The sequence below is a fragment of the Emydura macquarii genome, unplaced genomic scaffold, assembly GCF_026122565.2.
Source record: "Emydura macquarii macquarii isolate MOO-44397 ecotype Brisbane River unplaced genomic scaffold, CSIRO-AGI_Emac_v2 contig_2924, whole genome shotgun sequence".
NCBI classification, from domain to species: domain Eukaryota; kingdom Metazoa; phylum Chordata; order Testudines; family Chelidae; genus Emydura; species Emydura macquarii.
This window is the reverse complement of record NW_027133061.1, coordinates 2,200,398-2,269,828: the sequence shown is the minus strand read 5'-3', so window position 1 is coordinate 2,269,828 and position 69,431 is coordinate 2,200,398. Positions and strand designations below refer to the sequence as shown.

General features: G+C 51.3%; 4 protein-coding genes across 4 annotated transcripts; 2 read left to right on the top strand and 2 right to left on the bottom strand.

The window, feature by feature from the left end:
* The first annotated feature begins 5,067 nt into the window (after nt 1-5,067).
* ANKRD34A (ankyrin repeat domain 34A) lies at nt 5,068-14,749 on the top strand. The gene is made up of 2 exons (XM_067569432.1): nt 5,068-5,214; nt 12,639-14,749. The coding sequence occupies exon 2, from the start codon at nt 12,726-12,728 to the stop codon at nt 14,313-14,315; it is 1,590 nt and encodes a 529-aa protein (XP_067425533.1). The 5' UTR covers nt 5,068-5,214; nt 12,639-12,725; the 3' UTR covers nt 14,316-14,749.
* A 19,163-nt stretch (nt 14,750-33,912) lies between these two features.
* On the top strand, nt 33,913-37,303 carry LOC137167361 (gonadotropin-releasing hormone II receptor-like). The gene is made up of 3 exons (XM_067569465.1): nt 33,913-34,964; nt 35,576-35,780; nt 36,763-37,303. Exons 1-3 carry the CDS (start codon nt 34,389-34,391, stop codon nt 37,257-37,259), a joined length of 1,278 nt encoding a protein of 425 aa, XP_067425566.1. The 5' UTR covers nt 33,913-34,388; the 3' UTR covers nt 37,260-37,303.
* A 3,996-nt stretch (nt 37,304-41,299) lies between these two features.
* RBM8A (RNA binding motif protein 8A) lies at nt 41,300-45,978 on the bottom strand. Its single transcript, XM_067569593.1, has 6 exons — nt 45,806-45,978; nt 45,306-45,365; nt 44,614-44,691; nt 43,789-43,925; nt 42,688-42,824; nt 41,300-41,699 (listed from the first exon to the last, which is right to left on the bottom strand). Exons 1-6 carry the CDS (start codon nt 45,870-45,872, stop codon nt 41,654-41,656), a joined length of 525 nt encoding a protein of 174 aa, XP_067425694.1. The 5' UTR covers nt 45,873-45,978; the 3' UTR covers nt 41,300-41,653.
* Nucleotides 45,979-50,481: 4,503 nt separating this feature from the next.
* Nucleotides 50,482-69,223, bottom strand: LIX1L (limb and CNS expressed 1 like). Its single transcript, XM_067569402.1, has 6 exons — nt 68,826-69,223; nt 62,125-62,288; nt 60,922-61,062; nt 59,187-59,282; nt 56,854-56,931; nt 50,482-56,641 (listed from the first exon to the last, which is right to left on the bottom strand). Exons 1-6 carry the CDS (start codon nt 69,133-69,135, stop codon nt 56,399-56,401), a joined length of 1,032 nt encoding a protein of 343 aa, XP_067425503.1. The 5' UTR covers nt 69,136-69,223; the 3' UTR covers nt 50,482-56,398.
* Nucleotides 69,224-69,431: the final 208 nt, after the last annotated feature.

Below are 69,431 nucleotides of genomic sequence, written 5' to 3'. Positions count from 1 at the left end.
AAAAGGGAGAGAGCTGAGTGAGGCTCAGAGTTTAGCTCCAATTTGGGCACTGAATTAAACTGCTGGATTTTCCGAAGAGCTGTGTGCACACGGCTGAGGGAGAACTGCTGGGTGCTGCTGAGTCTTCTTCAGGATCCGGGCCCAGGGGTGGGTGCATCTTCGAAAGCTCCCAGCCCTGCCACGCCGTTCTTTGCAGCATGATGAAGCATCCCTGATACCTCTGACGCCAGCCCCCCCGCCCGGATGATGCTTTCTGCTGAGCAGCTTGTTGGTTGCTCTGCTGCTGGGGTGACTCATCTCGCTCCCCCCCCCCTTCCAATGGAGCCGCCGAAAATAGCAATGAGGGGGGAAGGGAGAACCCAAAATAACTGCCAGCACCTGGCTTGTGCCGGGATGAGAAGTGGGGAGAGATGCGCTCGGCTCCTGCCTCCTACTCCCAGGGAGTTGGATTCTATTCTCAATCAGCAGCAGAAGCGTGGCTCTGGGAGTCTGCGCGCGGCAGGCCCAGCTGTGAAGTTGCCCTGGCAACCAAGAATTAGGTTGGGGAAAGAAAGAAAGAAAGAAAGAAAGAAAGAAAGAAAGAAAGAGATCCCTTCCCCAGACCAACTGCCCCCCTTTCATAGTTCATTTCCTCTCTACAGCCCTGGAAGAAATCACTTCTCTCTCTACCTGGCCGACTGTCGGTTGCGAAAGGGGTCCAAGGTATTTAGGCACCCAACCACCAAAGAATTTCACTGGCAGGCAGGCAGGCACCTGGACCCCTTTGAACATAGCCGTCAAAGAGCTCCGGGAGGAGCTGCAGGGCTCAGATCCAGGGAGATCCTCACAGCGGGGCAGGCTCAGGCTGGATTCCGCAGTCCCTCCTGCTGCTCTCGCTCCAGTGCGATGCCATCGATGTCAGTGGAAATCACTCGTGAGTCCATCCACGACTAGTGAGAAGGGTGGGGTCAGCCCTTGAGAACCTCTCATCTACACTGCAAAAAAACCCAACAGCCCCGGAGCAGTGAGTCTCAGAGTCCAGATCAACCGACTCGGGATGAAAATAGCAGCGTAGACATTCCCGCTCAGGCAGGAACCTGGCAAACAGGGTGGGTCCCAGAGCCTGGGCTCCAGCCTGGCTGGGAATATCTACATTGCTATTTTTCACCCCATAAGCCCAAATCAATTGACCTAGGCTGTGGGGCTCACTGCCATGGGGGATTTTTGCAGTGTCCTTAGAGACTCTTCAGGGTCTCATTGACATGAAGGACCCCTTACACCGCTCTCACAGCCCGGTGGAAAAATTAGTGCGTGATCACACTGTCAAAGACTGTCTCAGGTGTGAGGCGGCCGAATTAAGGTTGCACCAGGGGACGTTAACCCTGGCATTTCCTGTCTCGTGAGTGCGTGACTTTGCAACCTTCCTTTTTTAAACATGGGCAAAGCAATATATTTTTAAACTAATCTTGTTCTCTGAAAGGGCCGGGCGGTTTTAGCTGATAACTTCTCACCAAAACAGCACCCCAGGCATGGGAAATTTCAGCCCAAATGGCTAAAGTTTGGCAAAGTTATGAGGCGCAACCTTAAACAGGGCCTGGTAATGGAAACTGAACTATAGGCGGTGCCAACTGTGAAGCCTGGGTTAGCAACGGAGGCAGTTCTTTGTTGTGGCTCAGCCCTGGACCACCCTGGCAGTTATACGGCGCGGCGCTGAGCTCCAGCTACACAGCAGCTCTGGATAAGTCCATTAGGCCCTCCTATGTCCCTCTTCACCGTGGCATCTGAGCATCGCCCAGACATTAACAGGCTTCTGTCTGACAACATCCCTGGGAGACAGGGAAAGATTACGCCCATTTTACAGATGGTGCAAGAGGACTTGACACAGGAGGTCGGTGGCAGAGACATGGTTTGAGTTCAGATCTCCTGAATGCCACTCTGTGCCCTCTCTGCTAGGCCAGCTGTCCTACCACCCCTTCGCCTCTGTGTAACTTACCAGGGCAATCAGCTAACACATAGTCTCCCTGTAGCTCAAGTCCTGCTGGCCCAACACGGCCATCTATGTTTCACAACGTTGCTCCGCTTTACAGGCAGCGTAGGCTATGGTCACTGACACAGGAGTCATCCCATCCTGAACCAAGCCAGGGGAACCAAGTAACACTGGCCAAACCAGCCTAATCGCACAGCAAAGGCAGGGTGAACGAAGCCGAGAAATGGATGGGAAACGAGTTTTCCAGCTGTGAGCCTATGAAGTCAGGGCCTCTCTCTCCAATGTCAGCCTATGGCTGTTTGCTGAGACAAGAACAGAAATCAGAAGACCGGAATTTAATGCTTACCGCTGCCACTAACCGGCTGTGTGACCTTGGGCAAATCATTTCTCTTGTGACTGTAAATTCTGCAGGGCAGGATTGTGTCTATGCAGCACCTAGCACAGTGGTGCTTTGATCTGCTGGCATTACTGCAATAATAATAACTCCTTTTAACTCCACAATCCAAGGCCTTCTCCCCCCAAAAGTTGTAGCGCTTTAACTATACCAGTATGGTTAAAGCTGTACAATTCCCTTACTGTGGGTGTAGTTTTAACAGTATAAATCTGCTTATCCCAGTATAGCTAGGCTTAGCAGAACTCCATTTTTTTTCTTTTCTACTTTTGATGGATAAGATCAGTGCTGATTCAAGCATTTTTTGTCGATTTTTATCCATTTAAATTTTCACAGTTGAAGGAAATGATGGGAGGGGAGCTCAGACCACAGCAGGGGTCAGACAATAATGATTTCTTGACAGCAGAAGATGAGATTCAGAAAGTTTGAGCTTTGTCACCCTGAAAACACAAATGGTCAACGTCCCATGCAAAAATACACAAAGTCACTCTCCTTAAATCATGTAGCTCCCAAGCAACATTTTTCGTCCTTTGCCTGGCTGTACGTTTCGGCGATCATCAATAGAAATACGTTTTCGCAGATTGGCGGCGACATCGACTTTTACTGACATTTACCAATAAAAATCGAATCCTTGCAAGCCAAAATATTGCTTATTCTTGTATGGGAAGGGGCATAACCTCTCCCAGGATAAGACCCCTTTATACCAGTATAATTGGGCCACAGCAGAGGCAGTACTGTCATAATGCTTGCTAATGCTTGATCCTGCTGTAAGTGCAGGGGACTGGACTAGATGACGTCGTGAAGTCCCTTCCAGTCCTACAACTCCATGAATCTATAACTATACTGGTAAATAATCACTCCCCTAGGCAAAGTAGTTATACCAGTTCCAGAACTGTGCATCTGTCCAGGCCTGAATGTCTGTACCACTCCTAGCATGCCCTGATCTCAGTGCAATAACAGTAACAACTCCATTTTAACCAATCCACCATCCGGGTCTGGCTGAGGTCAAAGGCCTTCTGGGGCTTAAGAATTAGGAAGGAAACTGACTTCTCCCTGCTGACACCTAGCATCATCGGAACCGGGCAGGCAACAACGGGAATACAATCAGTCAAAGTAACCATGGCAACAGTGCAAGGAAGGCAGGAGGGATTGCAAACGCTTCCGACAAGGTGCCCATGAAAGGCAGCCCCCGAGCAGAGAGCCAGCCGCACACACGCACCAGCACCTCCGCCCGTGGCCCCGTTTCGTTTGTTCCCTCAGCACGACGGACGCACCAAGCATCTGGCAGTGGTCGTGAGCCATCACGCAGAAAAATCACCGCGACAGCGTTCACCGCACTGACACGGAGCGTCTTCCATCCGCGCACCTCAAAGTGCTTCACGCCAGTGGGTCGACGCCAGTCTCTCCTTTCTCCAGATGGGGAAACTGAGGCACAGAGCAAGGGAGGGACTTGCCAAAGAGCATGTAGGGTGTCCATGGCAGAGCTGGGGATAGAAGCCAGGAGTCCAGATTTCCAGTCTCCTGAACTAACCACTAATCAACACTTCCCACCTATGCCCTTGATGGGGTCCAAAACGAATTGTTGAGGGAGGGATGGGGGGTCGGGGAAACTGGGAGTATGTCTACACTGCACTGTAAACCTGGGCTTAGATTCCGGTTTGAGCCCACTCCCCTTCCCCTGTACTGTCCGCACACAAAGTGTAAGGTATGGGTCAGCAATCACTCAGGATCTGGACACGAGGACTCACCCGGCAGGGGTGGGTTTGAGCCTGAGTCTTCCTGAGACTCAGCTCCAAGCTCTGCCATTTTGCAGTGTGGACACAACGCAAGCCACACGCTCCGAGTCAGGAGGTCTGCGGAAGCACAGGGTAGAGCTGGAGGCAGAGGGCTGTTAGTGCAGGTTTGCATGGCACAGTGGATGCCCAAGTGCGAGCTGGGACACACCGAGTCCACAGGTGTGGGTGGCCACAGACTGGGGCTAACAGTGACCCTGGAGGGTCCTGAGTATCTTTAATCCTGCTTGAAACCGGTGGGCCTTGTCCTCCCTTGCTGCGCGACTTGTGAAGTCATGTACGGTGCTGCCACGTGAGAGGTAGTGCGGGCTAGTGGGTAGCGTACTGGTCTGCTGCTTGGGAAATCCAGGGCTCTTTTCTCGCTTCTGCCACTGCCCTGCTTGAGTCACGTTGGGCAAATCACTGCCCCGCTCTGTGCCTCGGTTTCCCCTCCCACCCATCGTCTGTCTGGTCTCTTTATTTATAAGCTGCTATGGGGCAAAGACTGTCTCTCCGTCTGGGTCTGTGCAGCGCCTGGCGCGATGGGGCCAGTGGTGGCGTTTATCTCACCGCGGCCCCCGGCTGCTTGGGGGATCCACTGCAACTGCACCTGCCTCATGCTGCCACTAAATGGGGCCCTGATCTCCGCTGAGGCCTCTCGGGCGTTACTGCAATGCTGGTCACTAATATTCCTAAAACGAGGTGACTAGGTATCGGTGCCTGTGGCAACACAAAGGAGCAGGGCCACCGAGGATCAAGGGGTAATGGTGTGTCCAGCACTGCAGTGGCAAGAGGATGGTATTTATAGTACAGTAGAATGCACTGTACTCATCGAAAGCGCCACCAAATTGCTCCAGAGAGAGATCGAGGGATTAGACCAGGACTGAGCATAATTCATAAACCCTGGAAGGGAAGGGTGGGAGGGTGCGAGTGGAAGAGGCGGGCCCCTTTCCCTTATATATTGGTGCGGTATTATTGCTCTGTGTATTTGAATGGAATAGCTACTTCTCTTCTATGGGAAGGGAGCTAAAAATAGCAGCACAAAGCGCTGTCTCTGCGAAGCGCCGGTCAGGCTGTGACAGTAAGTGGAAAACACCGGCGCTCGGTCACATATCCGCAGGGCTGCAACTGGAGGGGGGCGGGGGAGGGCCGTGAAATAGAGAGCAATGCTGCTAAAAAAAAAAACCCGCAGAGAAAGGGCTTGGACGGACTGAATTATTTTGCTTCGCTTAGTTTATCCCCCGTCTCCAGCTGCATGGGATCGATTTCCTTTCTTACATCTAAATACGCGCATGCAGCCAATGCACAAATTGGTTAGCAGAGATCTCAAGACATGAAAACTCTGCAGGCTTCTGCTCCGCTTTCCCGAGGGTGAGGAAGCATGCGGCCCAGAAGAGCCGGCAGCAGGTGACAGGAGAGGGTCAAAGCGCTCCAGGTACGATACCTCTTTTTAAAAAAAGAAGAGAGCGGGCTATAAAAGAATGACAGAGACGCTTCGTTTGTCGGTTTCGCTCCTCACCCAGAGCAGGTGCTGAAATGAGCAAGCCCCATGGCTGCTTCTGGCTGGTGATCAGTGCATGGGTCCTGCGCTTCTGCTAAAATGCAGAAGGGGAAGGGAGAGAAAGCCTCTTTCCTGGACAGGATGAAGATCTTGTCTGTCTGTCAAATTAACTGTCAGTTTGTCCTAAAACCCCATTCCTCAATTGCTGCTGGTTTCCAGAACAGCCTGTCTTCCATTGCAACTCTGGGATTCTTTAGTTGCTGTTATGTAATTAATGATCAATTAGTTGTTATTATTAGTAAATGTCTTTCTTTTTAATCATATTAATAATTAGTATTGCTAATAGTTAATTTCTCTGTGGCTAGATGTCCAGATATCTCAGGTGTCTTTTTGCTCTTACCCATCTGGGTGGGTCCCTTTGGTATTTTTATCTGCTGATCCAAACCAATCCCAAAATTTGTTTTATATTAAAATCTAATCACGTTTTATTGCCACTAAACCAGCTGTTTAATAGAATTAGAACAGGAATACAATTATCCTTTGATTTAAATGCATCTCGCTCTCTGTATCCATCCTGAACTATAATATTCAGCATCACAAGTTCCTTTAAATACTATATACATATATATATAATTCCAAATATATGTATATATACATTTCTCTCACTTCATTCAGTAGGTTGCATTCATTCTTATGTGGTTATGTAACCTGACGAGGGTGAAATCCCTTACTAATTTAGATCAGAATATTTCCTTTAGCTTTCTCTCATCTCCCCCAAGAAAATCCCTTTACATCTAAAACCCCCGGGGAAAAGATCCCGGGAAGAATTCTGATTCCAATGAATTCCCATCAGACCATCCCTCCGCTGAAATCCACTGTGCTTTCTCTGTGCAGTGGGCTTCACCTCTGTAGCAATTTGCCGAAAACCGACTCCTTTCCTTTCCTAGTTGCAACCCAAAAATGCAAAGATGCGGCAAAGAATTGGTTTGGCTTTTCCCTCTTTGTTTTCTCCTTTTTTCATCCATTGCATGCCTTTATATTCAGCGTCACTGCCGGAGCTTTAAACCTTTGTTTCCTAAAGCCTTATTGCTCTTCGGGGATGTGAGGGGGTTTTTTAAACGAAAAAAGGGCTGCTTCATCTTCTGAAAAGAAACTGTGGTTTTTTTCACCCAAAGGCGAGGGACTTGTCTTTGAAAGATTCCAAAGGTAAAATGGCTTTTTATGCTTAAAAGTCCTACAGGGACAAGCAGAGATCTTACCATACTGTAGCTTATTTACCCTGTGTTCATGGAGAATAAACGACGAAGGGTTTACAGGATTCCCACGATGAAATGGCCTGCTTTATTACACCCCAGCATGACATATGGATTTTTCTGATATGATATACTGCTCTCATAGATTTCCTCCAAGTGCCGGTGGAGCTCAGGAAAGAAAGCGTAGGAATGAGAGAGGTAATTCCTCATTCATTCCCGCGGCCCTAGAAACGTGGAAGGCAAGTGTATCAGCACTGCCTTGAAACTGATACAACAGCTGGGGTGGAAGGGGTGGTGGGCTCATGGGGAGAATACTCGGTAATTAATTTGTAATGAAAGGGGTGCCAAGGCTCAAGGGCCGGGGCTCCAGCCATTTTTTACATTCATAACTGATTCAGCAAGCCCAGATGTGCCGGGGCTTTGAACGGCCAAGCCACAAATTAAGCACTGAGGGCACTGGAGTAGGACCCAGAAGATCTGGGTTTAATTCCTGCCACAGACTCCCTGCGTGACCTTGGTCAAGTTGTTTTGTCTCCCCTGGGCCTTAGTTCCCCACAGCTACAAAATGGGGATAGTCCTTCCCCACCTCCCCATCGGTGCCTGCGAAGAGCTCAGATGGGATGGTGAAGAAAGCAGTCTGCATAGACGCTGCCCAGGACGCTTGAGCCAGACGGGGTCCAATCCTATGGCGAGCGTACATGGCCCTTTGTGATCTTAAAAAACGATGCGCCAGGAGCCCCCAGAAAGTAGCAGTAATACAAAAATAAAATAAGGGGCAGGGTCTGATCTTTAACTGGTGAATCTGACAGCCTTGGGTATACTCATGGAGGTCTCCACAGGGTAACAGGGTCGTTGTTGCCTTCTCTTGCTTCCACACTTATGCTTGCTGAGGTCCAGAGGAGAGAAACTGACGCACCACCAGAGCGCCTCATTTTTCAAGCAGCTGCTGGTCAATATCTCCTCTGGCCTCTCCCTGGCCAGATATTTTTTTTATGAGGGAACATGGGCAGGAATCTGAGTGATCGCCACCTCGCTTATCGATCGACTTATGCTCTTCCGCATACAGCCTGGCCTGCCTTTCTGTGTCACTGAAATGTTGGCAGCTGCTCAGGATAAACAAAATAAGAATTAAAATCCTCAGAACAGCACATCCCACTACAGCTCTGATCCACCACAGCCCATTACAATCAGTAGAAAGGCTGACACTGACATCAGGGGAGTTTGGATCAGGCCCCACCTTTCAGCTGGGCTTTTCAAAGGGCCAGTGCGAGTTAAGAGCCCAGTTGGAGTTGCGAGCACCTAGCTCCTTTAGATTTCTTTGCAAATCCCAGTGCCTTAAAGTAGAGATCTCAGCATGGTTTGCAAAAGGTGGGTGAGTCGCTGTTATCCCCAGTCCCCCATTATCCCCCATTAGCTGGGGAAACTGAGACACGGAGCAGGGACATGGTTTGGCCAAGGCCACACAGCAAGTCAGGGGTAGAGCCAAGAAGAGAATCCAGGAGTCCTGATTCCCAGTCCCCTGCTCTAATCACTAGACCGCACTCCTGCCTACAGCTGGTAAAGAACCCAGAAGTCCTGTCTCCCAGGCTGCTGCTCCGACCACTATACACAGCATTCCCTGATACAGCTGGTAAAAAAAACAAACCAAGGAGTTCTGATCACCAGACCCCTCCCGCCCGTTTTAACCACTAATTCACACCGCCCACAAAACTGATGATAAAACCCAGGCTTCAGCTCAAACCATACTAGCTGCCTCCCCCATGAAAGCCCTGAGAACGCAGAGTTAAATCTCAAAGTAATGAGGAAGTGACTGGGTGCTAATAACAAAACAATTAATGGAGGTCAGGTTAGCTGGCGGCTCAGTCATTGCCTTGCAAATGACAAATGATTCCTGGGCCCTCCCTCTGCTTTGTATTTCTACACATGGATAGGTTTTGAAATGACACTTTAACACAGAGAGTCATTGCAAATTAATCCAGTGTTTTCTCAAAATGAATGCTCCATTGGCTCAAAGGGAAGTGCAATCCTTTTTAATATTCTTAATTTGAAAGATGATAGGCAATGTTTAATGCGACAGACAGATATGGAGACGCTATGAGAGAGACACGCAAAGATTAGGTAGATAAATGTGAAGATTAGAGAGAGAAGTTGAGATTTTTCAAGTTGCTGAGAATATTCGGGTGCCCGTTTCCTATTCATTTTACTGGGAATTGACCATCCAAATCCAATAGGAAACGCCTGCCCATCTATTTTCAGTTTTCCCCTCTTTTCTCCACTCTCAGGAAGGGCTGCCACACTTAGCTGGGCTTCTGAAACTTCTCTCCAGGTCCAGCCAGCCACACAGACGAATTGTCCTGAACAGAATTAGTGACCCCGTCCGATCCTTGCAGAGTGGGGTGAGCTATTTCAGGGTGGGATCCTAGAAGGGTTTGAGAAGGCTTCATGAGAATGACACTGTGGCTGTTCATAGGCCAGGATCTGACCCTTCCCAGAAGTGGGTTCAGGAGACAAATATTGAGAGTAACCCCTTTGCCTCTCTGCCTACAGAAACACTATCTGTCTCTTACACATTCACAAACCTCTCATTGTGTTACACATTCACCTCTTCTGTCCCATGCTCTTTCTTTGCACACGGTTGTAGGCTGGGTCACACTGCGCCTTCTCACACACACACCCAGGAGATATGGGTTCACTGCCCAGCACTGCCACAAACTCCCTGGGCGACCTTGGCAATGTCACATTGGACCAGATTTTCAAGCACTCAGCTCCAGCGTAACTACTGTAACCACTCTGTCCTAGTGCTGTGCACAGAACCCAGGGGTCCTGGCTCGCAGTCTCCTTCTCTAACCATTAGACAACGCTCCCCCCAGGACAGAATACGCACTAACACTTCAGGATAGGAAGTGAAGATCATTGCAGCTGGTGACCATCCCAGTCAGGCGCTGCCAGCATTTGCAAGAAGGGGACCGCTAACGACCCCACGTGATGAGGGCTTTAGAGAAGAACACCCCCCATTGAATCACCACGGCTTGCAGCACGTGGGGTGCAATCTAAGCCGTAACCCAAACTGACCCTGCTTAGCTTGCGTCAGAAATCTCCTCGCCTCCCAATGCCATAGGGCCCAACCACTGGCAGAGCCCTTTGGTGCCATTAATCTGCAGCGCTCGAGGTCCATGATTCAATCAGTCCCTGGTTCCCGGGGCACCATCAGGGGACGGCGCCAGCCTCTGATGATTTGTAGGATGCTGCTCGTTCATCAGCCATGCTAATTAGCCTCCCCTTTGTTCCTTCTCTCCTTCCACACCTCTTTTATTCTCCTCTGCTCCCCCTCCATTTGTCCTCCCTCTTCTGGGCCCCTTTTTCTCTCTTCCTCCCCTGCCTTTCCCCCCCTTGCTCCTTTCCTCTTCACCTCCTCCTGGCCTCTTTGCTCCTTCCCCTTTCTTTACCTTCCCTCATCTCATCTCATCCTTCCTCTCCCTGCACTCTTCCTTTCTCTGCTCCCCCATTCCCTGTTTCACCCCCTCTTGCTCTCCTTTGGCTCTGTTGCCCAGCATGGGCCCAGGTCGGCAGGCAACGTGAATCGATCCAGCAGAACAAGCAGCTGGCTTTTTCCAAAGAGCTGCAGGTGCCGCGCGCCGGGCACTTCTGAAAAGCTGCCCGCCTGCGTCCCAGTGGGACCGGCCCAGCGGCCTTTGGGAAATCTGGATTTTATTCAGGTGCCTAAACGGGGAGCTTGCCCTGATATCTGAGCTCTCGGGGATCCAGCCGGCAGCTCTTTGGGCAAGCTGGCCCTGTCTGCATTTGACTCAGAAAACTGGCACCAATGTGACATATTCCGGGTGAACATTCAGCCGCCCTTCTCCCAAGCCCATCCAGCCACCCAGCTCGCCAGCTGCCAGGGCAGAAGGGGCTGGGGCGGGGGCATGTGCTCACCAGACAAACTCCGTTTGATTAATTAACTTGGTTTTTTTCCAAAGCTGAATTAATTACCCTTTTCCGCTCCTCGGGCTCCAGCTGGTAGGATCTTGAGTCAGGCAGGCAGGCTGGGATGGGAAGCCAGGGGGATTTGCCAACTTGCTCAGTGACATTTTTAACTGCATATGCATATGAGTGGTGAGTTTAACTCTTTGGCTACCTGCTCCCGGCTCTGGGGGAAAAGAATCAGGCCTGGGCTGTGGGGAATGGAAAGGGGGTAGGCTGTGCTACAGAAGAACGGCTATAGTGGGTCAGACCAATGGTCCAGCTTGCCCAGTGTCCTGTCTTTCAACACTGGCCAGGGCCAGGTGCTTCAGAGGGAATGAACAGAACAGGGCAGTTATTGAGTGATCCATCGCGTGTCATCTGTTCCTAGCTTCTGGCAGTCAGAGGCTAGGAACACCCAGAGCATGGGGTTGCACCCCTGCCCATCCTGACACAAGATCTGCCAGCAATGAGTTCCACAGGTTGACTGTGTGTTGTGTGAAGAAGTAACCTAGCCTCACCACACAGGGTCTGCCTTAGGTCCTGATTTGGATTAATGGGCAGTGCCTTAAACTATACCTGAGACGAGCAGGACAAAGCCCCAGAGCTGTCCCATGTGCCACAAATGCCGGGTGAGTCAGACGCAGGCACCCTGGATTCTATTCCCAGCTCTGCCGCTGGGCCGCAGGGTGATCTTGGGCAACAATCTGTGCCTCAGTTTCCCCATCTGTAAAATGGGGGTAACAATCTTCACTTCCTTTGTAAAGCACTTTGAGACTCACCAATGATAAGAGCTAGGGATTCGTCTTTTCTGTAGCGCCCCATCCTTGACAACAGAGCGGGAGGAAGGTGGGTTTTTCTGAGGCAGGAGCTGTGGAATTGCTGTTCTGCTCTGGGAAATCTGAATATCCCTGCAGAGGTGAGGGGGCCTGCAAACAAGATGTAGTGAGTGAACAGCGCTGCCAAGTGCCCCGCTTCAGCACTGGGCCAAGATCCCAGCACAGAGCTCGGTAACGTCCACTGGGAGGGATGTGAAACTGAGGTCCCGGCCTGTCCCACAGAGGCCTTAAAAATCCCAGGGCACTTTTTAGCCAGGCCCAATTTCAATATGAATAAGGAGATTCTGTCTGCTGTTTCAGTTGGAGCTTTCACTTCATGTCTTGCTGCACACCATTAAACAGCTGCTCACCCTCCAGAAGTGGCTGCACTTTGGTGTTGGGTGAGGGACCCTGCGCAGCATTGCTATGTGGTTGTCAAACAGGTGCCATCCTCCACCTCAGAAGTGGCTGCATTTCAGTGCTGGGCGAGTAATCCCTGTGAAGCGTTGCTGTGGCTTTTAAGCAGCTGCCATGCTGCACCCCAGAACTTGATGCATTTCAGCATTGGGTGAGTGTTCCCTGTGCGACAAGGCTGTGCAGCTGTTAAACAACTGCCACGTTCCACTCCAGAGCTGGCTGCATTTCAGGGCTGGGCGAGTGATCCTTTTGCAGCAGGACTGTAGGCTGTTAAGCAGCTGCACACCGGAGTTGGCTGTATGTCAGTAGTGGCTGTGTGATCTCTTTGCAGCGTTGCTGTGTGGCTGTTTAACAGCTGCCATGTTCCACCCCAGAGCAGGCTGCATTTCAGCACCAGGTAAGTGGTCACGGTGAAGCACGGCTGTGCGGCTATTGAACAGCGGCTGCATTCCAGCCCAGAGGTTGCATTTCAGAGCTGGGTGCATGGGTTGCTTGGCGATAAACGATGCTGTAGCCATTTTCATGATGTTCTCTCTCTCTCTCTTTCTCCATCCAGGGAGGTTCCGGGCCCGTGCAATGCCCCGCCCCACTGCCCACAACCCCGGCTTCCCCCCACGAGCCCTTCCAGCCCCAGGCCCCGCCTGGCGATGAACGACCCAGCCGCTATGCCGCACGCCGAGGGGAATGCCCTGCTGAAGGCCGTGTGGCAAGGCAAGTTTCGCCTCACCCGCCTGTTGCTGGAAGGCGGGGCCTACATCAACGAGGGCAATGCCCAGGGGGAGACCCCCCTGATTGCCGCCTGCCTGGCCCGCTACGACGACCCCCACAACAAGCCCCGCATGGTGCGCTACCTGCTGGAGAACGGCGCCGACCCCAACATCCCCGACAAGACGGGCAAGACGGCCCTGATGCACGCCTGCGCCGACCGGGCCGGCCCCTCCGTGGCTTCGGTCCTGCTGGAGCACGGGGCCGATCCCAGCGCCCGGGACTATGCGGGGGCCTCGGCCCTGGTGTACGCCATCAACCGAGGCGACCGGGAGACCTTGCAGGTCCTGCTGGACGCCTGCAAGGCCAAGGGCAAGGAGGTGATCATCATCACCACGGACACGTCCCCCTCGGGCACCAAGAAGACCAAGCAGTACTTGAATTCGCCCCCTTCCCCGGGGCTGGAGGAGAAGTCGCCCGCCCTGTGCATGTCGCCGTCCGACATCGAAGTCAAGACCACCCAGTCGCCCGGGGGCAGCGAGAAGGAGGAGGAGAGGGACGTCTTCAACTTCACCATGGCCACCAGGCTCAGCTGCCCCCCGCCGCCTGCTCTGAAGGGGCTGGAGGCCGAGGCCGCCTCGGAGCAGGCGCCGGCGGCCCCACCGCCCAAGGGCCGGGCCAGGCAACTCAAGAGACTCAACTCGGAGCCGTGGGGGCTGGTGGCACCCTCCGCCTTGGCCGCCTCTCATCCGGAGAAGGCCCGGACGCCGGAGGAGAGGATCACGGCCGAGATGAACGGCCTGAGCATTACCAGGGGGCCTTTGCTGTCGCGGAGGCACAGCATTGAAGGCCAGGAGCCCTCCGGTTTCCAGATGGTTCTCCCCCAAGGCTCCGGGGAAGAGGCCCCGGGCCCGGAGGCACCCTGGGCCGAAAAGGTCCATTTCAGCCACCTCCACCAGCCTCTGTCACGGCGCAACACAGCCCCCGAGGCCCAGGAGAGCGGGGCGGCCCCCGCGCCCAGCCTGCGGGGCGGGGCGCACCACAAGCTGGCCCGCATGGAGCACTGCGAGTCGGACGCGCACCTCTGCCCGGACTCCATCCCCGGCTCCCCGGATTCGGGCCGCGTCTCCCTGGAGAGGAGGAAATACAACGCCTCCCCGCTGAGCCTGCCGGCCAGCTCCTCCCGGGAATCCCTGGAGAGCATCCCCAGCGCCGTGTCCCCCATGACGGGCCGGCGCCGCTCCCCGGGGCTGCTGGAGAGGAGGGGGTCGGGGACCCTCCTCCTGGATCACATCGCCCACACCCGGCCCGGCTTCCTGCCCCCGCTCAACATCAGCCCCCACCCGCCCATCCCCGACATCCGGGCCAACGGCAGGCCCCCCTCGCCCGTGCACAGGGGGCTCGTCCCCCTGGCTCCCAGCTCCCCCAAGGCGAAGAAGAAGCTGTTCAGGAGGCACTCTATGCAAACCGAGCAGATCAAGCAGCTGGTCAATTTCCAGAACCTGCTGGCCCAGGGAGACCCAGCCAGTTAAAGCGACAGAAGCCCCCAGAAGGGAAAGGAGAAGAAAAGGCCTAGATTTAGTCACTCCATTTGCTGCTCCTGGTGGTAGGGGGGGCTGGACACCCCCCCTCCGCATCCCATCTCTCCCACCCCACCCTGGGTGGCGAGCCCATTGTGTCTGGGTTGCTATGTCCCGTCCCCTTCCCCCCGCCAGCTGTGCACTACCGTATTTATCCTAGCAATGGGCCAGGCCCAGGGGCCAGGGAATCTGACCAGAACAGGCGTGTTCCGGTGCTGGACTGTGGCCCAACCGGGCCGGGACCCCCATGCGACCAACTTCTGGATGGCGCTGAGCTCCTTCAGCGAGGCCTTGAGGCTGCAACGTGGGGGGCGGGGGTTGGAACTCCCCTAAGCCTCCCGGCCCCTGACGGTCCCATGTGGACACAGAGCGCCCAGAGATCCGTGGGCAACGGGGGCCTGGGGGGGGCAATGACGGCTTCTAACGGCTGCTCCCAAATGCCGGTCAGGAATCCAGAGGGGACACACGTGCGCGGCCCGTCCCTCCGGGTCGTTCTGGGCGCGGCCTGGAGATGCAGAGGAGGGGGAAGGACAGGGGGATGAAAGATTCGATGTGGGTGCGAGATCAGGAGCGTGGCCGGCCAGAGCCTCTTCCAGTTCCCAGCAGTGGTTTGTGCCTGATCCCGGTGAAAAGCCAAAGGCAGCCCTGCTCCACTCGGGCACGAAGTGGCGGCGATTCCAGAGACAGACCCTGGTGACCTGGCCCCCCACCTGCTGCTCCCTGCAATATTCTCTTTATTCCTATGAACTCCGCTGGGGCTCCCGCGTTCATGCCCCACATCCGTGGAGGGGGGGGCCCCGTGTGGGCTGGTGGACGCAGTAAAGGGAGACCCTGGACTACGTTTTCAAAAAGGCTGAATGATTTGGGAAGCCCAACCTGAAGCACCTGTTCTTCGGACTGTTGAGCGCTCGTCACTGGAAATCAGGCCACTTCGAGGCATCTCGGGGGGGGGAGCACTTGAAAACAGGCACTTTAGGCCTGGGGCTCTATTCCCAGCTCCGAGAGGGGGAGTGTTGTCTAGTGGTCAGAGGACTGGGCACCAAAGACTCTCAGGTTCTCTGCCCGTCTCTGCCATTGACTCATGGGGTGACCTTGGGCCAGTCACGGTCCCGCTCTGTGCCTCAGTTTCCCCACCTGTCAAATGGGGGCAAAGATACCGACCTATGTCTGTAAAGCGCTTTGGAGGTGCTCTAGAAATGCTACGTCCTATTTGTTATTTATTTAGCATTTGGCCTATGGAAAGCCGCACCCCTAGACAAAGCAATATGACTGGGAACGCACAGGAAGTTACCCCCAAACACGGGGGCAGGAGGTAGAGGGCTGGAATAAACCATCTAGGCCCAGAGTGAGGAACTGAACAAAGCATCATCAATGCATTTTGGAGGAAGAGGGGGGCTGAGTCAGTGTAAATAGACACCGGGCCCTTCCTAAGCCCCATTGCAGACAAGGCCTTAGGCCAGGTCCTCGAAGGTATTTAGGTGCCTAACTCCCAGTGGAAGATCTGGCCCGTAGCTACCAGGCTATGATGCTGCAAAGTGCTCAGGTTTCCCTGCACTTACCCGCGGGAGGCTGCGAAGTCTGAGTTAAGTAAGGGAGTTAACATTTGCACAGGTCTCCCTATAAGCACAAGGAGACTGTAATCAGGGCCCCGTGTATCCACTACTCGACTGAGCCCACCCCCCTCGCTGTGCTCCCTCTTCTGTTTGCAGAAATATGCTTGTAGCCCTTGTGGGAGATAAGCCAGTCTTCCCTGACTGGCATGTATCGATGCAATGTGGCCTGCCCAAGTTTTAGACAGCCTACAATGATCGCTCTGAGAGATGGGCGTTGACTCTGAAACCTACTGATTACAAAATAGACGACGACATCGTTAACTATTCCACGGCTGATTTTAACAGAAATGTTTCATTGTGATGTGCATCTCTCACAATTCCCAATTAACAACGTAGATACCAAAAGCCCCCAACCGCCCCCACCCCGCCCCACCTCTTCTCCTGGTTGTTCCTAGGAAGCACTTACTCTTTTTTGGTTACAAACTTCTGCAGCACACTGAAAATGAAGGGCCAAATTCTTGGCTAGAGTAAATCAGCGCATCTCTTGATTGACATCAGCAGAGAATTTGGGCTTAAAATTATATGGACAGCACTTGATTAAACTGATGAGCAGATTAGCTACCACATTTATCCTGTGCTGATTGCATTAGCCACTGCCGTATTTAGTTTAATAGAAGCCTTACTTATGGCAGTGTTTCTGATGTTACACTGGAATTTCCAGTTTCCTGCAGAATCCAGGGCCTTTTGCTGCAGGATTTGGGGCTAGTTTGTTGCAGACACATGGGGTCTTCCTGGACTAAGGCAAATGCCTTCTCAGCATGTGTATGTCAGAGAACATACAGCATGTGAACATGGTTTCAGGTCTGTCTGGGACGCTTGTGGGGGTTGGATCTGAGGTTTTCAGTTAGGAGGATGGAGCTCAGCTGTGAGATCTGGACCCAAATTCACGATGAGATCTTCAAAGGCTATCAAAATTGTTTTGAGCATATCTGTCTCCAGTATATGTGTGGGTCTAAGTCACCGGTGAGTGTGTGTTACAGGCCCTGATCTGTGTCTGATCCACAGAGGACGTGTGTCTGCTATAGCCAAAGGTAAGGATTAGAGCTGATCGGGAATTTTCCCACACAATGGTTTTTCCGTCAGAAAGCGCTGAGTCGTCAGACCCGAAACATCCCCCAGGGAGGTGTCAATGTCCACCTAATTTTTCATTTAAAAAAAATGGAAACGAAAAAGTTTTGAACATGTCAAAACAGCCCCTTTCGACAGCCGCGGGACAAACATTTCAGTTTTTAAGCTCAAAATGACGTTTCCTTTGGCAGCGTAGCTTATTTTATATATGGATTTTTAAAGTTTTTAATTGAAAAGGTCAAAATTGAAATGAAATGTTTCAAATTTACCAAAACAAAATATCAACCAAAAAAATGTGGGGTGGGTTGGGTGGTTGGGGGCTTTTGGTCTGCCAAAAATGTTGAGATTTTGGGATTTAGTCCCAATTTGGGAGACAACGTTTTTCACAGGAGGCGGTCAGTAGCCAGAGGGTTTTGTTCTTTAGTTCGGGCTGTAGCAGTTCCCGCTTTTAGCTCTGGCCGTCTCTGGTTCAATCCCTGATATCAGCCAAAATGGCAGCTAACTCACGTGCATTTCGATCAGGCCTGTGCAAATCCATCCATGAATGTGTAACCCAAGCACAGCTTATTAACCCTTTAAAAGCAAGGCTCCTGCAACCAGCCTGGCCCATGGTCTCCCAGCTTGTGCCATCTTCCTCTGGTGGTACAAGCAAAGTGCTGCCGCTTCCTGGCCAAAAGCACAAACTCCTGGGAGGTGGTTTCCTAGCTAGGGGTCTTCTTACAGCTTTTATGTAGTAAGTTCTCTGTCAGTGATACTCAGACCTCAGTGGTTTGCATATATCTAATTCTCACAGCAAAATGACTGACCAAGTATTATTATTTTATCAACTGCAGTTGGTTAATAACAGAGTAAAAGCCGCCTGCCTGGGTAATAACGTCGACTGGTTAATAATTAAACCACACAGTGTTTTAATATCATGCGCTGCAAAGAGCTGCAGGAGACACATTAAAGGGCCACGTGCGGCGCACGAGCCTCAGTCTGAGTATCGCTGGTCTACATGGACAAAAAATGCGCACAAAAGGAATTGATTTCTCTGTGTGTGTGTGTGTGTGTCTCCCCTCCGCCTTCACCTGGGGTATATTAAAGGCAGCTGCAGGGAGTGTTTTGCTTTCAATCAGTTGCAGATAACTTAGTCGAAATGGGTCAGAACTGGGTCAGTTTTTCAGCTCGGTTCCCCCAACTGCAGAGTTCTGGAAGAAACCCTGGCGACTGGCCCTTTGGGTTTTGCTAAATCAAAACCCAACCGCAGAGGGTATGTTTGACTGAAACAATTTCCAGGGACATTTTCACAGCTTTATCAGTTAGCCAGTGGGGAATATCCTGAGCACTGGGTGGCATCCCAACTGCTGCGGCCCACCAGGCGTTCTCGACACCATTGGTCTACTGCAGAATCATCAGTTTCACCCCTTCACAGAACCCCGTCCCTGCCTGTGTCTCTGACCCGAGTGTCCTGCCTGACAACGCAGGCCCTCGCGCAGAGCTGCTCAATCTTTTTCATAGCAGCACCTCTCACCCTTCCCGAATGAGAGCCTGAATTCGGTTCTGGGGTCCTCCCCGCTAATCCAGCGAGGGAGTCTAATGTCTAATGGTTAGAGCAGAGGAGCTAGGAGGCAGGGCTCCCGGCTTGTCATCCCAACCCAACTCTGCAAGGGGAGTGTTATCTAGCAGTTGGAGCAGGGAACTCCTGGCTCTGCCACTGACTCCCTGCATAACCTTTGGCGAGGCGCGGCCCTGCCCTGTGCCTCAGTTTCCCCACCTGCACCATAGCGCTAATGACCTTGACCCAGTCGCAGGACTGTGTGAATACCTGCCAGCTCTTCTCTAGAACACAAGACCCTCCCCAGGTTAAATAGCTAGAGGATGGGGGGGGTGCTGAAGTGGGTCGTGTTTGTGTTCGGTCGCCAGGCGGCGAGACTCATATTGATGAGGCACCTGCTTTCTTTGCCTTGGGTGGAGTCCAATCCCCGCCCGGCCGGCCCACACCCCTGCTGCTGAGATCTTTCTTTGTGCTGCTAGCTCTGATGGCTAGGGTGCTCCTGTCTCTCCTCGGGCGGGGGTTGGAGGAGAGATGGGAACAGAGAAGGAACCCGGTGGGGGAAGTCATTCCAGCCTGCCCCTGCTACTCTCCCAGCCGGGGGAGTCGGGGGATCTCCGGGTCTTTACATAGCAGTGAATAAAAGTCCAGCACAGCTCAGCCTGGCTCCCACCTGCGACTCCTTGGGGATTGGGGTTGGGGTCTTTCTGCCACCTGGTGGCCTCGTATAGGAAGGGAAGCTCTTGGGATTTCAGCTCCAGGTACCTCAGTGTAATTGCCGCATAGGATCAGCCGTACGGGAAAAGCCACTGGTCCATCAATGTCCTGCTTCCCCCCACGCCGGCTCAGATAACCGGTCCCTCTACTCCTGTAGCCCTCCTCCTGCTGCACCGGTTCAAGCCCAATCAATCACTAGAGCCCAGCTCCTCCCTGCACAGTCCGGCTCATATAACTGGTCTCAGATAACTCTCTTTTTGTACTGGATCAGAGCACTGCTCCCTCTAGTCAAGCGTCCCTCCACCTGCCACACCAGACCCCATAACTGGTGTATCCAGGCCAGTCCCCCAGCCTCCAGCAATGGCCCCCAGCCAGTGTTCCAGAGGAAAGTTTAAATTGCATTTGACTTATCGTACCTAGCTCTGCACATGGGGATAAGAGGCAAATCCTGCCTGACCCCAGTAGGTGACCCACTTAGGCCCTGAAGCATACTGGTTCCCCAAGCCATGATCTCAGCTGGCATAGCTAGACGTGGGATCCCTGTGTCCTATGTCTCCAAACACGTGCACTGGGGGAGAGCACGGTGTGTGCATCTCCTCTGCAACACGCTGCAGCCACCCAGGGGACTCTGCACAGCCAAGCCCTGGGACACTCAAAGGCGCGGCGCACCGAAAAACAGACTCCCCAGCGACACGGCTCCTAGAATGACCCAGCCCTCACTGAAACGTCTCCGTTCCTGCCCTGAGACCCGCCATGTGAGATGCAGCTAGAGTAGCGCTGCCTGGCCTTAGCCGGGCCTGCCGCGCTGCTCTCTGGTGTGCCGCCCACCTGGCCCGGTGCTTTCACTCCCCCTCAGCACCTTAATTGCTGAACTGGCTTCCGGCCTCTTTGTCCTGCTTCCTTCCCACACAGGCAATCAGCTGAGGACGGCGCCTTCCAGTTCTGTCTCAGCTCAGCCCACTCGTTTGGAGCAAGAGGCAGAGAGGAAAAAGTAAATGTGAAAGAGGCGGAAAAATCCAGGGCTTCTGGCTCCCTTTCGCCAGCAGTGCCCCGGTGCCTTGGCCTCTAGCCAGACCTCCTGCTTTTGTTCCAGACCCAATCCCCTGGCGCGGTGCTAGGCCTGGGCTACACTTAAAAATGAGAGCAACCTTGCTACCTCACTCAGGGTTTGTGGGAAATGCCGCACCCTGAATGCTGTGGCTAGGCCAACCTAAACCCGGGCGTAAATGCAGCTAAGTCGTTGGAAGAAGTCTTCTATCCACCTAGCTACTGCCTCTTGGAGAGGTGGATTAACCACACCGGCAGAAAACGCCCGTCTGCCGATGTAAGAAGTGTTGACCCGGCAGTGGCAGAGCTGCCCCCCGGGACACAGCCAGACCGCTAGCACAAAACGAAGATCCGGACTGGCGGAGGCTCATAAATCCAATGCCAAGGCACTATTTTCCTGAGAGTTCGTTACTGAAAGCCTGGCGCTCCGTCCAAATTCCAGCATGGACAATCCCATTTGGCCTCCCAAAAAAACCCCTCCCCTGCTGTTCCACTTGGACGCAGGATTTATTTTCATTTTCTGCCCTAAATCCTCGCCTCATGTTGGTGAGCGCTATTAAATAGCCGCCACGTCATCGTCCCGTCCCCCCCCCCCCCCAGAGGCGGCTGCATTTCAACACTGGGTGAGTGATCCTTGGGCAGCGTGGCTGGCAGGCTGGTAAACAGCCGCCGCGTTCCCCCCCAGAGGCAGCTGCATTTCAGGGTCTGCAAAGGATAATGCACCAATGTCAGTATTGATGGGTATTGTCCATCTGGGGCTCCAACAGAAAGCTTTGTATTATCCAGAAAGGATTCAGGTGGGAACGGGGAGAGAAACGCACACATAGATAATGACTGAAATCCTTAACCACACACACACACCCCCCAGTCACTCCATGTCCCTTCCAGGCCCAGCAAAGCCGGCAGGTTGACTCAGACACCCCGTTTCCCTTTCTTTGAGCCATGCTGCCATCTGGCGGCTCTAACTGAGGTTGCTACATCCCAAACACTGCATGGTTTCCATGCCCCCCCCCACCCCAAGTTTGCCTCTCAGATTTTGCCTCCCCGCTCCCCCAATTTGAAATCAGGCTCCACCAAGCTGTGGTTACTCAGAGAGGCTCACAGGCAGCAGCGGCATGGATGCCACTTGCTAATGACTTTCCCCAGTTCTAGGGGCTTGCATGGGGCGCGGAGCGTCCCCGTAGGTCATGATGGAGCCTTCCTCCGGCCATCTCTAAGTTGTCCATGGGAAGGAGCCATTCATCCATGCATCGCTGCATATGGACACTACACCGGAATCCAGCGTAGGCTATTTCATCTCATCTCTATTTCATAACCGCTGCACAGACGCCTCCCTCCCGCTCGCTACGCGAGCCCTCGCCAAGAACCCAGTGTCCACACAGCTCGGCGGTGGACGGGGATTTAAACCCCCATTAGTAACAGCCGTTGACGTGGGATCCAACAGGGAACGGGACTCGTAGGGGAAGCTGTTCAGTGCGATTGACCTGACCCAGAATGAATTGGTTCAGGAGCAAAGACTGAGGTGGGGGGGACGACACTGAGATTGGAGCTTCCCCACCTGTGGGGGCCACTTGGATCCAGGGGTTCAGTTCTGCCTCTTCCAGAGATTGGAACCTGGTGCCAGCCTGGCCCTGGCTTATTTCGGGGATGCTGTCTCCATAATGAATATGTGAGTGCCCGGAGGTCGATACATGGCCATCAACACTTCGCTGTAGTGTGGGACGGTGGGTAAATTTCATCCCCATTTTGCAGATGGGGAAACTGAGGCGTCTTAAGCTAAATCCACCCCAGGGTAACACTTCCGGAGTCCCAGAATCATCAGGGGACTTTCCCAAGGCCACACAATGAGTCAGAGTCAGAGCCAGAATAAAAACCACAGAGAGGGCCTGGCTCCCAGCCCTCTGCTCTGGCCAATAGACCATGATCTGGTGTAAACAGAGGGAGGGAGGTGATAATTATCCCTGGGGAAACAGAGGCAGACAACAGGGAAACGGGTTGCACAAGGTCACATAGAGAGCCAGTGGCGGAGCCAGAAATTGTCTAGATAGCACCGTGCAGAGACCACCAGGTGTCTCCTGGCCATGTTACCCGACAAGATTTGTTTGTCCTGACTTCCGGCTCGATCTCTGGGGACTAACTGAAACCCACACTGGTATTGAATCGAATCAGATAACGATTTCCTGAGGTGACAAACAATAACCATAGAACACGGGAGTTAAGAAAAGTCTGGGGGGATAAACCCCAGGCCCAACACCATTAACACGACCCTTGGTACCCTCAGTCTCTGGTCAATATTCACGTTATTGCTTCGCTCCACCCAAGGAGTGCTGATCTCGATCTGGGCAAGCGTCTGCTTCGGCTCCAGGTCCGCAGTCGTCGGCATCTCGGCCTGGTCGTTGGAAGTGTGCGCACAAATGGGACGCCCTCGCCGCTCTGCCACCAAGATGGGCAGCACCCACCCTGTGGCACTTGCGGCCTTAAATCACCGTGGTCTGGTTGGCTTTCGGCCAATGGACGGCCAGGATTTCTCCCGCCATGCAGCGCAGTGCGCATGGCACTCCAGCCCGCGCACACTGCACCGGTCTGTGCAGACGGCACTCAAACGGCCAGGCTTCCCGCCTTTTTGCCCCGTTTCTAGGCAGACTATTGGGCCTTGGCATCCTGCCAAGCACCACCATCCTGCCAACTTAAGATGGCTTCCACAATTTAAAATGGAGTCCATGGGCTCAGATTGAGGGGAGGGGACCAAAATCATATTGATAAACATTTCCCCAACAGCCAGGCCTGGGTTCTTCCCATTAACTCCCTTCAAGTCTATGCAGTTTCTTTGACTGCTCCGTCACTGTAGTCTCTGAGCACCGCCAGCTGTGCGTGAAGCCCTGTGACTAACATCTGCCCCATGAGGGTCAGTGAGACCCCCCCGGCCTCCTCCCTTGGCCTCACAGATTCATAGATTCCTGGGCCAGGAGGGATCACTGTGATCATCTAGTCTGACCTGCTGGATAACACAGGCCAGAGAACTGCTCTGAAATCATTCCCGGGGTAGATCTTCTAGAAAAACAACCAGTCTTGAAACATCCAAGCGATGTCAACGGGAGCTGCTGGGGCCTGCGGCCAGCGCGATCCCCTGAGGATCAGGTGCAGGCTGAAACCGACAAGCTGGGTGACTGCAAAATGCAAGTGAATTATTTACCATCCTGCTGGGCTATTCATCCTAGCAAAAGCTCCTGACGCTGACTCAGCACCTGCTTCCATGGGTCCTCAGACAGCACAAGCAGCTCAAGGGCCTTGTGAATTTTGATGGAGACATTTCCACCAGCCCTACTACAGTTGTGTCTTTAGCTCCCTGCTGGGGCTCTGTCCTTAAGAAGATACGGGGTGCTGAGTTCAGCACAGACTGTGCTGCGTACAAGTGAGAGATACATGCTCTGCTCTCTCTCTGTTAACAGGAGCGTCGTACGTAGGACACAGGAGGTAATTGTCCTGCTCTACCCGGCACTGGCGAGGCGTCAGCTGGAGTCCTATGTCCGGCTCTGGGCACCGCACTTTAGGAAAGATGGGGACAAACCAGAGAGCGTCCAAAGCTGAGCAACAAAAACGATACAAGGTTTAGAAAACCTGAGCGGTGAGGAAAGGTTAAAAAAAACTGGGCACGTTTAGTCCTGAGAAAAGAAGGCCGAGGAGGACCTGGTAACAGTCTTCAAATATAGTCAGGGCTCTTATAAAGAGGACGGTGATCAGTTGTCCTCCACATCCCCTGCAGATAGAACAAGAAGCAATGGGCTTCTTCTGCAGCAAGGGAGATTTCGGTTGACTATTAGGAAAATCTTTGTAATTATAAGGGCTTGTCTACACTTAAAACGTTCCAGCGGCCGTCAGCTGTTACCGTCGGCGTGGGTAATCCACCTCCGTGAGAGGTGGTAGCTGTCTGCACGGGGACTTTGGGTATCTTGCTACGCCGTTCAGGCAGGGCTGGCATTAGACGCGTGGGGGCCTGGGGCAGAAACTAAGGAATGGGCCTCCACCCCGACTCCCTTACCTGCTCACGCGTTGGATTTCTGCAACGTTTCTGGAGCTGATGCCTGAGCCACGCTGTGTGGGGCCCCCTGTGGCATGGGGGCCCTGGTGATACCCTGTTTGCTAACCCCTAATGCTGGCCCTGATCGGGCTGAAGGAGGACATGGTCTTGGCGCAGGAATCACTAAGGGTGAGTCTCTGGCCTGGGTTAAGCAGGAGATCAGAGGAGATGATGAGAAGGGCCCAGCTGGCCTCAGACTTTATGAACGAGCGCCGGGTGTTAGCAGGGGGCACACGCGCGACGTCATCACAGTCGTGCCTCTATCAAAATCAAGGCCCCGTTATGCTACGTGCGGCCCAGCCCCCTGGTGAAAGCCAGTCCCTGTCCCAAAGCGCTGACCATCTAAACAGCGAAGACAGTCACGGGGGAAACAAAAAGCACCTTGCCCCGAACTAGGAATAGCACCCAGGCAGCCTCGGTCAGAGAGCAGGACCCAGTGCACCGACCCATGCGATCGCCCTCCCCCGGCTCTGAATGCATTGTTTAGAATGCAGCCGGAGACTTCGGTGCCAAGTTAGAACTGACTGGCAGCCTTTTACATGCTATTAATAACCAATTCATTTGTTATGGCTGCAGGGTTTGTGTCAGCCACGCTGCCGGCTCTCAGATCAATGCAAACTAATATAGAGACTTTGCCCTTCTATTGATCCTTCCATACAAGGTTCCCAAGAGCTGAGGAAGAGATTTCCGTCTCAGTTTACCAAATTCTTGCTTATTCAAGAACAAGGGCTCATCCCATAACAGAGGGTGTTAACGCCATTATCCGGGCCACGCACCATTCTTCCTCCCTAAATCTTTCAAGTGGATGCAGCATTTATTTGTCTTCCTTTCAGTCCTAAATGGTTGTGTAGTGTTGCTGTGTGACGTTAAACAGCTGCCACACCCCACCCCAGAAGTGGCTGCATTTCAGTGGTGGGTGAAGCTGTCCCTTATACACCTCACCAACATGCAGCTGAGAGTCCCGATTGGTTAATATTTTGTTATGTGGTTTGATGGTCTGAGGCCAGGTCCTGGGAAAGGGGCAAAATGACTGGACTGCCTGTTACCCCCTCAGAGCTGGAAATCAGGACTCCTGGGTTTTGGTCTCAGATCTGTCGCTGCTGTGCTGTGTGAATGGGACGCCCTGGCTCTGTGATGATGATGATAAGCACATGAGGCTTAATTCCTGAGTGTTTGTAAAGTACTTTGACGTTGCTGTACTGACGGACGAAGAGTCATGAACCATTTGACTGAGCATCTCTCTGACTTGGCATGTGCAGGTTCTCTGGTCTCTTCCCAACAGCCGATGGGATAGACAGAGTCCCACATCCTGACGTGCTGTCGGACAGAAAGATTTGCTTCGGGTGCTAACACGGGAGCTTTTAATCTGCCAGAAACAGGGGCCAAAGGGCTGAGCCGAACAAAATGAATCATGCTAATTGAGAAAGCACTTGGCACCAGCAGGGACAAGCCAGGGTGAGCACCAGGCCGTGGTGAGCGGCGCTAGCGGGAGGTAGGTAGCTCAGGGGACTGGGATCTTGTAGGTTGCTGGCCCAAATCTGGATTAAGTCAAAAGATTCTGCCTGTGGCATGTGATGGTTTAGCCTCCGAAGGACTGAAATGCTTCAGTCTAACCCTAGCTATGGACCCCCCCCGAGGGAGAAGTGGGTGCAATTCAATGCCTGGGGCTGTGCAGGTCAGACCATGTGAGCATCTGGCTTCAAACTCTGTGGGTTTGTCTGCACAGCCTGTGGCAGCAAGTTTCTGGGCTGACGGACTCCCGCTACGGTGGAGACACTGTGCCTGGAGCTCCAGCCTGAGCCATCCCTTCAAGGCGCTGTCGACCGCCTCTTGGGAATCCAAGGGCGAGTTACCCTCCCTCGGACAAACAGGAAGCTTATTTGAGCTTGGATTTTTCTGAAAACCCCGCCCTCGAGTGCGGTGGTGCTCAGAGGACCAGTTAGCTGACACAACTGGCAGCCTAGGGCCTTACAGGGAGTGAACGTGCTGCATCAGCCACTGACGTGACCCTTCTGTAGCCTGGGCTCAGGCTAGCACCGCGCAAGGATCATCAGAGCCATCTTTTTGTTCTGTGATTGTACAGCACCTAGCGCCAACGGGCCCAGTCCAGGATTCCTAGCGCTATGGTAACGCAAATAAGAAATAATAACAAAATCGCCCTCCTATGTGGATGTGCAGCACCCAACTGGGCTACTACCACTAAATATACGTTTAAAAAAGCCAATGGAAAATAAGACAGAAATACCAGGGAGATAGATGCTGTCAGAACCCTGGTCCACCCGGCCTAGTACCCAGTGCCTAGTGTCAGCTGCTTCTGAGGCCAGCTGGTTGCAATTTTTCAAACAAAACCAAATTTTCGTTTTTTAAAAAATGGCCTTTTTACAAAAGTGAAATTTTGTATGATTTTTTTTTTCTTTTTTCTGTAAAAATTCTAAATTTGTTTTTTGGACAAGTCCCCAGAACCAAAAAAAAAAGCGGTTTTTCCTTCCCCTGGCCCCATTTATGAGGGCCAAAATAGTGGCGGGGGAAAGGAGAGACACAGGAAAAAATAAAACGTAACCACCTCATCCCTTTTTGAAACAGAAAATTTCCTAGAGAAAAGCATGCCTTAAATTTCAACGGACGTTTTTGTACCAAATTTCCACCAAACGAACTGTTTCTTTTTTAAAAAAAAAATGACAAATGAGCTTGAAATTTGCAAAACTTTTCATCTAAAAATGCGTTACCCGTTTTCGACAGGTGCAGCAAACACTGCAGTAGCAGCATTGCCAGCTTCCAAGATTCCAACATCAGGACACAGGACCCTTAAAAAAAACCATCGTCAGCATCATAAGCAGCCTTTTTTTGTTTTTAATTCACCTTCTAGGTTCGGCGCCGTTAGGCATCACGTTTGAAAGCTTTTCTCTGCAACTGTCACAGCTAGAAACTTCCTTTCTTTTAACAAATGCTCAGGTCATCACATCGCATCACATTCTCACACCAACATGTGACTCCAGGAGCTGGGGATTTAAGGAAAAGACCAAATGTTAACAACGATCCTGTGCAACGTGACAGCGGAAGAAAAATCTCACTGGGGGAAGTGAAGAGCTCTTATCTAGCATTTGTCAAAGCACTTTACACAGGAAGCTTAGCTCCATTTTACAGATGGAGAAACTGAGGCACAGAACAGGGACGTAACTTACCCCATGTCACCCCAGCAGCAGAGCCAGAAATAGAACCCATGTCTCCTGAATCACAGCCCGGTGGCCTCACCACTAGAGGTTCGTTTACACCCTGAAATAGATGGATTTATACCCTGCCAAACTTCCTCTTGTTTGTAAGTCACTAACTGAGGGGCTATTGCCCCATAATTATCCTCTAGGGCGCGTCTTGCACCTTCCTCTGAAGCAGTGGGCAATGCTGGTCCAGTCTGGGAATTCCTATGGGGGTGACTGGTGCTTGGATTTAGCCCTGAGCTCTGAACTCCTTGGGCCAAGACGCATGTCCTGAGCGCACAGGGGCCCTGCCCATAAATAAATAACGCCCTGGGCTCCAGTTTCCAGCTCAGCCTCTTACAGCGTCGCCAGACCCTGCAACGTCCATCCCCTGCTGCTCAGCTGGCATCGCTCAGGAATAACAGCCTCCTGCCCTGCGAAGCCGGGTGCCTGACGCGTCGCCAGCTGGGCTTTTGGGTGGGGAGTGATGCACCTTTAAATAGCCGGGAGAGGTGAAGGGGAGGGGGGGACGGCAGCAGAAGGCAGCAGAAGGCAACCAGGCACTGCAGTGACCTCCAGGAGCGGGTCTGGAGCGGTGGGAAATTAACCGCCGGGGTGTCGCGGGCCCCAGAGCCAGCCTCGCAGCGGAGGGCTTTGCCAAGGAGCCGGGGTGCATCGCAGGCAAGAAGCCCAGGAGCTCAGGAACGCTCTCCATCCCCCCCCACCCCAGGCCGGAGGGATCTTTCTGCAGCAGTCACGCTGCTGTGCAGGTTTGCAGAGCTGGCAAACGCACAGGGACGGTAAGAGACGCTCCACCCACGCGGGGTGCGCGGGACGGCCCTGAGAGATGGCAGAGGGAGCGGGGAAATGAAGGAGGCACGGCTAGACAAACGGATCGTGCTATGCTCCGAGCAGGGGGAAGCGGGAGCGGGTCTTTGGGTGCGTGGTGGTGGGGAGGCGCGTTGCAGAGGCAAGCAGCAAAGATGACAGGAAGGATCTATTTCTAAGGGGTGATTCAAAGACCTGAGTAGATAGTTTGCCTGTCAGGGTCCAGGCATCTGGAGGCGTAAACAGGGATGGGGCAGGGATTACCTCTGGGGGGAATGATGAGGAGTATGGGGGTGAAATTCACGATCAGAGTTACTGAGTGCAAGTTTCCCGAGGTTGCAGCCTTGTCTCCCCGTCAGAGCCCCCACCACTTGGTGGGACATAGTCCAGGACAAGCCCTTGGGGCCTGATTCCCTCTTGTTCACCCTGCACCATCATCACAGCGAGGGGGGGTGTGAAATGCCACCAGGCCAGGATGGACCAACTTCCTCCCCGCTGTTGTGAGGGGCTGCGAGGTGCCGAGCGGGGGAGACTCAGCCTCTGGGAAATGGCCCTGAGAGCGTCTGAGATCTGGCTAAAGCGACGGCCAGACAAGCTGCTGGGACCAGGCTGGCCCCATTCGCCGTGGGTCAGTGTATGGCAGCGAGGATGGGGGGCAGGGACCGTGCCGCTTCGCTGGACGTCTTCGGGGGTGGGGTGCAGAGACCTCGTGGTTCTGCCTGTGATGGAACGAACCCATCCTTCCTGGGCGGCAGGAGAAGGGACAGGGATAACGGAGTCCTAGTCGTGTGTTCCAGGCCCAGAGGGGACCATGATGATCACCTAGTCTGACCCCCGTATAACCTGCATGGATGGCAGTGGGGTGTCTGATTAGCATTGCCGTGTCTGGGCTGGTGCGACTAACAGGGCTAGAACTGGGCCTGGCGGGAGAGCCAGGAGGGGTGCAGCAATGCTGCCGGAGGGGAAGGGGTTAAAATGTGAACCTCCCTCAATTGCCCGCTGGGCACCCTCGCTGCTTCATTCCTTCCTTCCTTTGCAGCTGGCACCTTCCTCCGCGAGCAGGGGGGGGGGACCCAGTGCAGATTCCCAACCCCAGCTGCCAGCTTCTCTTTGGAGAGGCCAACAGAGTCACAGCTGAGCTTCACAGCCTTATTCTCAGGGGAGCCCCCTCCTCCCAGGAAGTAAGGGATGGGGCTCCCCTCCTGAAGAGCCATGGACCCACCGGCCCATTGAGCAGACTGGAGGGGTCATGGCTCAGGGCAAAGTGGGGCGGTGGGACTGGGGACATGCCCCCAAGGAGGGGATTGAGTGGTGTCCATCCGAAAGGAGATCGAATACTGAGCCGGGAACACTCCCGCCTCACTGTTGTACAGCTGGGGAAAACGGGGGCCCAGACAGATCCACATCATGCAGCCAATCCATGGTAGAGCCAGGAATGAACCCAGGAATCCTGACGCCCAGCCCTGCCCCCACCCCACTCTAACCACTAGACCCCGTGTCCCTCCTGAAGTTGGGCATAGAACCCAGGAGTCCTAACGCTTCGTTCCCCCTCACACTCACCCCCTTTGCCTCCTGCGGCTGGGCACAGAACCCAGGAGTCCTGACTCCCTTGTTATAATCTCTAGCTCCCATTCCCCTCGCCTAGAGGTTGGCCTAGAAGCTGCGGGAGCCCGGAGTGCTGGTTCCCCCGACTCTGTAAAGCATTGGAAGGTTCAGAGCAGGGCAGGGCCTGGAGGGGAAGTTTGTCCACTGCTGACAAGCAGCTTGCCAGCTGTCGTCTTCTCCTCCTCCTCCCAGACCGGAGGAGGGGGGAAAACGTGCCCCGTATTAGTAAAAATAAAACCATGCTTGGGAGCCGAAGTACTCAGCAGCCCTGCCGGGCTCTGCCTTTCGGGCCAACACCAAGAACCAAAGAGAAGCTGCAGTCAATTTTGCGACTGGTTCGTGGCCTAAAGCGTCAGCCTCCCAAACTGATCCAGAGTTGCTGTTCTTTATATTGCTGTGGCACCTACAGGCCTCAAACTGAGATCAGGGCCCCATTGTGCTAGGTGCTGTACATATACATAGTGAGAGATGGCCCCTGCCCCAAAGAGCTTACAGTCTATATGGACAAGGGAAACTGAGGCATAGAGAGGCAAAACAACCTACCCAAGGTCACCAGTAAAGCCACAACTAGAACCCAGGTCTGCCAACGCCCACGCCACTGATCTATACACTAGACTACACTGCCCTCCATTACTGCCCCTTTTCCCCCCAAGGAATCCCAGCGCAGAGCCAGGACAAATCGAGTCCTTGGTCTCTAGCTACGGAATCAGTCCTTAGCTGTTGATTTCAAGTCACAAGCTGCTGAGCCGTGCGCCCCTGGCTGGCGCCGGCCCTGACGGCTGCCTTCAGAAGCTGCTAGTTCCCACAACAGCTTTTCTTTTCCCCCTGCCCCCGTCTGCGTGTACATTACCAAGCAGCAGCCGCCCACGCCCAGTCGCCACGGGACAGGACAGGTGTCCTCGGTGTGTTGGTGTCTGTCTGCAGCGTCGGGACCATGGCAGAGCAGGCCGGGGTGTGGGCTCACCGAATCCCCTGGGCAGGATGGCATCAGGTCAGCTGAAGTCGACCGAGGAACGGGTTTAAGTTAAACGGAAATAAGCAGCTGTTAACTTGAAATAAGAGCATCCAGGCAGAGGCCTGCACTGGTTTGACTCAGGTTTAAGAAACAATTGTAACTAAACTGATGCGATTGCCTCATGCAGACCAGGTCTAAGATGCACGTCAGTAAGTCAGTGTGAATGCAAGTTGCAAGGTGAGGGAGTGGATAGCATTCTGGTTTACACCCTCACCTGGGGGGGCAGGGTAGCCTAGTGGGTAGGGTCAGGAGACCTGATTTAATTCCCAGTCCTGCCAGGGACCTGGAGGATGACTTCAGGCAAGTCATTTCCCCTCCCTGTGCCTCAATTTCCCCACGTGTAAAATGGGGATAATAATACTGACCTCCTTTGTCAAGAGCTTTCAGCTCTATGGACAAAAAAAGCTATGGGTTGTTGTTATCCTCCCCACCCACCCACTCCCCCCTATGCAATTTCCAGCCCCCATAACTGTAGCTCTGACCACTGGCTCCTGCCGGCCATCTGAGCCTCATCCGAGATGCTCTCGTATTATATCTGCAGCACTGAAGGGCTGCGGAGCTTAGCATGTCTGGAGAGCAAAGTGCATCCCCCAGCATTGCTCAGGCACCTGCCCGTCACCCGCCCCTCTGGCCAGCTCACTGCACCAGTTTGATGGCGACAGATTAAAAGGTGCAGGGGGAGGTGGGGGAAAAAGAGGGGCCCAGGACTGAAATCCGAAATATCAACCCCCTGCTCTACTCTAGCATCATCCAGAAGGGCCTGAGCGTGACTGAGACTCACCCTTTTCCTCGCATCCCAACACATGCCCCAGTTAGTGGCTCGAACTCCAAAGGAGATCCCAGGGGATTCCACCGGGGGAGCCCCCTGGTGACATCTCAGCCATGAGAACCTGGCACAGGCCTCTGTCCCAGGTACCTGGCCGGCAGCGGCATTCTGCTCTGCTACCCTCCTTGTGCAGGCTGCTGGAAATAGCTCCAGCCTCCTGCCTCTTAGCACCGGCTCCTCTTTATTCTTCCCTGCCAGCAACCGATAAATCAGCCGCCAGCGAATCCTCCCAGCAGCTGAGCTAAAAATAACACGGCTAGGTCAGGGCGAGGTGACTGCGATGGGCACACAGGGACGTGCAGGTCGGCATGCACACAGCCTGCCCCAGGGTACGGCTTGGAACCTGCCAGGGGACGGGCAGCCCCTTTGGGCTCGGATCGACCCCACTGCTGCTCCCCCAGCTCTGGGGGAGGCAGGCTGCGAGCCCCAGGAACCAGCCATGCTTGACGCTGTTGCTTGCATGGCTAGCGTAGCCCGGGGTTGGTCAGATTCTCAGTCCGGCTGGGCACCGTCCCCACGCCACATGTCTTGCCCTGCTCCTGCTCCGGCGGAGCTGTGGTCGCCGAGGCTCAGCCTGCCGCCTCCCACCAATACTGAGCGGTGCCGCCTGTTTGGCAGCCTCTGGGGTGCTGCACCCTTGGGAGATTGCTGGGGCATGAGAGATGGGGAGCTGCTGGCAGCATGGGGCGCAGTGGATGGGTACAGAGCAAGTGTTAGAGGAGCCGGGTTCCCTTGGAGCCACTGAAGATCCCCAGCATCGGGCAATCATTGATCAATGATCGATGCCAGCCGGCTGGTGTCGGCCTTGTTTGTCGCTCTCAGCCCGTCCCTTGGCTCCAGTGGATGCTGGATTGATCTCGCCTATAGAACTCAGGGGAACTGGACGGGGTGCGGGGGGTCAGTGACTTCTCAACCATTGGAAGAGGAGTCCTCAGGGCACAGGCCCATGCTCTGAAAGCTGCTCTCGGATCCGGAGTCTTTTGTCCTTAGGGCACCCGTTCCCATCCAGGTTAGCAGTGGCTGGAGGCTGAACACATCTGGTGGCCTGCATGCGATGAGTTTGGTGGGTCTCAGACCATGGGCCCAGGTGCCTGAAGTATCCCTCGGGGTAAGGAAGAGACAAGCGGGGGCTGTGATGGACACAAAGGGCAGCACAAACTTCAGTTCCTAGCCCAGGGCTGCTCAGTTCAAGGGATGCTGATCGCATGCCGGTTCCAACCTCACCAAAATCACCACCGGCCCCAGCTACGGTCAGTCCTAGAGGGCTGGTCCTGTGCACAGAGCCATCTGGGACACAGAGCTCTGCCATGGGGCGCTCACGCTCTGACCCAGTATCCATCAGCCACTGGAAGCGTTGAAGCCACTGAGTCGAGGTGGGGCCGTAAACTAGCCCCTGGGGTTGGCACCCTCCATAGGGAGCCCCGTCAAATGAGCTTCGGGGGCTGAACCAACTTTTTGCCCCCTTGTGGCAGGTAGAAAAACAGCAGCTGTCTAATACACTTGCATCTTCTGGTCCATTCACAGATTCCTGGAAACAAAGGCCAGATCTCTGGGCCCCCAGCAGTTCTGACGCATCCTGGAGGTGGGAGCGAGAGACTGACACGCACCATGTAAAGCACAGCTCTCTCCAGATAGATGTGTCTGCACATTGCTCTGCACAGCGCCAGGGCGGGCTGGAAATCGCCTACGTGCATCAACCTGGGATATTGAGCGAGACAAACAGTATCCCTGGATGCTGCTGGCTGTCAGGGAGTGAAAAGCCCTTGGGTGGGATCCTACCCTGCAGCAGCCGTGGCCACAGCGCAATTTGCACCCGAAAAGGAGCAGGCCTCCGGAGGGGCTGCATTTGCAGTCACGGCATTGAAGAGCCTGGAGGCGACGTATTAAAACCTCCACCCACCCCAGCAATGGATTGCCGTTGAGAGCCAGATTCAACTACAAGAGCGCGTCTCCGAGCTCGGGGGCAACGCCCACCATCTTGAGCCCGCCAATCAGATGCAAGCTAGAATCGTTACCTCGTCAGAACCAATCCTGATTGGCTGATCAGAGATTCACGGGTGCCTGTTCATTCCTGTGAATCTGGGCCACATCTGGGGCTGGTGGAACCACTGGGAAAGCAGAGCGGAGCCACGTTTCCTGCCAGCTCCTCACAGGGGTCCTTTGTCCGTCTCAGGCAGAGAATTAGAAGCGAGAGTCAACCCTATTGGTTCTCAGCAGCACAGGCCACGAAGGAGTTAACTGCTGCCCCGTGAAGAAGAAATACAGTTCCCTGGGCCCGAAGAAGGTGTTTCTTGTTAAATCCAGAGCAGAATCCGGGCAGCTCCAGGTTAGCGGAGTCCCCATCCAAGCAGCAAAACATGCTCAGGGTCTCCGAGCCCGGCCAAGGTGTAGGAGGCGCTTGGCTTCCGGGGGATGAGCCGGATTTGGCACCCTGGATCCCGGCCCCTCACATCCCCCTAAGGCTGCCGGGCAGATTCCGGGTGGGAATGAAGCCTCTGAGATGAATGCCACTTTCCACCTGAAGGTCAGTGGGCTGCTTGAACTGGGGTCGCCAACTGTGGCCAACCAGAGCCGTGGACCGCCCCGGGAGGAGGTGGAGGTTTCGCCTGGCGGTGGAGCGAACGCCAGCCTGCCTGGCGAGGAGGCCTTCCTGCTGCCCACGTTCTCCACCGCCGCCAAAGTCCGAGTGGCCATCACCTTTGTCCTCTTCCTCTCCTCGGCCTGCTTCAACATTGCCATGCTGTGGACCGTCACCCAGAAGTACCACCGGAGGCCACACGTCCGCATCCTCATGGTCAACCTGGCCACCGCCGACCTGCTGGTGACTTTTGTGGTGATGCCCCTGGACGCAGCCTGGAACATCACGGTGCAGTGGTACGCGGGTGACCTGGCCTGCCGGGCCCTCATGTTCCTCAAGCTGGTGGCCATGTACGCCTCAGCCTTCATCACCGTGGTGATCAGCTTGGACCGCCAGGCGGCCATCTTGAACCCACTGAGCGTGGGCGACGCCAAGAAGAAGAACAAGGCCATGCTGTGCGTGGCCTGGGGCCTGAGCGTGCTACTGGCTCTACCTCAGGTAGGTCGCCACGGCCACGCAGGGGCAGGTGGGGGGGGACCTTGGAACAGACCCCGGGTCAGGATCTTGATGGCGCAGCCTCCTTTTGCCAGGGCATTTCCGGTACTGCCAAGGTCTGGTCTAGGTAGAACAGGCCTCTGACGCGCCGTGGTGTGGGGGTAACAGATTGGATGGACCGACGGCCTGATGTAGAATAGGCAGGATTACAGAGACACCCGACTAGATGGAGCGGACAGAGGGATACAAGACGAGACAGGCCAGTGGTTTGATGACAGACAGCCGGGATACAGGGAGACCAGCCTGCAGGCAATGGATCCGGGATGGACAGAGGATGAGCTAGCCAGACTAGATGGGCCAGTTGTCAGATACAGTATGGACTGGAGGTGGGATGGATGGACAAGTGGAGTGATCTGATGATATGAGCCGGCGGCAGAGATATAGAACGAGGTGGATGAATGGACTGATCTGGTATGGACCAGAGGCAGGGATGCTGAAGCCATGGTGTAATGGGCAGGAGCATGAGGATGGATGACCAGCATCACATGTAGCTCCTTGGGGGTGCCGAGCTCTAACCGTTTCTCCGGGGCGGGGTGCGGGCGGGTCTCTTCCAGATGTTTGTCTTCCACACAGTGAGCCGCTCCCAGCCCATCTACTTCATCCAGTGCGCCACGGTGGGCAGCTTCCAAGCCCACTGGCAGGAGACCCTCTACAACATGTTCACCTTCGCCTGCCTCTTCCTGCTGCCGCTGCTCATCATGGTGCTGTGCTACTCCCGCATCCTCGTCGAGATCTCGGGCAAGATGAAGAGAGCGTGCGGTGAGCCCGGCCTGCGTCTCGTGGTGCCCAGCCCTTGCCCAGGAGCTCCCAGCGTACATGAATCCCACTGCAGCAAGGGGGCTGCCTGGGGGGTGGGAAGGAGATCAGGCCGTGTGTGTGTAGATGTGTGAGTGCCGGCGTGTGTGTGTAAGTGCGTGAGAGCGTGTGCGTTTGTCTCTCTCCTCTGCCCCTCACTCCCTATCGCCTCCATCTTTTCTCTTTCTCTCTCTCAATCTCTCTCTCTTGACCCAGCATTCTGTTTCTCTCCCACGCTGTCATTTTCCTTCCTCGTTCCTTGGGCTCTTTTCTCTTTCAGTTTCTTTCTCTCCCCCCATCTTTCTCTCCTTTCTTTTTTCCCCCATCTCTCCGCCCTCTCTTTCTGTACCTCTACCTATCCGTTCATCCCTGCACACACACATCCATCCATCCATCATCCTTTCTCTGCTGCCTCTCTTAGAGGGAAAAGCAATCCCAGCCCCCAGCTCCAGAGAACCGGCCCCTTCATGTCCCCCCATACGCCGGCTGTGAGAGTCTCGGCTCGGTGTCATGTGCAGAACCCCCCGCTTTCCCCCGAGTGCTACCCACTGCCATGGCTTGCCTGCCACGGCCATTAGCGCCAGCAGCCAGCAGCCATGGACCCGTCTCCAGCCGCCTTCGCCCTCCTTGTCACTCCAGCTCTGGGAGGCTGCAGGGACCTGTTTGTGTCCACACTCACCCTCCCTTGCCCCTGCACACGGGCTATGGAGGGCATGGAGACCCTCGCTCTTTTTTTCCCTCTTTCACATTCTTTCTTCCTTCTCTTTTTAATCCTCCACCTCCCTCTGCTCACTGTTTCTTCCTCACCCTCTTACAAGCGCTCTCCTTCAGCCTGCAGAATTTCCCTCCCTCTCGCTCGCATTTCTCCCCTTTCACATCATCCCCTCCCCTTCTCTCTTCTTATTCTCTTTGTTCTCCTTCCCCCACCCCGCTCTCTGCCCTGCAGTCTCCTCCAAGGAGGTCCACCTCCGCCGCTCCTACAACAACATCCCCCGCGCCAGGATGCGCACCCTGAAAATGTCCATCGTCATCGTGCTGACCTTCGTCTTGTGCTGGACGCCCTACTACCTCCTGGGCCTCTGGTACTGGTTCTCCCCAGAGATGCTGAGCCGGAAGAAGGTGCCTCCATCCCTCAGCCACATCCTCTTCCTCTTCGGCCTCTTCAACGCCTGCCTGGACCCCCTCATCTACGGTCTCTTCACCATGCGCTTCCGCCGGGAAATCCAGCGCGTGTGCCGATGCACCTACCGCAGGAAGGAGCAGGATGCGGCCTCCACGCTGACTGGCTCCTTCCGGGCCTCCACCATGGCCGGGCCCATCAGAAGAGCCGGGGAGGAGCAGGGGGGCTCGGGCAAGTATGAACTGGAGGTGATGGCTAACGTGGCCCTGCCTGTTGGGAGGTGCGAGCTGTGCCGGAGGAAGACGATGGAGAGCTTCATATGAGTGGACCTTTGCCACGCTTGGACTCGTCTCTGCTTCCCAGCAATGGGGAGAGCCTGGTGGGACCCTCAGAATGTGCCCAGTGGGGTCTTCCCTCACTCAAACACCCACCAATAAATCGAGATTATTTTCTCAGCTGGAATCCTCTGCTTGATCCCCTCTCTTTGTGCCCATCGGTCTCTCATTACCCAGAGCTGGGCCAGGCTGCCTGCTCCCCGGATGGGACGGGTGGAGCTGGACGCAGAGAGCGGGCTGTCGTGGGCCTCGGCTCCTTGGAAAGGTCACCTCTTAAAAGTCTGCTGGCAGTGTGGCCTAGTGGACAGAGCACTGACTCAGGAGACCCAGGGTCTATTCCCAACTCGGTGACCATGAGCAAGTCACTTTGCCCTCTCTGTGCCTCAGTTTCTCCATCTGTGAAATGGGGATAATGATCCTGACCTCATCTGGAAAATGCTTTGAGATCTACCCGACAAGAGCAAGGAATTAATATTTTCCAGATCTACTTCCCACTCAAACACCCATGAAGGAATCTGGTCTCAAGGGGGGGGGGATCCCCACATTTGCACTTCCATGACACCCCCCACCAAATACATCAGTTGGTCCCTGAGTGCCGAAAGCCTCCCCTCCCCCAGCAGAAACACACATTTTGGGAGTGGGGGGGTGGCAGGTCCTGATTACTTTTCCAAGCGGTTCCTCCCACCCCATAATTCCCAGTCAAGTCCATCAGTCACATGGTGTTATATCTGTTCTCCGATTGGCTTGATCATGGAGCTGCCTTTACCCAGCATGAATTAGAATGGGAAAACCACTTCAGGCACTGAATTGCTTTTCGGGAGTGTGCTATTGATTTGATTTCAGCCAAAAAGGCTGAAAACTACAGGGCTGCAGTAATAAAAGGGATGGGGGGGAAGAATTTAATCATATACATTTTATAAGAGGTTTTTGCTCTCCGGCACCTAGCAGGACCACTCTGGACTGGTTATATCCCAGACTGTCCTCTTCTCCCATTCCGGATTTCCAGCCTCAAGATTCCACCGCCAGACAAATGTTAATTACATTAAGCTTTCTTGCCTCAGGAGCAAGGTATCTCCCCCCTTCACAGCTGGGGAAGCAGGTGCCCAAATTGACTCACCCCATCATCACACCATAAGCCAGTTGCATGGGGGGAAACAGAACCCGGGAATTCTGAGAACCTCCAGCCTTCCTAGGGCAGGTGGGTAAAATACTAAGCTCATCGGCTGCAGAGGGCATCTGACAGGAACTAGGCAGCACTGCGTGTGCACTGTAAAGTGGGCGAAGGTAGAGTGAGCGAGTTGTAAACCCAGGTCTGTGGGACCCAGGCTTGTGGACGTGGTGTTTCCAAGCCCGCACTTGAGCATCCACACTGCACTGTAAAACTTGGGCTTACAGCTGCTGGACCCGGATTTCATAGCGGGCTAAGGCGTCCAGACTGCACTACACAGACCTTCTGACTCAGGTCTGCAGCTTGAGCTGCATCCACACTGCAAAATGACAGGGCTCAGATGTGAGTCACAGCAGGTCCTACGACCCGAGTGCTTGCTGATCCACATCAGACTGATTTGGGTGTGGACAGATGGGGGATGGGCTCAAACCTGAGTCAGAGCCCAGGCAGAGGGTTATGTCTGCATTCAACACCGGTGGCTGGACCGTGTCAGGCTTGTGGGGCTTGCAGGATCTGAGAGCCCGGGCTCCAGGCCAAGACTGAATATCTATATGGCAGATTTATAGCACAGCAGCCCCAGCACGAGTCAGCTGACCTGAGCCAGGAGTGGCTGTGGCCTGCACCTTTCACGGCAATGTAGACATACCCTGACAGCATCCACACAACATCTGTTACATCCTCTATGGAAATGTCATCTTCCCCACCCACCCTTCCACCGTATCTAACTGACACATCCATCAACTATACATCTCACATGCAGGACTAGTGGTTAGAGCCACAGGCTGGGAGTTAGACCAGGTTTTGTTCCCAGATTTGGGAGAGAAAAGTGAACTAGTGGTCAGGGCAGGATGACAGAACTCCCAGGTTCTAGACCCATGTCTACACTGCAATTGTATAGCCCCACAGCCTGAGCCCAAGTCAGCTGACCTGGGCCAGCCATGGCCATGGCCTGCAACTTTCACTGCAACATAGAAGACCCTGACAGTGCGGCCTTGGTCTTTTCCCATCCTTAAATCTAATGCAGCAGGAAACTGATGGGCTCTCATGGGTAGAAAAGAAAGTTTGCCCCAGGCAGAGCAACCCAGCAACTGACAGACAGGATGGTCTAGTGGTTAAGGCACTATGCTGGGATCCAGGACAAATCCCTGCTCTGCCACGGACGTTTTGTTTGTGCTTGGGCAACTCACTTAGCCCTTCTGCACACTAGCAATAGTAGCTTTGGCCTGCCTGACAGGAGGGTTGTGAGAAGAAATACATTAAAGATCGTTAGATATTATGGTGATAGAGGCCAGATAAGGACCTTAGGACATGGAGACTTATAGTTTCTACCTATCTCAACCCAATAGCCTATAGGTTGGGCTTCTCTTTTTTGCAGTTTATTTTAATTGTAGGGAGGTTATTTTTAGCAATTTTTGAGCTCTACATAAAGTTCCAAAAATCAGGGTTTTTCAGGCCTCTCTCTTTGCATACACACAAAGTACTGTTTCAAAGAGCACTACATTAAAGCAAAGCAAGGAACCTTTAGTGTACACCTGCAGGGTCTACACCAATTTATGCGCAATACATTAGCATGCCTGGAAATCACACTCTCCACAGTCCACATTCCTGCTCCGTGTACACGAGCCCTTAGATACAAGCCAGGGAGCAAGAACATCACCTATGCAAACTGCAATGGGAAAGCGGTGCAGACAACACCGATAGTCATTGCTAGTGTTTATTGGATAAACACCCATTTTGATTGTATATGGGGTATTTATCAGCTAAAATCTAAAGCCATATGCCCTGCCTGTAGGCTGGACAAAGACTAAACTCTGCTTGAGAAGAGCTGAAGATGTTGGGAGGTGAAGGTGGCTGGGGAGAGAGAGCTCCAGGGTGGTTCACCCCAGATTCAAACATCTGGCTCGAGCTGCAGAAATGAATTAGAATTGATCAACAAAGCCCAGAGGAACAGCTTTGCTGCCAGCCCAGCTCAGGGAGGAGGAGGAGCTGGGATTAATCCACTATTTGTAAACCCGCTTTAGACAAGCCCATCCAAAGGGTTTCCACACAGCAGGAGGGGGGTGGGTGGGAGTTGAGTGGCACAGTCCACATGGAACTGGTTTCTGAGCAAGGCATTTCCCTGCTAGAGGTTTTGCCCAGCTTCAGGGCCAACATCAGCTGAACTGGAATTTCCCCCCCATGCACCCACTCTTTAAACCACCTTTCCTAAGGCTCCATTGAAGGGCAAAGGCGGTTTGCTGCAGTTCAGAGCAAAACAGGATTGGGTTGGAAGCAAACTTGCATTGCAGTTCTTGAGAAGTGGTGAGGTCTACTGGACTGGGACTCAGGAGACCTGGGTTTTATTCCTGGCTCTGCCACTGGCCTACTGGGTGACCTTGAGGCAAATCACTTCCTCTTTCTCTGCCTCAGTTTCCCTTGTTTCCACGGATGCGCTAGGCACTGCACATACAGTCAGAGACAGCCCTGGCCTTCAAGAGCTTACCCCTTTGTCCTGTCTATATAAACTAATCTCTTGAGGGCAGGGACTGTCTCTGATTGTGTCTATGCAGCACCTGGCAGGATAGGGGCCAATTTCAGCTGGGCCATCTGAACACCACCAATATAGGTAATAATTCGATAGTACTTAGCACATATATAACACTTGATAGCCAGAGATCTCAAAGCAATTTAAGGCCAGAACCCAGTTTTGGGCCCCATTTTCCAACCTCTAATTTTTTCACATGGGGAAACTGAGGCACGGGGAGGGGAAATGACTTCACCACAGTCATGAAGCGGTCAGGAATGAAATCCAGGCATCTGTCGTCCCATCCACTGGAACACACAGTCTCCCTTACAGATTCAAGGATATGTCAACATAAAAGGGCTTTAAAAAAAAAAGCAGATGTTTATTCAGTATTGATGGGTAACATTTCTCCTTCAGAATGAGATTCCCCGACTGCACCACTTATACCAAAGATTCAGCACATGTGGATGAGTTCTCTCGTTTGAAGTGTCTGAGGTTAAAAGGAGTTTAAGAGTCTTATGCTAATTTAAACACAAATCAAGAACTTTACAGATTCTGTCAAAAATATGATCAAAAACTCATAGGCAAAAATGTAAAAACCCAGAAAGGCGGCATCTGCACGGCCAGCTTACAAGAGATTTCCAGATTCCAGAGCTGTGCAGAAAGAATTTACGCCTAGGAACCACCGAAAGGAAATGGAGAAATGAAAGATCAGCGTCTTCTCCTGTCTGGACTCCTGCTCCGCCTACGCCCGCTCCTGGAAGACAGACAGACAGGAACAGAGTTATATATATTCTAGTCTCAGCTAACATTGCCAAAGATCTTAAAGCACTTGACAACTTCTATGCATAGGGACAGCGTGCCTTGCTGAAGAAATGCACCCAGCTTTGGAGGGGAAGCTGGCAGTGGTTTAATAATGCAGAGCAACAGGAAAATATTCTCTTATAGATCATGCACAGATCTCAGTGCGCTTTGCTAAAGGAAGCCAAGCTGGGTCTCCGTTTTACAGAAACTGAGGCACAGACCCTTAAATGACTGAGGAATAGAACCCAGCATAATTCTAGACTGGCAAGAATTATTCATTATCCATTGGAAATTTAGTCAGGGCCCCAGGGCTAATATGCCTGATCTTGAGAATTACTCATGATCTCAAGTGGTCGGGCCTTCAGTTTCACCCCTCAGCAGAAACGTCAGGATCCTAAAACACGGAAGAGCTCTAAAACATCGTTTCACTAAAGGGTGTTTCCCAAAGAGCTGTTCCTGGAAGAAGGTGGCATGGACTCTAACATTTCCTGCCCTGCTTCAGGCAGTTCCTTGGTGTGCAAGACAAAGACCATTTTCTTGCGAGAAAATCTGTTCCCAGGAATTTCAAAGCTTGGCTCCCTACGTCTCCGGATGGAAAGTATAGATATTAAGGTGAAAGCAACTACAGCATGCATTGAATGCAGGGACTCAGATTCCACGCAGTGCTCCAGGTGAGAGAGGGAGAGAATTGCTCCGTGGTAAAGAATTTCTAGTTGGTCTAACTTAAAATCCTGTTCATTATCCAGTGGCTTCAGGGCTCCCAATCCCTCCTGTTCCCCCAGTACTAGAAAGTCCTGAGCATGCATTCCCCACACTGCGCTGGAGGGACTCTCTTTGCGAGAGAGTGTGAGGACAGCTCAATCCTCAGCAACTCTGAGGACCATGCCATGTCAGCTGGGGTGCAGTCCTCAATAAAGAAATCACCCGTAGCAGCATCATACCTTCTCTTTCCTTTCGGCGGCCCCCTGACAAAGCACCAGTCCACACTGATCGGCTGCCCCATTAGGTCCTGTCCATTAAGACCCTCCATTGCCGCCTGGGCCTCTTTGTATGTTTCATATTCTACTAGAGTATATCCCTGTGGGGTGCAAGGAGACAAGCCTCAGTCACTGAATGGCTCAGTGAGGGGCTTAGCGAACACTGCAGAGACTGGGCCAGCCTTCACAGCAGACCACAGAAACCCATTAAGAGCCTCCAGTACGCTCTGCTCCACAGTTGGCATCAGGAACACCGTCAACAATGGCAGGATAAATATTGACTTGGCAGTAAGTGGAGTAAATAGAGTGGGTCCTACCATAAATAGAGATTTTCAATTAAAACAACACACACACACACACACACACACACATACACACACCCAAGCTGCCCCCAAACAGTGCCTTGAACTGTTAACTTTTAACCAGAAAAGGGGACATTTACTATTATACTGATATGACCCCTCCCCCTTCTATTGGGCTTCCCTGATGAGCTCAAAGCACATTAAAACCAAGCAGATTAATTAAGGTTCACAGGCCTTTGTTTGTGGTAGTCTCCCCTATGTAGAGACAGAGGCCCAGAGAGCTGAAGCGATTTACCCCAGCTCACACAGCAATTCAGCATCCAAGCTGGACTCATGGATCCCATCTCCCAGTCCCTCCCGCTCTAACCAATAGATTCCACTGCCTCCTCTCCAAGCTGGGAACACAACCCAAGAGCTCAAAGCTCTCATCCCTGTGTTCAGACAGTTTTTTTTCTTCTCCCAATTGCATGGGGGTAATTTCATCTGCATGGCTTTCTAGTTAAGGTCTTTATCTGACCCCCCTTCCTGGAGTATCTGAGCATCATACAGTCGGTAAGGTAGATATCCTCACACACCTCTGTGAGGTAGGGCAAAGTGTTATTCCCACAATGCAAATGAAATACAAAGACACTAAGATCCAGATCTTCAAAGGTATTTAGGTGCCTAACTCCTATTGAAACCAGTGGGAGTTAGGAGCCTAAATACCTTGTGGATCTGGGCCTAAGTGACCTGTCAAATGTCACACACATCCACCCTGTCCTACCTTCAGGTAGCCTGTTCGTCTGTCTAGATTCAAGTGGATGTTCTTTATCTCGCCATACTCTGCAAACTTGTCATGAATATCCTCTTCAGTGGCTTCCTCGTGAACTCCGGTGACAAAGAGAATCCAGCCCTCCACCGCTATGGCCGCAGCATGCAAGGAAAAGCAACGCTCATTACACAGGTCGCGCTCGGTTGCTTGGCGTGCTAACTACTCTGCACACAGACAAGATGGAAAGGGATCTTCCCACACCTCATCCAGCTGCCCCACTTAGCTTGGAACCCACTGGCACCATGGGGCTAAGTAAAAATGGGTCTGGAATGGATGGTGTGAATCTAGTGCTGGTAAAAAGGCATCTCGCTCAGTTTATCCACACAATGCGGACAGTCTTGGCAACCGCAGGGGAAGTTTCCACCCCAAACTGCCGTGTACCAGCACGTCTCAATCCTGATCTGGAGCAATTATCTCTGGGAGAACAATCTTTGATTTGCTGTGCATGTCATTATAACAACAATCCCTAGCTCGTATATAGCGCTTTTCATCAGTCAATCTCAAAAAATGTTACAGAAGAGGAAACTGAAGTGCAAAGAGTTAAAGTGACTTGCCCAAGGTTATCCTGCAGGCCAGTGGCAGAGCTGGGAAACAGAACCTACATCTCCTGGAGTTCCAATCCAGTGCTCTACCCACCACCTCATTGTCTCTTGTAACGGAATTGGTTTCTCCCCCTCTTTAAAGCAACCCCAGAGCACGCTGTCCTTTGCGAGCAGCCATGCAGCCAAAGCTGGGAGACCACACATGCTAAACCAAATATCTCCAACAGATACTCACATCTCTGAGGTCCAGGTTCATCCCCATCCTGTTCTACGCTGTCATAGTCCTCACGTACTCTGGCCCTTGATCCTTCCTCTGGGCACGTAATGGGGAGAAAAACAAAGATCTTTTTAGATGACTAGAAATATTTATGATGCTAGTGGCTAGGGACCAGCCAAGAATGCAGCCCCATTGTGCTAAGCACTGTACACACAGTGGCAGACAACTCCTGCCCGGAAGAGTTTACAGTCTAAATAAATGGAAACCTGTATTCAAGCTGTTCTAAGCACTCCTAAGCACACACATACATCCCTACATTTAAACTTTACGGCACATAAACAATGTAGAATTGCACAGGTCTAGTAGTTAAAACAGTGATAAGACAGACTCCTGGTGACCTTGGTCAAGCCACATCACCCCGGTATAAAAGTTGGAGGGGTGTAATTTACAGACCGGGGACACTGAGGCACAGGGAGATGAAGTGACTTGCCAAAGGACAAAGCGAGTCAGTGCCAGATAGAACCCAGGAGTCCTGATTTCTATCCTAGAACACACTCCTGGAGCTTAAGCCACCGGGCAGTTTCTGTTGACAAGTAGTCAGATGATTCCAGTAAGTAGCCAGACCACACCAGTTAGGTACATGGCACTGGAGGCCCCTTGAGAGTCACACACAGAGTCAGTTCCTAGAGTGTTCGTGAGGAGATCTTCACCTGAACCAAATCCTCGGCCTTTCCTCTTCTTCGCTTTCTCCTTCAGCTTATGGATGCTTTCTGGAGAGAGAGTCAACGTGTTAATTTCACCTGCAAAGAGCTCTGAAGCAGGCCATGTGACCTAGACCGTGGGGGGAGGAGGGAAGCGATGTCACTGGATCAGAGCCAGGCGGGATCCAGATGGCGCGAGGTTCAGAACAACCTCAGGGCAGGGAGGAAGTCAGGGATCAGAACCATCAGCACCGGGGGAGATGGGCTTGAGGGCAGGCTGGGTCAGAACCAGTCGGTGGCGGGGACCGGACTCAGAACCCGGGGGAGACGGGCTCGAGGGCAGGCTGGGTCAGAACCACACTGAACCCGGGTTCGGGCGGGGGGGGGAGGGGCAGCAATTCTGGGCTGCGAGCCCCGCTGCAGCCGGGCTGAACGGCTCGGAACCAGCCCGGGCCCGCGGGTCGGAACCCGCCAAGGCCCAGTGGGGAGCGGCACCCCGCCCCCGTTACCGTCCCCGTCCTCGTCCATGGCGAAGTCCTCGCCGCCCGCCTCGTGCAGGTCCAGCACGTCCGCCATCTTGCCGGCCGCCGCTGAGGGGAGTGACGGAACGCGGCGCGGTACAGGGGCGGCTGGCAGCGGCGTAGCCCCACAGACAGCGAGGAGGCTTCTGGGATACTTCCTGCCGGGCCGGAACCGTGCTGCACGCCGGGAAGCAGGAAGGGCGGAAGTGCGTCTCCTGTAATCGGTGACGCAAGGTGGCCGCCATCTTGGGAAAGGCCCGGGGCTTTTCTCCGCCGGCGGCGGCCATCTTTGTAGAGTCAGGTGCCCTCCCCCCGCAGGAGGGGGGAGACGCCATATTGGTAAGGTCCATATGTTTCTCTCTGTCCCCCTCTGTGGTCGCCATCTTAGGAAGGGCAGGAGGCAGGCTACATGCTCCCTTCCCTTAGTAGCCAGCCCTGCCTTCCTTGTCTCACAGCAATGAGCCAGCCCCTTCCTCCTCAGCTGGGCCTGGGGGGTCCCCCCCACCCCCAGGGCAGTGTCCTGCACCCCATCCCCCATTCCTGCAGTGCAGGCTCCCCCCCTCCTGCCTGTGGCTGGGCCCTGGATTTGCACACACACTCCTGGCCCCGCTTCTCTCTCCTAGGGCCGCCAGCGCTCCTGAACTGCCCACAGAGTCCGCCAGGCCATGAACCCTCCAGGGATAGGGCCAACCAAAACCTGGCAACCCTCAGTCTGTGTTACTCCCCGCCCCAGCGGCGTGGCAGCCAGGGCTCTACAGGGTAGGGCCCGGGCTGTGGTGGGGGGGATGGACAGTAGTGGGGGAGCCTAGCTCCCAGCCCCTGTCCCCCACCTGATTTATCCTCTCCAACCATGGGCATAACAACTCCAGCCTGCCTGGCTGCCCCCCAGGCATGTTGCCAGCTCCACCTGTTAACAAAGCACGAGCCAAGCCGGCAACAAATCATGAAAATGACTTAAAAACTAATCCCTAAAACACCCCACTCATTCAATCTACCTTTCACAACAGGGGGGGGGGGGGGGGTTAAATTATGAATTTGGAGATTTTTTATTTGCCTTTTTGAGCCTGGGGGTGTGTGTCATATGTTCAAGCTTCCTTCTGTAGCCATGTGGGCTAGAAACTGAAAAAGTAAGTGTGTGGGATTTTTTGGTTTTTATTAAAGTCGGGATTGCCCCATGGTCACATAACGTCAGAAGGTGGGGCTTTGAGAAAAAGCATCAACTACTACAAAACTCACAATAAAATCATCGGGGGGCACCCAACACTAAATTTACATCTCCACTGCACCAAAGGAATACAAAAAGAGAAAGAACCTTAAAATAGCTGCTCAGATACAGAGGTCTCTCCTCCATCCACAGATCAGGGACAGTCAAGGCAAGAGCAGGACAAGTTTCCCCCGTGCACTATTCCACCATAAGGTGCATCCCCTGTTCCCTGGAGAATCCCAGCAGTTCTCAAGTTCATTCTTCCCCAGCCATTCCCTGCATGGGCTGAGATGACAACTAAATGCTAACTACGGTAGAGTTTTGCTGATACAAACACCTATTTAGTGGGAACTAGGCTGAGAACCCCCCCCCAACTCATTCCACACAAGCCAGCAAACAGCTATCCAGAGACAGCACTACTGCTATTCCCTCTAGATTCAAACCCGTCATTTACAGATGAAACAAACCCCACCCACTATTGTACCTTGGCCCAGGCTGTTTCATTTCTCAGCTCGTTTCTGAAAAGGACACGTATGGAGATCCCATCTTATCCCTGACACAGGGGGCTGCCAAGTTACAATAATTTCTCAAACAGCTCACAACGGCCAAGTGGTTTTGGACAGCTTCTGGTCTGCGTGCAGCAGATGCTGTGTCTGCCAGCGGGACGAGCTCGTCCCCTTTTTCCAGATTTAAAAAAACCCCAGCGCATTAGGGAATCAAACTCTGCTATTCACCTATTTTTAAGGGTGGAAACTTACCATATGTCCCACTTGGAGCAGCTTGTCACCTGCTTTTTCAGCAGGCAGGCAAATTGGTGACAGATATTGCCTCCTTCCCACCCTCAAAAAAGAACAAAACAGTTTGATGCTGCACAGGTTTTTCTAACCAAGCTCTCCACAAAGGCCATGGAGTTGAAATGATGCAGCCAGAGCATTAAGCAACAAGCAGAAAAGCAACAGCAGATGAGATTGGAAGCGAGAACACATACTTGGAAACTAAAACAAGGTAATGTTTCCAGCTTCTTGTGCTCCCTCCTCTTGCTGTGGTCTCTGCCTATGCAGATCTCTCATGAACAGAATAAGCTGCCCCCATATTCAGTCACAAGTAAAAAAAGAAACCCATCTCTCCTTATTCAATTTGGGCCAGACCTGAGGAGTTGCTCTCTTTAGCTTCCCTTCTCAGTCATAGCTTCTCGCCTGCTCTCCCTTTACATAGCATGTGGCAGCAGACAGGGCATTGCACAAGAAATAAGGAGATTTGAATTCCGTCTTAGACCCATCTCTTCATGGCTCCGTCCCTCAGTTTCCCCATGTGTAAAGCAAGGATTAACACCTGCCTAGCCTCCAATGCAAGCTCTTTGTGTTTTTAAAGCACTTGAAGAAACTCAGATAGAAAACACCACAGTGGGAGCAAGCCTCAGAGCCCTTATCAAGAGTTATTTCTAATTCACTGAGAATGGTCAGCGCAATAGAAATATAAAATAGTTAAGTTAGTATCTGTAAAATTAGGTTTTATGTACCCACCAGTGCATTTATACAGACTATGGTACCTTGCAGAACTTGCTTGTGAAGTTGGGGGAAGGGGGAAGAAGAGGCAGAGAAAGAGGAGGTGATCTGAAGACAGAGAGCCCCCCACCCCCAATTCTCATTAAACAATGCCAGCGAGGGCAATGCAAAGCAGCCATCCTCTCTTCAGACACATTTAAAGCAACACTGGTTTAGCAATACCCAGAGCAGGCTTTCAACTGGCCATGACCCTTCCATTCAAGCCCCACTGACGCCGCCCAAGCTGCTTATTACACTCCACGCTCAGAGAGATCTGGCTGCTGGAAGCAGAAGACAGCTGCTTTCGATTTACAAGTGCCGGGATGTGAAGTAGGAAGACTCAGACCCGATCTACACCTAAAACATAGGTTGACCTACGTACACTGCTTAGGGGTGTGAAAAATTCACCCCCTCAGAGGGATCTAGTTAAGCCAACCCGAGCCCTGGTGTAGACAATTCTTCCGGCAGCCTAGCTACAGCGTCTGGAGGGGGTGAATTTACGACAGTGATGGAAAAAAAACCCCAACCCTTCTGTCACTGCAGTAGTGGCCTACACTGTAGCAGCATAGCTGCAGGGCTGCCACTGTACCATTTGTTGTGTAGACTGGAGCGGAGCAGCCCCACGTTAGTGGGGGCCTGGACTAGCCCCAGCCAGCCTACCAGACCCCGCTGCCTCCATTACCCTCCGTCCATGAGCAGGGCCCCCAAATGGGGGGGAAACAGGGTACACTTTACTGGGGCCCAGAGGCCCTGGGGGGCCCGGCCCAGGCTGCAAACCCCATGGGTATGTGTGTGGGAGGGGTCCCATGTTACAAGTTTGTACCGGGCCCGAAAAAATTATGCTTGAGCCCTGTCCATGAGAGAGGGGAAGAGGCGGGACCACGCAGGGCATGCGATGGCGGCTGCGCCAAGGAAGGCTTAGCTTCTTACTCAGGTAAGAGTAATTTATTATTATGAATGTAATGTAGTGTTATTGTCATTACATGTGTTTATGGCTGGGGAGGAAAAGGGGTGCATGTTTTACCTAGAGTTAACTAATGAGGCTTTCATTCAAAAAGGTTGGGAACTACTTGTAGACAGACCCTGAGAGTACCCGCACCAGAGATGCTCCAGGACAAAGGAGCGATGGCCTGCCACACTGCACACTTTCATAACAGCTGACGTTAGACAGCAGTATTGCCTTCGGGGGACTGCAGCCAGCAGACTCCCCCCTTGGGGAAAGGCAGCCATGCAGAGGGTGAGGAGTGGCAGCTGGCAGATCTGGCCTGCGCCTGCCAGCTAGCAAAGTAATGGCAAGGCAAAGCCTCTGTGACATTAATAGGCTCAGAAGTTCTACACCAGAAAGATGGCTCAGAAGAAATCCTGTCTGGTACAATTAGCAAGCAGCCAACGGGCGATAACAGTTATTCCAAGAGGCTTAAGATGCACTGATCACCCAGCAGGGAGCGTAAACAACTGCAGGAAAGGAATTCAGGCAGCTGAAGGCTAGCGTGGGGCTGACAGGTGTTCTCTCCATCACACTCACCCTTTGGCTGCACGGATGCCATTCCTTCTGCTACATTTAGTGAAGAAAGTGTTTTAAATCAGAGCCCAGCAGCCCTGCTACTTCTGCTGACAGTTATTACAGCTCAGGCCAACCTGGCTTAGACCCCAGAGTAACAGGCAGTAAACCCGGCAAAAGGAAGGCAGGAATATTTAGTCTTTCATACCTAAATAGCCAGAGTCTGTCTTGAGTGGATTACTAAAGTGGAGCAGGGGAGAAGCTGCTTAAGAAGTGGCCGTTATATACTTGGGGTGGAAATGGGAGACACTCAAGGTATTGTTCTGCTGCGCATGGGGAGGGGGGGATCTAAATGCAAGTCACACTGAAGGGTTTGTCAATCCAGCGCCTGGCCCGCAGAAGGAAAGAAACCAGCTCCTCAAAAATCTATTTTATTGTATAAAATTATACATACAAAGTGTACGTGAAGGACTGAGCATTATGTGATACAAAGGCAGAGACAGCATGTGAAAGGTCATTTATCTTACTGTAGTGTTTGATTTCAAATATATAATATGAAGATTGGAAAGACAAGATGTTGGATGTGCAGGAAGCCAGGATATTAAGAACGCTGGTGCCCCGGATTAGATCAGCATCCAAGATTCTCCCTTAAGGCTCATGGGACGTACAGATTCCAAGATAATTTGTGATTAGAAGAGGGGGGAGAGGATGGATGCTCACAGACACTTGTTGCTATTTATAATAAAGCTAAACTGGGTCCTGCCCAGGAAATCCTCTTCTCTACCCCCAGTAGAAAAGGGTAGGAGGTGATGTCCCATAATTCTACATCAGTTCTTGGACTGTCTGCAAATGAGATGCCAGAGTGCTGGCTCGTTCACATTACTAGACACACTGAGCTAGTGTTGACTTATTAGCTGAAACAGGCAAACTCTCTGATGTGGCTCTACATACAAAGACAGATTTTATTATATAGAAAACTGCCTGCAACAATGGTCATGAAAGTCTGATAGCACACCCAGATAAAACTGCTTTCCAAACCTTAACCATGATAAGGAAACTAGGCATGTTTTACTTGCCTGGAAGATTGACCCTGTGAATGGATGAGTAGAATTTTACAAGGCTGATATACGCCAACATATCATCCTTTAAACAACCTACTGTGTATGAGGTCTTTATATGCCTCTCCTAATGAATAAGGAGGTCCCCTTAAGGAGAATTAGCCTTTGATCACAGAAACCATATAACCTGTAAAAGGTTATATTTGTTTCAAAAGCTCGCTTGCAATTTTTTAATGGCACCTAGAAGTGTTTGAAACATATCACTGATTATTCAGAGTATAATACTGGGCTGATGATTTGAGTAGAGTTAGTGTTTCTGGTTTTAGTGAAAAACCATTAAGGTCTCATATAAGCAAATAAATGTCTTGAAAATATCCAAAATTAGCACTGAAATGGGGAGCAGACGTGCCCTAAGAAGTTTCCTGTGCTTGCAGGGCGCTTTCCCTCTTGTATACAAGACTTCAGAAGGGAAAAAGTTTGAGTATTCAGCGGTCATAGGGAACATAGAAATGTCTTCACTTATCCAAACAGGCTAATGCAATTCAACTTTTGCAACACCGCCCTGTGTCAGACAGTTAAGGGTAACACTCATTCAGATAAGCCAGTTTATAAAAAAAATCCAAAATGGGTGGAGAGTTCTAGGTTCAGATTCTCTCCTGCACCAAGCAGTGTTGAGGAAAGGTGTCAAACTCAGACAGCATCTTATGCGTCCAGGAGAATCATGGAGGAATTGTGCAGCTCTGGCCCACTGACACGTTAAAGCAGGTATGGGGCTGCTCTAATTTATGCCATTTGGCTGTGCCTTTATGGACTATATGCCAGTTGAAATGGTGGAGTGCAACTGTGCTCCATCCTGACCCCAACAAGACGGAGTGTGGAGGCCAGTCAGTACAAGAACAGAGAGCTCCACATGACAGCTGAATTCTCAGCCATCTTGCACTGGCAGAGTGGTATGAAACGACTGGAACAGTAGGGCGAAATCTGGTCCGTAATTCAAAAAAATAATTTGACTGAGCTGATTATACATGGAAAAATTCGATTGCCATCACTATATTTAAGGGGCGTGAAAAAATCCACATCCCTGTGTGACGTAGTTAAGCCAGCCTAACTCCCGCTGTAGACACCTTTAGGTCAACAGGAGAATACTTCCATCCATCTAGCTCCTGCCTCTCAGGGAGGCGGATTACCTACAGCCATGGGAGAACCCCTCCTGTCCCTGTAGTAAATGTCCACATTGAAGCTCTGTAGCGTTTTAAGTAGAGACAGTCTTAAAATAAAGAGGAAACAACGTCACATTTCTGGAGATACACACTTATTAGGAGTCCAGTGCTGCAAACACCACCTCCCTCGTGTGAAGGTACTGAAGGGCATAAGCATTTGCAGGATTAGGTCCCTAGACAAGTCAGTGTCACATGACTAACTCTATACACAAGTGGCGGTGCTAGAAGGAAGTTAAGACTGCCGTTTCTAGAGAAAGGAAATGATTAAGTGTCTCAGTAAGGGTCCAGACACCAAGAAGCCAACCTGTAAAAAACAAAATCAAGAACTAAAAAACCATTTACAAATCAAGTTTATAAATGCATTAAACATTAATACTATCAGGTAAAAAGGCTGCATATAAAAATATATATACATATAAAAAACCATCAGACAGGATTGTTAGGACTGGAATACAATACTAAAAGGCCTAAGAATAATGCAGTTTCTTCTTGCTCTCACTCTTGAGATAACATTGCTTCAATACCCACATGCTGCTAGTTCAAACATCCTCTGCAAGAGGTTGCTTTAGAAAGATGGAGTGGGATTGAGAGGTGGTCTTGGGGGAGATACCAAAAACAATGGTAGGCTCTTGCTCTCAGAACATTAAAGCTGGACCCCAGAGACTAGTCTCAGTTAGTCAGACACAAAGACTCACCAGCTCTTCTGGACTAGACACTGAAAAGGCTTTAAAGTATTACAAGAAAGATTATTTTGTGCCCCAGCAAATCACTGCTTTGTTAGACTGTATTGTCTAGGAGACGTGCTCGATTTAACTGGCTACTTCACCTGAACTGTGCTACTGAACTGAGAATGCAAATACTGTACAAAGTGCTCAACTGTTACCCTTCTTCCCCACTGCCTAGGAGGCCTTCTGCCTCTTCAATGCTGACCAGAGGGAAAGGTTCATAAGCATAGAGATAGTGCTTGACATTTCATGTTAATCACAAGCAAATCCACTGCATTGCACACTACATGTTGCAAGTCAAATAGTACAGAAAATTTACCAACTGGATGTTTTATAAAACATTAGTTTTGCCTTAGTTCGCAAAGGAAGAGTCTAAAGTGACAAACACTTTGGCCTATGAAGGTTCTTATGACCTACACGCAAGCTTAAAATCTGGTACCATTACAATGTGGGTGGAGCAAAAGAACAGTTCCAGTACCATGGCTTCCAACTCCATCAATTCCTGTGCCATTTATGTCACCACAAAAAATAGATTCAGACGTTGCTATTAATGGAGAGAGCCCAATACTGTAACTTTTCCTTTACAAAACTAATCAGATACTAGCAAGCTGCCACACGCAGGATGCTAGATTAAAAAAAGAGTCCCATATCTTTTCAAATGAATGCCTTCCACAGCAGGCTTACAAAAATCTACATGTCACTAGATAAAAGGTAAAAAGGTCTTGGAGTTATGATCTGAGAGATCAGACCAAAGAGTTATTGCTGTAAACAAGAAACGCTAGTGTGACTTCCTATTGGGAATAGGACAGGCTACGATTTTGCTTTTTGTGCATTAATATTCCATTTTAACTCAGCAGAACCAAACGGATCTGGATCTTTGATCAAAGTGCAGGCTGGGGCTTAGGCCCCACAGCTAAATATGAAATATGGGCTCCCTAAAGCCCATTAGATTTGTCACGGAGACACACAAGGATCAGAAATCCAGGGACTTGGATGGTCTGGATTGGAATGACTTCCCATTTTACCCTGGTGTAAGCAGTGAAGTGTTTTCAATTTGTAATCAGAGCAATTCATCCCTGGCTTGCACTGTAGTGACATTTATGTACACATGAGAATTTAGCAGACTGGAATCATCTGAGGGCAGATGGGAGTAAGGGGTGCCCAGGATGTTAACAAACCCTTCCTCCCCCCACAATTGTGTAGAAGCCCAAGATCAAACAATTGTATGGTTGTGCTTTGACTCCATCTTTGGTAAATGTGGCCTGATAAAACAGTGCTCTCAGCTGTCCCCAACTCTACCAAACTGCAGTTTTTCTGTTTATGACACAGACATCCAGGAACTATTCACTGAACATGAGGGTTCCACTTGGGCTGACTGGACAAACCCCCGAGAGTTGAAAACTCTACTTAGGACAGTTATGTAGCTAAGAAACAGCTAGCAACTTGGATTGCCTAGCTTGTTGGGAAAGCTAAGTGTCACCACCTGGGATTAGCAGACCCCGAAGAGGCATTTGGAATGCAGTTGGTGGGTCTTGATTGGGTTTCCCTTTTGTGTTGCTGTTCTGCAGCCAGCAACTTTTTTTTTTTTGCTACCAACTTCAACTCTAGACACATCTGGGTGTCTGAAAGGAGGCTGTTAAACGACTTGTATTACAGGGCTAGATTTATACTAAGAGCAGAGCTCGATCAATGGAACCCCCCGAATATATGGATTTACATTTCAGGAATATTTTGTTCAAGCTACGCTATAAAAAACAGAGCAAGTTCCAAAGTGGAGATTAAATGCAGCCCTTTGCAGTTTACTTTTGCAGCGGTCACCCTGGACCTTTTCAGGGAGTAAAACCATGTCGAGCAACTGTTCTTTGTGTACTCAAGACTGATCCGACCCATATTAGAAGCTAGTTAGTTCCTGGGCTATAGACTAGGTGCAGCCCTGTTTATAACTTGGTTCAGACCTCTCTCTGCTGACCAAAAAAAAGCAAGTGTAATTGAGGCTGAACCATAGGGTTTGGATCCAGATCTGAGCTTTCACCGTTAGGGGCCGGCTTGATCCAGGGTTCTGTTTCAAGAGGTTAAATACGGTTCTAGTTAACAAGGGAGTAAACACAGGGCCTTTGGCGATACGCATGGAACAGTTCCCTCTATGTTTCCCACTGTTAGCCAGCTCTAAATATCTGGCAAGTGTTTATGTAAGTCTTCCTGAAAGAAGCGTAGTCAGACACCCTGTTCAAAAGCATACCAAAGCTAGGTTGCTAGCATGCAGACAACGTCACAAACACCAGGCAGCTGTAGGACAGCCTCAGCACTCTGGCTTCCCCAGGCTAGCCATGGTGAGACTAACTTATGAAGATGCTTAACTGCTAGGAAAGTATACTATCCACTTCACAGCACCACCTACTAGTCAGTCCGTGGAATGGCATTCCAAGCTCATCCCGCCCCTGAGGTCAAGTACCATACAAGTTCAAAGGGGATTCATGAGGGGGCCTGCAGACCTCTGACAGCTGGGAGCTGTCTTTAGTACTGACTTAATTAAAAAAAGCTGAGCCCAATTCCTTACCACCAAAGTGAATCCCTTAAGCACCACCACAGTCTTGTAATTTGGTATTTAGGAAGCATTATGAATATATGTCACCAGCTCACTGTCCTTCTGTATGAGAGAAGACTGAAGCAAAAATCAGATCCAACCATCCCACCCCTTAACACTTTGGGGCATTTTAATCTGATCTCAGCTGCAAATGGAAATTGTGTAGACTGACCCCATATTTCTATAACGGAGAAATTCAAAATCCCAGATCTGAAACTCCATGCATTTGCTTTGAGGAGTTCTCCATTGGAGCATGAATTCTAGTACAAAGAGCAGAACATATTGCTAGGTGCTGTGCTTTTCAAAAGGAAGAGGGGTTTGACCAAGCCCCACAGACTGCAAAAGCAGAAGGAAAGGCAGGTTTGTGTAACATGCTTCCTGAATCTCTTCAGATCCAGATCTCCTTGAGGAAATGCTACATTTCCATTGAATACTGTCATCTGTATAGTACCTGGGTTGAACAGAGGTCTTTAAAGTAGTGTTATCACTGTTTAAAAAAATGCACTTTTAAAGAGACAGAAGGATTCTCTAGCAGATAGAAAACAGAAAAGTAGATCTAAAGGCTAGTATTAAAAAGTATAAAAATCTGTACAGAAACTTTTAAAAACATCTTCTTTAAAAATGTGCAAATGGGCCACGACTCTGGAAAAAGAGGCAGCGATATGCTCTAAGTGACAAGGGACAGATCCCTTCGACATGGAATTGTTAGTAGGCATGGGAAAGTGGAACGGTTTGCATGCGGAGTCTAGCAGTTGGAGGAGTGCACGTTCCCCAGCTGGCCTGCTGCCAGCATGAGGATGTCTTTCTTCTCCTTGTGGAAACGCAGCTCTTTCCCAGCCAGCCGGGCTTCATCCAGTTCCCTCTCCGTCGAGGACAGCTCTCTGGAAAGGGCTCCTGGGGTGTTCTGCTCCCTGTTCACCCAGTCCATGGCCATCTGGTTTCTTATGTCATCATCCAGAGCACGGTGCGAATAGTGAGCCAGAACCTCCTGGTGGGGAGAAATAGAACAGGAGCTCATGAATGGTGAGTCTCGAAGAAGAACCCATGCATTGGTTAGTAGCATCTGGCTCAGTCACAAACTACCCCACGATGGGAAATGAATGACGGGCCTGGACAAGCACTGAAGCATAAGGGTCCAAGATACCTCAGGCTCCTACAGCGCGGCTGCCAAAGCAGCCCTCAGCTAATGCCCAGGCTTACCTGTCGTGAACACTGCCTCTCGCGCATGGCTTTGAGGCTGCCATTCCAGTGCAGCAGCTGGAAGACGGTCATCAACTCCTGCAAGTGGAAAGGACAGGCAGGCTTCAAAGGGCAAGAACGTCAACAGAATCAAGGGCAGGGCAGCAACCAATGTTCACAGGCAAAATGCTTCTCTAGCATACAACGGAAAGACTTCTCTCTTACCATAGCACCCTCAGGAGGCTACACAGCCTAGTGGCTGGAGCACTGGACTGGGACACAGAAGACCTACCATTACCTGGGCAAGTCACTTCACCTCCCGGTGCCTCAGTTTTCCCCTCTGTAAAATGAGATAAGGATATTGACCTCCTCTCTAAAGCGCTTTGCACTCAACGGCTAAGAAGTGGTAGGGCTACTGCTGTAAGAGGTACAGACTATTATTAAAAGACAGACTAAAGTGGGGAAGACACAGAGGAGTGGATTAGTCCTTCCTTCCACTTAAATGTTTGCCCATCTTGTTACTTAGCCCATAGCAGGGGGCTTAGTGGTTAGAGCAGGAGACTGGGAGTCAGGACTCCAGGCTTATCTTTCCAGCTCACAGCGTGGTGTTTACAGCCCGGTTCTATTCTCTTATCTTTTTCCTCATCAGTAAATTAATCACATCACAGGGAGTTGAGGCTTCAGGGAAAAAATGTGAAGTGCTTTGAGCTCCTGGAGCAAAACAGGCTAGAAGCCATTACTGAGTGTCACAGGACAGGAACCGTTATGAGTTTGTAGCGCTCCTGCCATGGTGGGACTTGACTATGACAGGCCATTCATGGAACAACTATTTAAAAGGACATACCCATGCCCTGCGTAGCCAGACAGAAGACCATTACCAATGACAGGATGGGAAAGATCATTAAGACTGCTGATCCTTTTGATGTCTCTGGTGCCGTGACATCCTCTGTTTGTGCTTCTCTATGCCATTTTTATTCCCAGAGCTATTGCACCAGACACTGGTAGGAGATGGTTTACATTACAACCAAGATCTGCACGAAGCTAATGTTTCTCTCTGATGGCTGCACAAACCCCATTCCATAAACTCCCACAAAGAGCCCGGCTTCCCACAGACAGTGCAACCAGAGGAATATACACAAGGTGACGCCACATCCTGTAAACAGGGCTATTAATATAACAACGTCTATCCTCCGCCTACTGAATATTACTATTCAGGGGAGACCAGCTGGGCAAAAAGTCAGCGTCAGGAAAGATTGCCTACAGCAGAGCGCCCCAAATAAAAACTAAGTTACAAGCGTAAGACGCCTGCATTTGTGAAGCTGCCAAGCTCCTTTGAGCATCTGGCAACTCAAATCAGGGCCTACTTCTCTCCTTCTGAGAATCAAATTCCTGAACCCGGTGAAATCAACTACTTGCAGGGCGCATGTAAAATCCCTGTTTCACGTTACTAATGACAGTAATATCTGGATTTCCATAAAGGGCCTTTCCTCCAAGGATCTCAAAGCACTTTAAAAACAATTAAACCTGAGAATGCCCGTGAGGTAGATATCCCCAAACAACAGAGAAAGATGTGGCAGCAAGTCAGATGCAGAACTGGGACTAGAATCCCAATTCTTTGTGCCCACTGCTCTAGTCATCAAACCAGCCTCTCTCTCAATGGGCAGGGAATAAAAACCAGAAAAGTCTTGACTCCCAGAGCATTGTCTACACTGCAGTTGGGAGTGACAACTGATTAAAGGTGTAACTCTGGGTGGAGGGCATGTCTACACTGAACCTGGAGATGTAATTCCCAGCACTGATTGAGCTAGCACATTAAACACAGCACTGTAGCTATGGCAGTGGGACAAGCTACAGTCCCAACCCCTTCATGACGAGGGAAAATGACAACATATGAAATGACTTGCCCAAGGTCACATGGCAAGTCAGTGGAAGACCTGGGAATAGAACCCAGAACTCCTAGTCCTCTAACCAGAAGACCATGTTGCTTCTTTCATGATCAATGTAGTCCAATACTTAAGGCACTAGATCAAATGAAGCATGTACAACCTCTTCCAAGATACTGATCTATGCGGGCATCTCAAGAGCTGTTTTAATCAGATGGGAGCCAAACCAGAACCCCTGCAAAATCCAGATATCCTTGAACTTTGGAAGGCTTGAAAAATCCTGGTCTGGATTCTGTGGCTGGAGCTACTACCTAGTACTAAGTGTGTAGCAACACAAAAGCCATAGCAGCACATGCTTTCTGAATGCACAGACCTGGTACGTTCTGTAGCACTGAAAGATATAACTAGAAGATTTTTTTAAAAACCCACTTTTGATCAAGACTAGAGTGGGGATCCAGTCATGAATAGTACCTGAAACTCTAACATTGATTTTCCCTTGTTGGATTCCAGCATGAAACGGAAAGCACCGATTCCAGTGTTCGGGTTATCGGCTTCTTCTCGATTCCCCTGCAACAAAGTGTAATACTACAGAATTACAGCCCCCTAAACAGAAGCAGGCACCCACACAGCTCGCGTGCTGAGAGGCAGTGGTGGGGTCTCGCAAAGCCCTGCAGCTATTAGCCGGAACCATTTTCAGGCTCCAGAGATTTTGTTTGTTTGTTTGTACTCTGATGAGGTAAACTTTAAACACCTTGCACCTGTCACGGATTCTACAAACACTGAAGAGATTTTTAATTCCTCCATCTCCCACTAAACATTCTGCTTTTGCTAGGAGACATCCCATAATAGAAGTTGTCAGGACAAGACAAAAGCCAATTACTTATCTCCAACTTGGAGAAACATCATGATACTTTACAGCAGCCATATCTAGTTGGTGAGTGCTCAGAGGTGCTTTGGAAATAAGTGGATTTGGGTTCCTGGTGGACACAACATGGGACCTGAGATTTGAGCAGGGGTCTCAGAATATGCAGAACACTCCAGAAAATCTAATATCTGTGGCCTGATGCTTGGGGCAGATGCTCATGCACACTCTCCGACTTCTGACTGGGTGCAAACCATAATGGCTTGTATTTTCAGAGAAACGTAGGTCTGGAAGGAACCTCAAGAGGTCCTTTAGTCATCCCCTTGTGCTGAGGCAGGACAAAAGAGACCTAGGCCATCCCTAATAGGTGTTTGTCCAGCCTGTTCTTAAAAGCCTCCAATTTTATCTAGTTTAAGGGACCAGTGATCATTCTGAAACACAAGGATCATCATTGAAGTCTGGCAATACCAGCTTTCCAAGAGATGCTGTACTTTCCTAGCTTCAGTAGTTCATGAGGTAGCAGGTCTGACAGGTCAGACTCGAGCATGACTGCTGCATCTTGTATTTGTTGACTAGCATAGTAGCCAGCCCCCATATCGAATCTATGCAAATTTTGACCCTGACTTCAATGCAAACTGTATCATGTCCTTGCCACAAGACAGGGGGCTGGATTTGACTTGAAAGTCCCTTCCATCCCTTCATTTCTATGATTTAAGGCTATCTTTCAGGAACATTTAGGATTGTAGGATGGTTTTTTCCACGGCTCACCCAACAGTTTGGGTTCCATTGGGTGCCGTCTGAATGCACAGCATTAACTCATTCTGACACAGCATTACCTAAGCCAGTCTTTCATTTTAGCTCAAATAAAAGCAGTGCTATACAAAAAGAGACTTTTGTATGTAAAGGAAACATGGCAAAAATTGTAGGAAAGAGTGCGAAGTGCTTCTCCTGAGTGCTGGAAGTGGAATAAGTTTGGCATTAACAGGCCTTCAGCAGTAGGCATGCAGAAAACATGAAGGGCTGAGTGCTGCTCTCCGATACACCAGGCCAAAGTAATTCTGCTGATCTAATTGGGTGCAGGATTTGACTCCAAAAATACAGGGCTGAAAGCATAGAGGGGGAAAGGAGTCTGAATCCAGGAAGGGAACAGTTTAAGAGAAAACAAGAATTAGACTAATAGTTCATTTTTATTTTTAGTATTTTTGTAGCATTCCAAGAATCACTGGAAAACCTGCCCTAAGGATTTCCAGATGCAAAAGAAGTTTCCCTTCCCATAGATTTATGAGACTTTCCAACCCGTCTGTCCTTATCAACTGCAACAGTCAAGACATTCAAATCCCTTACGTTGAAAGATGCCAAGGCTTCAGAGACACTCTTCTCAATGAACTCATCTGTGATCCTCCGGGAGGGGTGCTCATTAAAGACAGAGTTCATTAGTGCAATCTTCGCTGCGCTTCTCCTGGCTTCCGCCTTGGTTGGACAGAACTAGGGAGAGACGTACATGCCATCAGAACAGAAAAGCACAGAGATGGCCGAGATCAGTTAGGGCCCACACACTCCCAAGTTCTTCCTGCATATACGAAATGGCTGTTAGGTGGCAGTTGTTGTGATGTGCTGGAAAGCTATTTTCCTCAGACATCCTGAAGTCATTAGGAGTCAATTTTAAACCACACCAATCCCAGTCATGTTGAATGCAAAAATTAAACTGGAAATTGAAGTCAGCACATACTATGTGGACAGGGAAATACCACCAACTGGATTGCCAACAAAATTAATTATCTTAAAACCAAAACACAGCCATCCTACTCTAAACACGAGGGCTGCTCTGCAGGACGGGGAGACAACTCAGCTGCTAGAATTGTTTCTTTTGGATGCCTTCTTCAAACCAAGACTAGAGCATAACTCTGCCTTAAGCCACTGCAGCAGAGGAATCTGAAGTGCAATCAGGACCCTGTGTGATTTTTGGACTTTAATCTTTCTGGTTAAGTATTTGGGTTGGACCTTTTCCTTTGCAACAAAGAAACGGCAGCAGCTATTTATCAAGCCTTATTAGTTTGGCTGCCAAACTTTTCTGAGCATCTTGGGAAGAGACACTGGGTCAAATTCAGAACCCGTATTACGAAGGATAAAGCATTTAACTTAAGGCAAACATTGCTATACATCAGTCACCCTAACACTTACATAGCATCAAAGGCAACTGGCACGTTACCTCACTATTTGCAGAATCCCTATTCATTCCCTCCAGTAAGCGTAGAGCATATGTAATCCTGGGATAAAATATCTACAGCAAAACTCACAAGTTAAAGACAGCTACTGTACTTACCATGCAGAACTAAGCTGGGTTGGATTTAGCTATCTATTAAGGGGCTGGATCCATCAGTGTTTTGGAGTTCCCAGAAAGCCTCTAGAACCCACCCGTCCCGGTGAGGAATTTGATTCCATTAGGATGGGGACTTAAGGGAATTACTGATATTCTCTATAGAGCTGACTGGGAGTCTGATCCGTGCAGCTAGAGCAGCTTAAGTCTCTGTAGCCATGTGGTCCTACCTGGAAACTGCCAAAGCAGCTCCCCCCAGGCAAGGTGACATAGCAGACGTAAGGGGGGCTGGTGGAAGGGACCATCTCATACACCACGAGAGCTCCATTTTTCAGATCAGCGCCACGTGACTGCTTCATCTGCCAGAACTCCTGAAGGGCTTCCACAACGTTCACTGAAGATACAGAAGTTGGGAGGGGGGAAGTCAGAGATGGATATCAGGAATGAGATAAACGGTCTTTTCATATCGCAAAAATTGAGCGCAGGAAACTAAGCCTGAGAAACTGGTTTTCCTGCTCACCACTTGCGATTGCTGGCCTCCAGGAAAGGAGAGCCACTTGCACATTAACACACGCCGAACCGTACAAACACGACAACAGGGTCCCTCCCCGTGCAGCTAACACTTAACAGTCCAATCCTGAGAACAGTTCAGCTCCAGGAGAACTGTAGGTGCTCAGCATCTCTAGCCCAAGGTTCTAGTCTCGACACACAGCAGTCTAAACACACGGGGAGTGAGTTCAAAGGTCAGACTTCAGGGAGTGAAATTTTCCTCACTCACCCAGGGAAAGCTGGTGTTCGGGGAGGGCAGAGGGGTGGGAGGGGAGACAAAGGCTCTTGGAAGAGCATTTTAGAAGGAGACATCTGAGTTAATGCGGGAAGAAATCAGCAATGTCTTTTTCCTAAAGGCAGTCTGTAATGGTAGCGATGGGTTTGCCCCTTGCTTGGGCCAATCAGCTGGGCTGTCAGTGTCAAGAAACAGACTGGACAGGTTTCTTCTGACATTTAAGACCAGGAAAGATTCTGTAGTGTTCAAGTGACACTGCGCTGCAGGGGAAGACAGGGCTAATTGAGAGTCAATAACAACCTGACTGGCCTGCCCTGGCACTAAGATGCCTAATGGAAATCACCTGTATGAGAAAGTCACCGTTTTGTGGAGCTGCACAGAGAGATCATTCAAAAGGTGTGGGCTGCCCAAATCAAACTTTGTATAATTTCACTGACTTTTGTGTGGGTCATCTCACAACTGCCTACCACCACAGAGGAGAATGGAGAGGTCTCATTCAAGAATCATGTCTGTGTCTTTCTCAAGGAGAGGAGGTATAATTGAATGGTGAATCACTTACTAAACCCAGGAATATCATTTTTAGAAGAAGTGTTTTTTCCGTTCACGTCAGGAAGCCAGAGCCCAAAGCTTTAACCCTTGTTTACTTTGACAATTACGGTCCTATCAGGATAAGAGTCAGTCTTTAACATTCCTTAAACGAGGAAAGAATTTGCCATACTAGATTCAAGAAGATATCCTGCCTCAACCAGGGAACAATCCCCCAATGCTTCAGAGAAAAAATATCCCACTATGCGCCCAACTAACCATGCAAGGCTGCACATGGTGGGAAGATTACTTCCTAACCTCTGTGGTGATGAATTTATGCCCAGAAGCATGAGAGTCAGTTACTCTTATCTTTGCATGCATGCAGGGATTAGAAATGTTAATGGTCAACATTATCCAGGATTCCCTGCAGCTCTGCATTTCACATGCTGCGCAGGAAGAAGCATTTCCTTTTATTTGTTCTAAATTTATCTGCCCTTAACATTAGAGCCGTTCCTCATGCCACTGGAGGGATCCCACAGCTTCCATCACAATCTTAATCCCCAAAATTCCCTCTCATCTTCTTTCCACACTAAATAATTCTAGGTTTTTGCAATACCTAGTTATAGTAAAATCCTCTCCTAATCCATCTTTATTACCCTTCTCTGGGTCTTTTCCAACCTCTGTTATCACTTTGTAGTGAAGCGATCTACAAAAAGAGTAACATTTTGAGAACAAAAGAACGCTACAACAGGCCCTTCCATGCAGAATCCTGCTAGAAAGCTATTCTGGTTTTTTACAGCAAGACAGAACAAGCAAGCTCACTCTCCTGCTTACAGAAATGCCCCCACGAGAAAGATAGAAGATGGAAGATCAGTTTGACGACAGACAAGAATACCACGCTTCAAGCTATCCAGCTAAACATGTTATTATCCCACCCACTGTACTGTGAGTAACACTTTAGGTTTTCAGCCATGCAGTTTTCAGGATAAGAGAACTAGGCTGATCTTACGGTCGCTAAAGTTATTAGTTTCATTAGCTTCCTGTAGAACAGAACCAACAGCATAGTTACTAGAAGTTTCTCACTAAAACATTTTACCCGCCTGCCTGATATGCAGCGTTTCAGGGAGTTAGTTAAAAACAAGCACTCAGCTTGGATCACTTTCAAGTTTGGGGGATGGATTTTTCCTTAAACACACAACATGGGAACAGTTTTAAACCCAAGATTCACAGGGAACCAAACACAATCTATGTGGTTCCTTGCCAGTGCTGCAGCACACAAGTTTGGAATTCAAACATGGGCAAGCAGATTCCCTTTCTATTGACAATAAAAATCATCCATCTAATCCCCCACGGGGAGCCAGAGACAATGCCTTATTCAACAACAGTTGAGACACCGTTTGGCACAGGGCAACTGAATCTTTGTAGCTATGACTGCAAACCAGCAACCTCACAAATGAAAACCTGAAATTAAGCTACATCAAGTAGCATGAAATGGCTCAGAACAACTCCCCCCCCTCGTTATTATGAACATTCAAAGCAACACAGTTTGTTAATTTAAAACAAGAAACGGGATGCTGAGATCCTAAGTGGAGATAACAAGGAAACACTGTTTAGCCAGTGCATGGGACTGGACTTGTCAGTCGGAGACAAGCTCTTTTCTATGTTGCACACTGCCCGTTTGTATTGCAGGGTGCTTTGTTAGCAACTGGAGCATTAGGTCTGGCAGCTGAGGAGTACCCAAGAGGCTCTGTCTGGAGGACTGAGATCAATGCTTCCAGCTCAACAGAGAATGTGGGCAATTTAAAAAGACGGAGGAAAGGGTTAAGCAACTAACTGAAACTTTGCAAACATACTTCAAAGAAAAAACTGCCTTCAGATTAATGCAGAGCAAGAGAAACTCAGCAAGCCTGGTTGATGTGAATGGGAAAAAAAAACCCTTTAAAAAAAAGAATAGCATCAGAGCAAATTAAGAGATTTAGGAATATTCCCTGTGCATATTCAAGAAATACCGTATCTGTCTTCTCTCTTTCAGTGTAGTTACAACTGACTAGTGCTATAAAGGCCACCTCGCCGTACATATTTATCAGGTAACAAGTGGTCAGCCAGTGGAGTGATTTTTCAGCCAGTCAGATGGCAAAAAACATTTGTTCATAGTTGCATATAGATTCTGGTGGGAGAAGACTTCCATCTTGTATTTCTTCTGGGTAGCAATCTTCAGCTCTTTGCCCTGACTAGAGTTCTTACACTGCATCATCTATTCACCCCCATCCTCCCAAAGAAACCGTGCTTGAAGAAGAGTGGATTCAGAGTTCTGTTAATTAACACGGTGGCAGTAGCAGGAGGAGTGGGGACACGGGCGAATTCAAAAGCCACAAGTAAAGAGGACTAGAGATTCTCATCCAAAGAGGATGCAAAACAACAGCTGTGTCACAAGCCAGAAGTTGGATGCTTGTTTTGGCTGTGACCGTTTGAACAATTGATGTGCGAGTTGTCCAGTTTTCCGTTGAAATATTCAAATGTTACAAGCAGGCCAAGCCCTGCTCGTAACATATGATGACTGTGTTTGAAATTGAAAAGTGTAATTAAGATCAGCCTTTTGAAGTCCTCTAAAGGCAGCCAGAATACTACAGAAAAAGCAGTCATCAGATACTTCTGTACTGAGAGAGAGGACCAATTGAATCAAATGGTAAATTAGTTTAGTGCAGAAGTGAGGTCTAGTGATTAGAGCAGGGGTTCCCAAACTTTGTCATCACGACCCCATTTTAATGATGTATTTCCTGCTGGGACCCCAGACAGCGTGGAGGATGCCACTTTACTCTTCGCACAGTGTGACCTCGCATGCACCATACATGAAAGGTCATGCTGTGCAAAGCAAAATAGAGTCCGCCGCATACTAGGGATTGCTGATGTTGAGGTCATGACCCACAGTTTGGGAACCGCTGGATTAGAGCAAGGGACCAAGTTAGGACAGCTCAGTTCTATTTGCTGCTCTGATGCGGACTTGCTGTAGGACCCTGGAGAAGTTGTTTCCCTTCTATGCCTCAGTTTCTCCATCTCTAACCAGGGATGTCACCAAGAGGTTACCAGATTTAACATTTTAAGTGCCCTAAGATCCTATTGCACTAGTAATGATAGAGCATTTACATGACTCTTTACAACCTTACGACATGTTCCACACCCAGAACAGTTTACAATGTAAATGAGAATGTGAAGCACAGCGCTTGTGGTTTGAGAAGATACAAGAGTTTTAAATGAAAGAAGGAAGACGACTGTTGGGGTTTGGGACAGGATTTGGTAGAAGAGAGAGGCTGCAAGGCAGATGAAATATCAACTTCCACCTTGCATACAAGACACCAGTGTTTAGACAAAGGAATTTGTACACATTTGAGAAGAACAGACACTGGGTCAAACAAGCTCCAACACTGGGCCTCTTGCTCCCAATCAAAATCCCTTTTCAGAATTTATGACGGCCACCAGTGGGGGACTGGGAAATGCCAGGCACACATTCACCCCATCCAGGGAAAAGCACTGAATCTACAGAGCACTGCCATGGAGCAAAAGCGTTTTTCCCTTTTCAAAACTTAACCAGCAGAAAAGCAGCAGTTCCCACTTAGCTTTGCTACTCAAAGCCAGGACATGAAGAGATGTAGCCCACTCACACATATATAGAGTGCTTTGGCCATCAGTCATCTCTCTTGTTTATTGCCTTGGAGCATAGACCCTGGTCCCTGTATTATGTATATGATAGCACATCTGACTCGCATATTAAATAAGGAAGAGTAAGTGATTCCACATGGTGCTGAAATGCCTCTGAGCGGAGCCAGAAGAGCAGCAGTTCCGTTGCATTCAAGTCACATATCGTCTGCCAAGCATTTACCGGTTAGGATGTGTACAACTGCATCTACTGGACCTGCTGCCATAACCGGAACTCGGGAACTCAAAACAGTTGCAGAGTGTCTCCAGATGAGTGTGGAGAAGGATACTTTTCACCTTTGTGCCAGTAAAATCTGAGATTTAATCATCTTTACTGCTTCCACACTTTTCAAGAGGACCAGATGGGATGTGCAGAAGATTCAGATTTGAGGCTTCCCTGGAGTGCTCTCATATGAATTGGGAGCATCCGAGGCAAAACTTGGAGTCCTCAGGAAAGGGTGCGGTGTAGTACTTAACACACCCAGAACAGCCCATTCCAGCGCAGACATACAGTCTGAGGGGCTGGTCATTTCTTCCACCCACTGTCACGGTGAAAATCTCCTGTAGCAACAGGGAGCTGAGCAGGGAGAGGGATCTCATGGAAAATATAGTTAGAATGCAAGTGTGGGGGTAGGAAGAGAGGAAAGCATACTTCATAGCTGGCTTGCGGGTGTGAACGAGCCTTTCATCAGGCACTAACCAGAGAGTAAAGGCCTCACACCCATGCCCAGGACACAACCATTAACATACACAGAGTTGTCAAACAAAAGCTTACTCCTCTGATAGAGAGATTCGTAACTGACATACATTTATGCAGTAAGTGACAGAGACACCAGGAGTTTGAAACCTACTCACCATTAAACAGAGTTAAAAATTGTTCCAGATCCTACACCTAATCCCCCCTCCAACATTCAGGCCACCCTGCCAGTCTTACATGGATATTTTTCTCCTAGGTCTAAATTTTCAAGGACTAGTGATTTCAGATGACCGACCTGAGACTCTGATTTTCAGAGAGCAAGGGGCTCAGCACAGTGTGAAACACAGACCCCTTTAAGGTGTTTCAGGTGGGGCACCCAGGCAAACCCCAGGAGAAAACAGAGGACCAAGCAGGGGGAAGGAGTGAAACAGACACTACACAAAGTACGGTCAATTGCACAAGGTGAGACAGTAGGATCAGCTCTGAGCTCTCCCTGACCCTGATCTTAGGGACCAATTGCAACAAGAGACTTTTTTTTTTTTTTTTAAAGCATTCTAAGAGAGGAGCCAATACATTAGCAGGGTTTTCTGATCACTCCCAACCCCCTGCTTCACTACTGCCATACAGCCCCTGAGTGTCAGGGGGTCCCCCAGCCCCAGGAGTCCCCAGTGGGAAGTCAGGCTGGAGTAGCAGGACTCCTTCCTCACCTGAGTAGAGGGAGTCCCCCTTTGGAAGAGATGAGGGGAGTTGGGGGGGGGGAAGGGGTGTCTCCCAGCTCCCCCCTCGCTCACCTCAAGGGTCACACTGCTCCTGGGGGGGCCCAGTCCCCAGGGACAAGGTGGCCCTGCAGTGTGAGGTAGGGGATCCCAGCTCCCGCCTCCCCCCCCCCCCATCTATGCAATGAGACCAGGTATCCCCAGGAGGGTAGGCTATTAGGGATCCCAGGTACTGGGGGGGGGGCCCCGATGGAACAGTCCCCTCCCCCCAGCTATGCCACAGCGCTGAGCCCCCCAGCGTTGGGGGAGGGGGGGTTCCACAGACGGAGAGTCCAAGTCCCTGCAACAGAGGATCCCGCCCCCCAGCTCAGGGTCTCCATCCTGGGGTGGACGAAGGGGGGGTGCCGGTCTCAGCCCCCCGGTTGGGGCGGGATCTGCCACGGGAGGTGCAGGTTAGCGGGGGGGGGGGGGGGGGGGGGCCGGGACGGGGGGGGGGCGGTTCTCACTCTCACTCACCTCGGCCGTAGCCCTGCGTGTGCTTGGCGAAGCTGCGCACCACCGCCTCCACCGCCTCGCGCAGCACGGCCGGGGGCGCTGCGGCGCCCAGGCCCGGCAGCCCCGGAGGAGGCGGCGGCGGCAGCCCCAGCCCCGGGGGCGGCGGAGGAGGAGGAGGGGGAGGCGGCGGCGGTGCCGGCGGCGGCAGCAGCAGCAGGGGCGGAGCGGGCGAGGCAAGCCCCGCGGGGGCCCCGGTCACCCCGGGCCGCAGGGATCGCAGCGTCCCCACCCCGGGCTGCAGCCGCTGAGCGCGCAGCGACTCCATCATCATCGCCGCCGCCACCGCCCGGCCTCCGTCACCCGCCCCCCGCCGGCCCGAGCCAAGGGGCTGAAAGCGGCCCTCCGCCTGCTGCCACTCACTAGGCTTGAGGGGGGGGCGGGCCCTACGGGGCGGAGCAGCCAATCAAAGCGCGGAGCCCCGGGAGGAGGCGGCGGTCTAAGGGAAGTTGCCCAATCAGAGAGCGGACCCACGCGGAGGAGGCGGGGGACTGAAAGTGAGGTGCCCAATCAGAGCTCGTCTGCCCAGGGATGGAGAGAGGGGTGGCCCAATCACAAAGAGAGGACGCC

What these genes read in the sequence shown, in the direction of transcription:
- ANKRD34A (XM_067569432.1), top strand. Translation starts at nt 12,726, where the DNA reads ATGAACGACCCAGCCGCTATGCCGCACGCCGAGGGGAATGCCCTGCTG.
- LOC137167361 (XM_067569465.1), top strand. Translation starts at nt 34,389, where the DNA reads ATGAATGCCACTTTCCACCTGAAGGTCAGTGGGCTGCTTGAACTGGGG. An exon ending in TGCTACTGGCTCTACCTCAG is followed by an intron (nt 34,965 to 35,575) that starts GTAGGTCGCCAC and finishes GGTCTCTTCCAG; the next exon opens with ATGTTTGTCTTCCACACAGT. An exon ending in CAAGATGAAGAGAGCGTGCG is followed by an intron (nt 35,781 to 36,762) that starts GTGAGCCCGGCC and finishes TCTGCCCTGCAG; the next exon opens with TCTCCTCCAAGGAGGTCCAC.
- RBM8A (XM_067569593.1), bottom strand. Translation starts at nt 45,872, where the DNA reads ATGGCGGACGTGCTGGACCTGCACGAGGCGGGCGGCGAGGACTTCGCC. An exon ending in TGAACCTGGACCTCAGAGAT is followed by an intron (nt 43,926 to 44,613) that starts GTGAGTATCTGT and finishes CTGCGGCCATAG; the next exon opens with CGGTGGAGGGCTGGATTCTC. An exon ending in CCGCCGAAAGGAAAGAGAAG is followed by an intron (nt 41,700 to 42,687) that starts GTATGATGCTGC and finishes TCTGTCTTCCAG; the next exon opens with GAGCGGGCGTAGGCGGAGCA.
- LIX1L (XM_067569402.1), bottom strand. Translation starts at nt 69,135, where the DNA reads ATGATGATGGAGTCGCTGCGCGCTCAGCGGCTGCAGCCCGGGGTGGGG. An exon ending in CACGCAGGGCTACGGCCGAG is followed by an intron (nt 62,289 to 68,825) that starts GTGAGTGAGAGT and finishes CTGTATCTTCAG; the next exon opens with TGAACGTTGTGGAAGCCCTT. An exon ending in AAGCCTTGGCATCTTTCAAC is followed by an intron (nt 59,283 to 60,921) that starts GTAAGGGATTTG and finishes ACTTTGTTGCAG; the next exon opens with GGGAATCGAGAAGAAGCCGA.